The 60,948-nt window shown below is 38.0% G+C and overlaps 2 protein-coding genes across 2 annotated transcripts in view; one reads left to right on the top strand and one right to left on the bottom strand.

The window, feature by feature from the left end:
* Nucleotides 1-977: 977 nt before the first annotated feature.
* SHC3 (SHC adaptor protein 3) lies at nt 978-51,201 on the top strand. The gene is made up of 12 exons (XM_058173446.1): nt 978-1,541; nt 14,166-14,236; nt 19,463-19,526; nt 28,304-28,423; nt 31,507-31,560; nt 32,136-32,187; nt 33,592-33,718; nt 37,041-37,173; nt 41,362-41,458; nt 43,804-43,998; nt 46,201-46,496; nt 50,289-51,201. Exons 1-12 carry the CDS (start codon nt 1,020-1,022, stop codon nt 50,415-50,417), a joined length of 1,860 nt encoding a protein of 619 aa, XP_058029429.1. The 5' UTR covers nt 978-1,019; the 3' UTR covers nt 50,418-51,201.
* Nucleotides 51,202-59,696: 8,495 nt separating this feature from the next.
* S1PR3 (sphingosine-1-phosphate receptor 3) overlaps nt 59,697-60,948 on the bottom strand; it is a 16,427-nt gene continuing 15,175 nt past the window's right edge. Inside the window, exon 2 of the mRNA XM_058172754.1 lies at nt 59,697-60,948. This exon is cut by the window's right edge and continues 2,159 nt beyond it. The gene's annotated coding sequence lies outside the window, so the exon portion shown is untranslated.

Below are 60,948 nucleotides of genomic sequence, written 5' to 3'. Positions count from 1 at the left end.
TTGCATGATTGCAATAAATATATCACACATGTTTTAAAGGTTGGTGTGTTGCTTATCTCTTCATATTAAGAATTTTATACACCTTTTATTATTATTGATGAAAAATCAAAATGCTTATTAATGGATTTATTTTCAGTTTGGAAGGGAGGCAATACTATTTTGTCTTAAATATTTTTCAGTTGTCCTTAGTTGTTCTGAAATATTAGATTAAAGAAAATATGCATGTGTGTGTGTTTATACAAATTACTTTTCATATTGTACAGCACAACATTTAATATAAAACTGCTGGCATTAAAAATTCCAGAATCAGAACACAGTGGTTTTGAAAGAAAGACTGCACTTTGGTGATTATGGTGACAAGCATATAGCTATTTTAATTGATAATGAGCTTTTCTGGAAGACAGAGAAAGAGAGAGATTCTGTACTGTATAGAATTTGTAGCATTGCTTTCTGCTTTGGATAGTTCCACACTGGGGCATATTTTATAAAGTCATTGGAATAGGCTAGTACTTTACATAGGGGAAAAAAGTTAATGCAATTGCTTTGAGCCATTGCAGACATTGACCAGGAAGGAAGGAAGGAAGGAAGGAAGGAAGGAAGGAAGGAAAAATATGTGTTTCAAATAGGGAAAGGAAATGTGAGAATTGATTGGAGGTAGTGTGCTGTAAGTGGGTGGATTTTTTTCCCCATACAGGAAGTGCTTTGCAGCATTTACTGAGCCTTTTGTTGAAAAGGGTCCTTCTCATTTGTGTGAGTCATGCTTTTGCTGTGAGAGACTTGGCAGCTCTGAGCTGGACTGGGATCTTTCTGTTGCACAGAAAATTACCGCTTTGCCTAGCCTTACCATGGAACCTTAAGCAAAATTCCTTTCACTTTTTTCTTTAAAAAAAAAACCCCGCACAAGCTCCTCCCCATGGCCACATTTTCACTGACCATCTTTGATACTCTGAATCATCTGCTATGTTAGTAGAGGAGTTTCCTGTTTGCCGGAACGTACACAAGATTCCAGATAGAAGGGCATGCTTCAGCGTTCCAAGTATAACCGCTTCAGGAATGATTCGGTGACATCAGTGGATGATACTATCCATAACTGGTCCATCAACAGCAAGTTCTCCTCAACAGATACCATTTCAGCGTCTTCACCATATCTGGCCCCACCTGAGAATCTTCAGAAGGAGCATGGTGGACACACCACCCTTTCCACTCTTGTGCCTAAAGCGTCCCACTTAAAACTCTCCTCCACAGGCAGCCTTTGGGGCATCAAGAACCTCTCCTCTGCAGTGAAAGAGCTGGCTGTCTCCAAGTTGCAGGGTAGCTCAGCAGCAGAGACTTTGGACAACACATGTAGCCTTGCTACTGCCACCCTGTCTTCTCAGCAGGACAAGAACAAGATGAATACCGGAAAAAAAACATGGTCAGAGGAAATGTACCTGGGAGGTGAGGACTGGAATCAGCGTGGCAGCACTGCCAACAAAGTACCCCAAGGATGGCTGCATTCAAATGAGAAGATCCTAGGACCTGGAGTGATGTACATTGTGAAGGTTGGTCTTCTTTCTTTCTACGCTCTTCTTTTCTTTGTATCTGTTTAATAAATGGGGGTGGGGGGAGAAACTAGACACCAATCAAATAGGTTGGAGGGTTTTTAATACTAGGATTTCATTTCTGAAATGTGTAGTCTGATGAAGACTGTTAAGTGCAAAAGACTTTATTGTGAAAAACCGATGTTAATTTGCTTTCATTAAGTGAGCATTCAAGCTGACTCCTTGGCAGTTTAAATGATTTAAAGCAGTGGGAAAGAGCACTTCCAAAATTAAAGGGAATATATATCCAGCTCTTCAGAGCCCTGCATGTATTTGTATATATTCATTAGTATTATCTCTAGAGAATCTGTAATAGGTGAGATAAGAGTAATATCTTTCCGTATGATAATTCTGAGTTCAAACATCAAATATCTCAAATGGAATGTGTGTGTGTGTGTGTGTACAAATACACACACAACTCTTTCATTTGCATGTCATGGCTAAAAGAGCAACAGCTTGTAGAATCTGTCTCATGTGCAAACAGAAATACCCTTTCTTGAAGTGGTGCATTCAAAATGCAGTCTCGTTTTACATAACAGTCTTTTAACAGGACTTTTTTTCTGTCTCTGTTCCTGATAGTTGAGGAGTAGAACAAAAAATCCTTGTGCATTTCTAGGTCAGTTTTTCGATTCCATGTAGTTATGGTCTCATCCGACCAGGTGAAGTCTAAGACTTAAAGACAAAATTGATGATTTATTTCGTGACTGTATGCCGATAGTTATTTGGTTCTAAAATGGCACTGTTGAGATTTATTGTAACAGAGCAGATTTTCATAAAAAATAATTTGAAGTTTCATAAGATTAAGCAGAAGCATTGTATTTATATTTTATTTTTTGAAAATAGTAATGATTATTTAAAGGGGGAAATTATGATGTACTGTATAGTACAACAGAGTGCAGACCTTTATTTTTTTCATTGCTCAAGATTCCACACTGACTGTACTTTTATTTCAGTTATCTTCTTAATTATCTGTTTGCTTTTACAAAAATAGGAAAAATGTTAGTGTTTGTAATTTGTAATTGTAATTATAGCTAGATTACTTAAGACCCATAATTAATGAACAAATTGATCATGGCACGTAGAGTAAAATATGTTTCTCATTGTTATCTTTCAGAATATAGTACTCATTACTGAATAATGAAGGAAATATATAATACAGTGTCAGATTTTAGAATAGCTATTCTGTATCATTTGCTTACTTATATTTTGATAAAGAAGCATCAGTTGCAAATTTCAACTGACTTTAAAAACTTGACGGATGAGGCACTATTGTTGGTGGATTAAATAATATGCTTGATAGAAATATTTTTATTTTAATTATTTATTATTGAAAGCTTCTCTTAAGCATGCTGACTTTTGGTGGATAGGTAAATAGAAAACAAAGTGTATTCATGATCTCAGTTTATAATTCTATTTCGGCAAAAAGATTATCACTCTATTGGACATTGTTTTTCGCTACCTGCTTATGAATTGACTTGGAATAGAATGGAAGATAGACCAGTATTATTCTGTGTGCTCAAAGTTTAATGTTGTATTTAAAAATGAACTGATATTTCTATTTTACTGAGTTTAGTTTGCCTCATATTTTTTCTTTTTTAGATGCCTTTTTTTCCTCGTTTCCTCTTTCTAATTATTAAAGCTTTTATTTTTTTAAAAAGGTTATTGATATTGAGAATAATGAATTGTAATTCCATATATTTTAGATAGCTGGTTGCGTAGTGATTTTTTCACTTATTACCAGACTTCATTGATAATTGTTTCAATAATATTTTATTGTTTGGAATTTTTAATGTTTCTGTTGGTCCCCCTGGTATATGTAAGACAATACATGAATACACAGAATTAAAAAATAATATAACAAAGATACTAGTTTCCCCCCAAAAAGAAAGTGAGGGAGAAACAACTAGAAATTTATCTTATGTGTGAAAAATTTCACCAGCAGCTCAAAAATCCTCTTTCTTGTCTCCTTGTTGTTGTTGATGATGGTAAACACATTTCAACAGTCTTATGCTGTAATTCAGGAATAGATTTGTCCTTCTGATAATAACAACATAATATCTAACAATAATATTATGCACAAAATTTTTTGTTCCTTTTTTAATATCAACATCTTTTTCTAAAGATGATTAACTGGCACATTTGGTGGAATTGTCCAATGATCATATTTTTTAATATTCCTTGAGGGAGAAATTTGATCAAGTTATGTTAGTACAGGAAGAATGGCTGTAGTTCATAAATGGAAGGAAATGAGTATTCCAAATTTAGACTTTTAGTACACCAAACTATTATAAACAGTCATAATGGAGAAACTCCAGGATACAATACATTAAATCCAGAACATTCAGAACCCATTAGGAGACATTTATCTTCAGCAATATTGAAGATATAATGAGACAAACATGAATGATAATTTTGAAAAAAAAAAAGATTTAATGAGAAAGTCATGAATCAGTAATACATTCAGCAAAGATATAGGCATATATAAGGCATGTAATACCTTAGTTAATTATCTAACATTTTGAGTATTTTTATTCTAACCTGCTAATTATTAGTGAAGTAGTTTAAAATTTGCATTATCTATAATATTATACACAATAAATAAATGCAACTCATTATTTAGCATTTTGATATCTTAGAAGTTCAATATTTTAGTATCCTTCATTTTAATAACTCACATTATTAATTATCTAACAACTCATTTAACTTTTAACTACTTTAGATTTTGTCTAGTATTTTAGACAAAATATAAGTATGAAATTTGCTTTCATACCCTATATTCTATTTTAGTCTGATCTGCCTTAATTTAAAGGATCTAATTAGAAATTTCCTGTTGCAATTTTCTTTCTCTATATATCTTGTATAAAACTAGGTTTATATTATATACATGAAGTCAAGTAGAACTAATATATATAATTTTAGAAGTCAGTGATTATTTTTGGTCATATTAGCAATCCTGTGAATTTCAGCCAAAATGTGGCAATAGGGCAAGTTCAGACTGTGAGAATTTAAATAACATTCAAATATTCCAAAATTGGAAAATTAATTCTCACATTGATGGCATAATTTCAGTCAAGGAGGTGACACACCATTGACAATAATACAAGATGAGAAGTTCAATAAAACATTAATCTAAAATGTAAAATTTGGGGGAAATTCAATGTGAGTTAACATCTGTGTCAGAAACTTTGAGAAAATTACATCAAAAACTTTCTTTGCATCTAAAGAAATAGGTGCAGGATTCGCATTAATTAACTATTTAACATTATCATACCCTTTATAATCAACAGAAATTCAATCTAAGGGGTTGTGCAATATTAGGAAGAAGAACAGGCAGCAATCTGTGAGCCAAGAAAGGTAGATGATAAAAGCTTACTATCTATATTTAAAGAAACAGCTGCTTAACAGGAACTTTAAGAGTTGGGAATGTGTGTGTGTGTGTGTGTGTGTGTGTGTGTGCATATACATAGTTGAAACCGAGAAATAGGAGGAGGTTTGCAAAACCTTTGATTTATATCGCCAATTAAATGGGGGGGGGATCATCAATTTAGCTGGGAAATCACCAAGATCAGCAGATTTCCACAAAACAATAAATTTTAGTTATATTCACTATTTTTTGAAGACAGGGTTAGAAAAATAGTCCTGCAATAATCTTGCTATCTATTGATGAAAAATTGGAACTGTTCAGTTTGAAGTAAAAATTTAAAAATTATTGAATAATTGGTTTAGACTCTATATACATTTCCCAAGTATACAATGGTACAGATGCAGTTACTGCATTTGTTTACATCTAAGGCCAGCAGCTTCCTAGATTTTTCTTTCCTTCCCCATCATCTATGCCTGATGCAATGTAATAAAATTTGGCAATGTACCACTTGTTAAATTCATATTTAATAGAAGCCAGAGGTTTATATAAATTCTAATAAATGTTTTTGTTGCATCCCACAATAAAGCAATTAAATTAAAAGGGAAAATGTGTAGCCATCTTTTTTTTCCATCTGGTTAATACTTCTTTATTATTCAACAAATACACATACAAAGACTAGTTCAAAAAGGTATATAATTTATTGCCAGATGTGTCTTTGAATTCCACAGGAAAATTTAGCCTCTATATGAGTTGCCAACTTAAGATAACCAGAAATTAGCTAAAGAAAAACATTTTCTTTGTGCAGAAGAAAAGTACATTCATGTTGGTATGGATTATCACCTGTCAGATATGCACCCGGTTAATTTGTATGTATTATAAATCCTGAAATATAATTTGTATTATAGCAGTTGCTGTGATCTAATTAGGGTTCTAGAATATGTTAGGCTCCTTTCTACTAAATGCTACTAAAACAAGGTGAGTATAATGAATAAATTTAATAAATACATAAACATTGCTTTGAAATATATAGTATAATAACTCCCAGGATGTATTGACTCAAAACGCTAGAATTTCTTTTATCAGACATCCAGAATTCTTAGTGCAATGCAGAACATCAGTTCATATGACGGATGGAAAAAATGCCTTCAAAGCAATCCCTTTTCAATTCTGTAATACCTAACCGTTTGCAACCATGCAACTTTCTAACCTCAAGGATCAGTGTCTGAAGACAGCTAAGATCTCTATTGTTGTTTAAACTGTGAGTTTGCATTGATTTATTGGTTTAAATTAAAAAATAAAATAAAATAAAAATGCAGGTGGTGCATCTTCTACCCAGTGTCCACAAGCCATGTCTGTTGTAAAGCAATAGATTGGCATGGGAAGCAGCTTCGAACAGCCTAATGTTCATTAGTTAACCATATTTCTCTTAGGTCAAGCTGAAGTGAAGTGAAATATCTCTCAATAATTTTCTCTGATAAAGAAAAATATATTTTGAAAGCTGACATTCAGTAGATTTATAGTCAGTATATATATGCATGTGTGTGTGTCTATTTAACTATATTCGTTTCTATTGCTAGAAATATTTCCATGAATATCTTCATATAGTTTAGGAAATATGCCCTTAGCATATTTATCGGAAAGGATGACTATCCCTCTCTAATTAACATATCTTCATAAAGGGACAGTGAAAATACATTTACTGAAAATAAAATGAAGCCAACTTTTTTGTCAGCCTAATTTGCCATCTTAATTCAGAATCTTTTTAAAATAACTATGGAAAGATGCAATTTTGCTGCTTATAATTGGCAATGCAATACACATATATGGGGATACATCTAACGTGCATTAGTTCTGTACAATGGGATTTCTTGTTTTGTTTTTTTCATTTTTGCACCAGAAAAATATATTCTACTTATGGAAAGTTCTAACTTCTATTAGCGGCTGTTGGGGTCCATATTATATTATTCAGAAGTACCATTAAATTATGCTGGCCAAGATATTTTGTTATCTGAAATAGAAAAGGAAATGAAAAATTCCAAATTTCTTACACTAACACCAACAAATCAAGGTGAGTAATAACTAAGGTTATACAGTTTGTCTGCAATTCCAATCAGCACATCTTCCTATTCATAAAAATATAACTAGATTACACTAAAAACAATTAACCATGCTTTCAAAGCCAACCATCTGATTCTTTCCGCACTTTTTGGGGGGATATTGGTGACTATGGAGAGAGGAAACTTTCTTTCTGTTAGCTTCCTTATTACTAAATTAAACAAGACAAATCACCCTTTGGTTAATGTGTGTGTGTATACACACACACACACACACACACACACACACACATATCTAACATACTTGTGCGATATCTCAGTGCTTATGCATTTAGATTCTATTGTTCAAGTTGACTCATAAATTTAAAAAAGCAAGCATTAGTCTTTGTTCAAAAGTGCTTTTTCTTTTGATTTATTTGCTGTGAAATTGCAAGAACTTTGTAAAGTGCAAGGCTCTGTTTTACAGCCACAGCCACCGATCAGGAAATTAGCCACAAACAATTTAAAACAATTTAAAAATGACCATAAAATAAAATGTTCTGATTCAGTCATGCAGTGGAATTCTAAAAAGCATCATGGCCTCTATGCACAGCATATGAAGCAAACGCGTTTCTCAGTGTTTTGGCATGGAAAGTTGATGTTTATCTTTGAGACAAGTGAAAAAAAGATTTCTTTTAAGAAATATCCTTCATTGATGAAATGTATACTGGATTAATCATTTTATCCCTGGTAATCTAATACAAAGCTTCAAATGTTTTCCCTTTTCTAGAAGGGCTTCGAGGCATAGGCACCAGGTCTTAAACATTGTTTTACTAACATGGTGAAACATTGTGACATTGCAGTAAAAATTCCACCTGTTCCTACTTTTGTTGTGATGTCACATGCAAGTAATAAGGTCTGGAGTTCATGTCACAACCTTATAAAAGCTTTTTAATGGTTCTTTTTTGCTCAGACCTTCTTAGTTATTTTGTGCAAAGCTATCTAGTGACTCTGTAACTCCGTGGAAATTTGAAGTGTTATCTTCTGGACCTTAAATTAGAGTTACAATCAGCAGTGATCTGAAAGTGATCCAATTAGCTAAAAGCAATGTTTGAAAGGAATAAAATTCTGACGCAGTCTGGCTTTCTTTCTTAGTTTAAAATGGCTTCCTATTCAGCAAAGGAGTAGCATTCTTTCAGTAAAGGACTAGCACTCAATATTTCAGGTTAACTCCAGGAGAAACTGAATCCCGTCCTAGAAATAGCAATGGAAGACAGTGGCCTGTTTTAATGATGAGAGGAAAAGGATTTACATCCATAATATAAATTGTCTAATAATAATAGGGCAAACCCAAGTTCTCAACTTCACCAACAATAACAGAAGGCATGCCAGTGATCAAAAATGTGCTAAATGCAAAAGGGAAATGCGACTTGAAAACTTGGAAAAGCTGAAGATGATTTTAACATACATCAGCTTTGGGCTGAGGTGAGGTAAAGTCAGCTTCACAAAGACAGTTACTGGAATATGTTTATGCTGCAGATAAAGGAATGTGAATATGGCCCCAGGTTCATATCACTTTCTGATACGTGGCTGGTTTTGAGTGGCATTTGATTCTGTGGATACAAAACAACTAGGGCTTGCCAATAACTTGCCTCTTCCCTACCATGGTGGAGTTTGCCTGATGTTGGTTTATCTTAGAATGCCAAGAAGTACATCAAGAACATACATCAAGAACAGGGATAAATAATCCAGCTGCCGCAGAAACATTTGGGAGTTTTGATATTGCATCACCACTGAAACTACTGTGACTGATCTCTGTATTCATTAGTGACAGAACCATGATCTGACAATCTGATATAATAAAAAGGGCTATAGGAAATTATTAAAAATATTATGATAAGAATTACTTTAATTTATTCAATAATTATTTTAATTATGGCCAAAAACATAAATAACAACATGCAATATAATTAGAAAAAATTGGCATAGGGCAAAGTACTTTAATTTGAAAGCTGCTCTAAAATTAGATTTCAACCAACTTCATAAATAAAGCATAGTATGACTCTTTCTTGGTCTATGAGGAATTTCTGAGCCATAAAACACAATTTTGATTAGTTCAAGGAGGATTTATGGAAACATCTTCTTCCTGGACTGTAATCTGGGTATTTACATCTCTTATCAAAGTATATTTGCTTTCCATAGTTTTCATTTGGAAATAAAAGCATAGTCACAAGATACATTAATGAGAAGGATATATTAGAAATGTTAATATGTGCACATTTAGTAAAATTCTGTATCTATGTAAATGGTATTAAGGGTAAGAAATCCTAGCTGCTTTTTTCTTTATTTTCGGAATACACTGGCTAGCAGATAGGAACATTTCCTCTTCTATTTCATCAGATTTTGTCCAGAATGAACCAGAATGACACAAAAAGTTGATCAGGGCAGTATTTTTATTGCTACTTGGCTATTTACAAAAATCTTGCCAGACTAGCTGTACTCACTAGAGAACAACTAATAAACATTCCAAGGTCTGGAGAGAGCATCTACTTTCTGTTGTTTCCTCCCCTTCCGTGATTCCAGACTACCCAGCCTCTTAACTCTTCCCTCCAACTTCAACTGCAGATTCTGTGACAGATTCGCAGCAATAGCGAAGACAACTGAAGATAGTGATAGTGTCAAATAACTGTTATTTTCTAATAAGGAAAATAACCCCCAATTCCGGTAACACTGTACAACATATCAGTAGTCGTCCACTTATGACTATTCATTTTATGACTGCTTGAAGTTATGACGGTGTTGAAAAAGGTGATTTGTAAGTGGTCCTTGCACTTATGAGCACCAAAGTCCTTGCAGTCACATGATTGTGATTCATGCATTTGGCAACCAGCATGTATTTATAATGGTTGCAATGTCCCGGGCTCACATGATTGCCATTCACCTCTTTCCCTGAGGGTTTCTGACAAACAAAGTTAATGTAGGAATGCCAGATTAATGAGCACAGCAAAAAAAAAAAAAAAGTCACGAAACTGATTTGATGATGAAGAGGCTTAGTGGAAGTTCCAGTCATAATTGTGGCCACAATTCAAGGACCACCTGTAATATGACATTAATAATGATAAAAACATGCTTATTGGAATAGGATCTAAGATCAAGAAAATAAAGATTTAGGAGGAAAAGTGATCAAATGTAATAGGTCTTGTGTTGCTACTCATCAAAATATTAACATGAATAGTTGTTATATTTTGTTCTACTCTTCCCACAAGGATCTCAGGTCAGTATAGATAATTATTAGTTTTTATAATAACTCTGTAAAAGCTTAGGTGCACATTTTTAGTAAATGAGGGTTTTTGTTTTTTTTAATAGTCTGGTTGACCAAAGGCCAAAGCATTTGGGTGGGGTAGGGGTTTAAAAAAGTCAAAATGACAATTGTGCCTGCATAGGCAAAGTCTTTTTGGAGATGGTGAGACTTTTTTTTGCTTCTTCTGGTGGATACACCTGCAAAGGTAAAGGAGGTATATCATAATATCACATCAGAGTGAATAGGCTTCTCCCCCACTTTGTCATTTTTAGTTTAATTTTATTTCTGGGTTTTAGAAAATCCAACTGTGAACCTGATTTGCATAACTGTGAACCTGATTTGCATAACATAATCTGCTCAGTTCTCTATTATTACAGTACTTTCCCAGATGGGTGAGAACAATTGTATATTTTCAATAATGTAATTAATTCTTTCTGTTTATTTTATCTATTTTTAATATATTAAAACTTAACATTTCTATTTAATTCCTCTGTTTAAATAATTTAATTTTGAGGGTGAAGGTTTGTTCTCCGAGCTTGCAGGTTGGTTTTCAAAAGTTTCATTCCAGACTAGCAGAGGTGGGTTTCAGCAGGTTCTGAACAGTTCTGGAGAACCTGTAGCAGAAATTTTGAGTAGTTCAGAGAACCAATAGTAAAAATTCTGACTGGCCTCGCCCCCATCTAGTCTCTGCCTCCCGGGTCCCAGCTGATCGGGAGGAAATGGGGATTTTGCAGTAACCTTCCCCTGCCATGGCCACCAAGCCACGCCCACCAAGCCATGCCACATCCACCAAGCCACGGCCATAGAACCGGTAGTAAAAAAAATTGAAACCCACCACTGCAGACTAGGTAACATCTTCAGTGGAGTTTAGGGGATGTCAGTGTTCTGTTTATGAGGGCTTTTTGTGAACAGTAGGTCTTGTGATGGGTCAGGTGTAGGTGTGTCAAGTGAGGGCCTTGTAATGGGTCTTGTGATGGGCCAAGTAGGAATGGGAATTTTATCTATTTATATTGTAATTTTGAATTGAAAATCTAAGAAGAGTAAAATACAATCATGCAGAGTTCTGCTATCTTAAAAATAAATTTCAATCAAATATAACAGACTATTTATAGAGCCTGTGCATTGATGCTTCACACATAAAAATACCTGAAACAAAACGTATCCTTAACCCTTATTCATATGCAATTAATAGCCTGGATTTTTTTTTATGAAGCCAATTCTGTTTTATGACATTACTATACACATAATCAGTTCAACATGAATAACTGTTGGCAAATTTTCAAAGATAGGGTTATTTTTCCCAGCTAAAAGTATTATGCGGCAGTAGTGAGACAGATTGCATTCCGACAGGCATGAATTCAAATGTGCCTATATAAGAAATGTCTAATTTTGCAAGCTTATTTTTAGACTATTGGCTGACTGGCAAACTACCAAACTTAGGGGTGGGGTTCAGTGCTAGCATTAGAAGCAGCTATAAAAATGCTATTTTCATGATTAAAAAATGCAATAATAGTGCCTATATATATAGTATTTTGTTCAGGCTCTATCTCATATTTGGGGAAATGGCAAATTTCTTATAGAACTTAGTATATGCTCTTTGTAGTTTTTTCTGCATCCAAGTCATCAATTTTTTCAGAATTCTGCATAATCATTTTCATTTCTTCAGCAAACCAATTTGATTTATTTTATACATGCACACTTTCTTATGGCGTTTATTGATAGCCAAATTCATAAGTATCAATACTTATTCTAGTTTGCTTCCTTAAAATTTCAAGATTCCACTTGAATTCCAATCCAAAATTTCAGATTATTTGTGAATGTTATTCAGGAATGTCTATATTTCTAATTGATTTACATAACATGCTGAACAGCTCAGGTAAATTTATTTACCACCTATGCAAGTTGAAATCATAAATGCCATAAAGTGTTTTTGCATACATGTGTGACTCTATACACCTTGTATCAGTTTAAAGCCTCAGTCAAATCTAAAGTAAATGAGAAGGGCTGGGTTTTGGAATAGTCATTTTTTTTTTTCAGTCCTCAAAAGGAAACAATGGCAAACCTAAGCTACTCAGGTCTGTCTTCAGATAAAGGCCTGGATTGTATAGATTGCATTGTATGCATTGCAACCAATTAAATATGAGCCAACAGTGTACGATGGCAGCCAAAAAAGCCAATGCAATCCTAAATTACATTAACAGAGGGATACAATCAAGATCAAGGGAGGTACTAATACCATTCTATAAAGCCTTAGTAAGACCACACCTAGAGTTTGGTCACCACACCACACTGTCAAAAAGATGCTGAAACTCTAGAAACAGTGCAGAGAAGAGCAACCAAGATGTTTAGGGGACTGGAGGCTAAAACATACGATGAACAGTTGCAGGAACTGGGCATGGCTAGTCTAGTGAAGAGAAGGACCAGGGGAGACATGATAGCAGTGTTCTAATATTTGAGGGGCTACCACACAGAGGACTGTGGTATTTTCCAAAGCACCTGAAGGCCAGACAAGGAATAATGGATGGAAACTGAACAAGGAATGATTCAACCTGGAAATAAGGAGAAATTTTCTGACAGTGAGAACAATCAACCAATGGAACAGTTTGCCTCCAGAACTTGTGGAAGTTTCATCACTGGAAGCTTTCAAGAAAAGACTGGACTTCCATCTGTCAAAAATGGTTTAGGGTCTGCTTGGACAGGGGAGGTGACTAGATGACCTACAAGGTGCCTTCCAACTCTGTTAGTCTGTATCTGTATGTTCACCTCTAGTATGGTGAAAGAGTGGTCAGGTTAGCCATTAAATTGCATAGATTCAAGACAGAAAGGAAAGAAGTCTGAACCGAGAGAAGAAGGAAGAGATGACAGCCCCCAAAATTTCAGCATAATCCAGAGAAGGTCCATTAGAAAAAAAAACATACAAAGCAAGCCTTTTTGAAAAAGAAAGAAAACAAAAGTCCTGAGTCCCTCTGCCAATTATGTCTGCATCTATTGCCTCCAATAGTCAATAGATTTATTGGTGCAGAAAACTGGTGCCTGCAAAGTTGAATTCCAACCATTATCCTTCTACATTCAGCATCCCAGCAACTGGCCCAAACTTGTTTACTGACTGAAATATCTGGACCGGGCAAAAGATGTTTGTGGCCAGGAAATTTACAGCTGCCTTCTATTTCTTTTCCAGCAGAGACAGGAAAGATTGGCCAGACCTTATTATAATCAAGTTAGTCTAATTTAAATATATCTACACAGCTGCAGAATTGTCAATAGACAGCCCTTTTTTTTTTTTTTACTGTAAAACCTAAATTCTCGTGCAGATGTGTTGGTGTGCAAACACTTATGAAAAGAACCTGAAACAAGTCTGCATGGCCTCTGATGCCTTTCACAATTTGAGGGTCATGCATGTGGCACAGGATGTGTTTTCCCACAGTAGACACAAATGATAACGTGTATGCAAATTTTCTAACGCATTCTATTTTTGCACAGTTCTTATGGGTTGCCTCAAATTAAATTATAAGCATAAGGGGCTTTCTGCAGCATTAACTAATTACGCAACCTAGACTAATAATAGTATGCTTAAAAATGTGCACGCATGCTAGTGAAAGGGCCTTCTGTGGGGTTTCTAACCTAATAGGAGAAAACAAAGGGAGGGCTCCAATTTTTAAAAAAACGATTATTGCTGCTGTATATATAAGTGTAAAAAAAATAAGACTAAGAAAGGTGCTGTTGGGATTTATTTTACTATACATGCTTAGCAAGTCATTTTTATGGACTATTTGTTGGAGAAGATATATAAATAAAATCACAAACTCCGTCTATCAAAGTATGAGTATGGATTATGCTATACAAAGTTTACTTCAGTTATATTTATATGCACACTTTTTTCTCTGCAGTATTTGGGATGTATAGAGGTCTTGCGGTCCATGAAATCTCTGGATTTTAATACCAGAACACAGATAACAAGGTAAGATGATATATTCTACGTACATTCCCATCACTGTATTTTGAATTAGGTAAAATTAATTTACTTGAAGGAGACAAATACGAGCAATAGTGCAGAGTGCATGTTGCTGATGATGATATTTATATGTAAGTTTGTACACATAACAAATGTTTTTAGAGTTCTGCTCTTAAAATAGTGAAAATATAAAATGATTTATGGACGGACAATATAGCATATAAATGATCAACATAGTCTTGGACAGTGTCTTTAGGGACCATTCTACTTTGGCTAGTAGGAAGTCCAGTTCTTAAAGTTGCTAAGGTTGGAGACACCTGCTCTATACTCTATACTCACCAGCTCTACGAGCTGATCTCCATTTCAGAGACTTAGCAGCGGAGCAGCAGTAGTGGTGGGGTTTGTGGAAAGAAGTTGAAGAATGAAGCAAGCCAGTTCACAGCACAGCTCCATGCCCATTATATCTATTTCTTGTTTGGGATTCTTTTGAACATGGCTTTTGTACCAAGTATACTAAACTCATATTTAAAAGTTGCACAATAAAGCAACAGAGAAGACAGAAAGGGAGAGGGAGGGAGGGAGTTGGCTTGTGCGATCCCTTTATTGGCCCATCCACTGTCGCTCTTGACAGATGACTAAACCTGCAGATGTAACAACAGGTAGTTCTTGACTTGCAACTGTTCGTTTAGTGATTGTTCAAAGATACAACAGCACTGAAAAAAGTGACATGACCGTTTTTCACAGTTACAACCTTTGCAGCATCCCCATCCATAGCATCTGGTTCAGTGTCCTAGTGTCATGTGTCATGTGATCCCTTTTGCGACCTTCTGACAAGCCAAGTCAATGGGGAAGTTAGATTTCATTTAGCAACCGGGTTACTAACTTATCAACTGCAGAGATTCATTTTAACAACTGTGGCAAGAAAGGTCGTATAATGGGGCAAAATTAACTTAACAAATTTTCACAGCAGAAATTTTGGGCTCAATTGTGGTCATAAGTCAAGGACTACCTGTATCTGAAATGCAGTGATTCGTAGGTGATTTTCCAGCCACTTGGAAATATTGAGAGGAGTGCAGACAGCACAACCTTTTCTGAGTGGAAAATTAGGATATCAACCCTATGAGTTAGCAAACTGAGATTACCCTGTACACCTTTACTTTTCTGCTTTCTCAGAGAGAAAATGTAATAGGAGAGCTGTTTTATGTGACAAAAAACCAGCAGCCTGATGACACCCTTTTCTGACTATCAAATTTATTAACAGCAATAAGCTTTTGTGAAATGCAGCTCGGTGTTTTATTTGAGCTATGGGGAAATGCCCTAAATTGGAAAAGGGTGCTTTATGTATGAAATTTCAAATAAATAACACAGTATGTCAAGTTAAGATTTCTAAGCTTGTTTTATTTGTGTCTGTTTTGTCATGTCAAATGTTTCTTAAGGCAGGAAATATTGTAACTACTATATTGCTTGAGTCTAATCTTTAATGCTTGTTGCTGTAAATTTTGGATCAATGTTTTCAGTGTAAAATGCATTCACACCGTTTCTCAGAACACTCTTTCAATACAGCTTCTGTATAGTTTCAAAGCTGTGATTGATTCTATAAATCCACAAGAGTATGTATATATATATATATATATATATATATATATATATATATATATATATATATATATATATATATAGGATTTATAGAATCAATCACAACTCTCTGAAAACTATATATAGTCTTTAGTTGTTCAGGTTTTCTCCGTGTAAAATTGGAAGTGTCTTGGCGGCGTTTTGAAGTCTCATTCGTCATCTTCAGGCTTCAGCGTGCTTCTGGGAGCAGTGTCTGCTCACTGCTCACTGCTCACTGCTCCCAGAAGCACAGGCTGAAGCCTGAAGATGACGAATGAGACTTCGGCAAGACACTTCCAATTTTACACGGGAGAAAACCCGAACAACCAAAGACCTATATACAAACACCCGTGAAAACCTCAGAAAACTATATATATATTTGAAAGTGAGGATATGCTGTTATATATATATATTCAAATATATATATATTTGAAAGTGAGGATATGAAATCTGGAGGATATAATCATTTCTGTGGCAAAGCTTGTTTTTGTCACGTGGGAAAACAATAGGTTTCCTAAATAGTAAAATGAAACTATGGTAATATTGAATCCAATGGACTGGATCCATTGTGAATATATCCTTTGAAAAGTACATAATGCTACCCAAGTAAATCAGTTTTAAGAATTATTAATTACGGTAGCTTATTAGTAAAGTCTGATTTAATATTTTGAGCCCACTTTTTGAGGGCAGTAAGTTAGGTTTGAACAGCAGTGGGTTTCACATTACGTTACTCCTGGTTCGCCCCGTGCATGCACCACACTTAGTGTGCGTGCATGCTGGCTTTGTGCGCACATGTGCCCGGTTCGCATGCACGCCTGCCTTCCACACATTTGCTTTCCTCGTGCACGCGCCTTCCGCACATGCACCAGGCCTCAAAAATGTGCCTAAATAGGCTGGCATCGAGCCGGGGTGGGCCGGGGTGGCCAATTTCCACTACTGGTTCAGCCAAACTGGTCTGAACCGGCTGAATCCCACCTCTGGGTTTGAGCCTATATTAAAAATCATCATTATATGTGTATAAATAGCTAGACATATGCCATAATATATAAGGGATGGATAAAGAAGAAGGAGAAAAAAGGAGGAGTGTTTTTACTTATGCATTGTTCTACCTTCTTTGCCCCAATAGCCCTATTATTAATTGGTTGGAAATCCTTTTCTGGCCCAATAGTCAGTTATGATCAGGAAAGTAAGATATATCATAAACACTCCTCCATGAAGGAATTGGAGACTTCTTTTTGCCAACAGATGCTTTTCAGGGAATGCTTGTCAGCTGTGGAAATCAGAAAACAGAGGCCCAATGCCTCTGGTCTTCCAATGAAGACAGCACCAAGTTGGAGAAGACTTGTCCATTGCTTCCAAAGGGCTAACAAGTGGAAGCCAGCATTTAACCCTATTTTTGCCATACTTTTTTTTAAGCACTTGATAATTTTGGTGTTTCCAGATAAGGGTTTTAACGGGCAGTCATCCTGCTGCATTCAGGGAATAGAATAGAATTCTTTATATGTGAATAAGATGTCATTTTCTTCTATTTATAAACCCACTCAGTTTTCCCCACTTTTTCTTTTGCTATTTTTTAAACAATAATTTACTTCTGCTAGACTAATCTGGATTTTTAAACATATGATTTGTTGCCATAGGCAGAAAGTATAAGAGATGCCAATCGTTCCTCCTGATTATCTGCTATTTTTCTATACTTGGTATAAAGAAGTCAATCTGTTTCTGCTTTGGCCGGCAAACAAACAAATAAACAAACTTCCCAGCATCCATCTTTCTTTCTTTCTTTCTTTCTTTCTTTCTTTCTTTCTTTCTTTCTTTCTTTCTTTCTTTCTTTCTTTCTTTCTTTCTTTCTTTCTTTCTTCTTGCAGTTCCAATCTCAGCATAGGAAACATCTAGCAGAGGGAAGAATGCTAGCAACTATTATGTCATGTCCTATGAAACAATAATTTTGCAGCTGCTGAAACAGAATCCAATTTAGGGAATCTGCCTCATATATCATCTTCACAGTCATCTAGTCTGTTCTCAAGCCTTCTTCCAAGCACTAATAATTTTGAAAGTCCTAAGTATCTTAGGGTCAAGTTTCCAGAAACACCATCTCTTCTGTATCATGTGATATTGCCTTTCAACAATCATACAATCTCCCTGAGAGCTCCCGATAATAATAAAAAAATACAGTCTTGGCAATACTGTGGATAAAAAGTGAAAAAAGCAACTGTATTTCTGAAGAGTTCGGATACATGTAACATAATGAAATCTTCTCTAAAACATGCTAAGCAAAATGGTTTGTGGGGAAGATAGGGGTAAGTTCTTGATTCTTGTATGTGGTAATTCTGCACCATGGATCATTCTGCATCAGTCCTCGTTTTCCTATACAGGAAATCCTTAACTTACAACAGTTCATTTAGTGACCGTTCAAAGTTACAATGGCACTGAAAAAGTGACTTATGACCATTTTTCAGACTTGTGACCGTTGCAACATCCGCATGGTCATATGATTTACATTTGGATGCTTGATAACTGGTTCATATTTATGATGGTGCAGTGTCCTGGGCCCATGTGACCATCTTTTCTGACCCTCTGACCCAATGGGGAAGCCAGATTCACTTAACGACCATGTTACTAATTTAGCAACTGCAGTGGTTCGCTTAACAAACAGGTCAAGAAAAGTCATAGAATGGGACAAAAGTCACTGAACAAATGTCTCACTTGGCAACATAAATCCTGGACTCAATTGTGGCCGTAAATCGAGGACTACCTGTATTTATAGAACATTACCACCAATCCTTTTGGGCTATGGAACTATGAAGGTTCCATAGATAAATAAATAAATAAATACATTTTTATTTTACATTATATTTCATTTTATTTCAGTCATAGATCAGCATACAACTAATAATATTAACAGTCACTCTATAATAGAAATAAATATTAAGAATGAGGAGTCTTTTTCTATAACAAAGCACTTAGATAATTCTGACATCATATTCAATCAGAGTTTATTTGACGTGATTTGACTGTGACGGATTGTGCTCTGTGTTGCTGTATGTTTATGTACTTGTGTGCATTTAAACCAAAAAACTGCAAGAAAATGAAAACTAAGACAAGAGCTTGCCATGTATTTATTTATATTTGCATTGATTCATAATAAATGTTCCTATATTCTTTCTGGTATGGAAGTGCCTGTTGCATCTAATCTAAAACCAATCTTACTGATTCCAGAAATCCCAAAATATCTTTCAGGTAGAAGGAAAATCCATGCAATAAAAATGTATTATGCTATTAACTCTCATTTCTCTAGGAAAATTTGATGTTTGAGTCATCCTGTTGTTCCTATTAGCACAATTAATGCAAGTTATGAATTTGTCAAAATATACAATATTTTAACTGCCTAATATAATACAATGCTAATTTTAACTTCAGATTTTTCTGCAGATTTATATATATATATATATATATATATATATATATATATATATATATATATATATATATATATATATATATATATATATATATATATGTCATAAGGGACCAATTTAGATTTTCAAGCCCTGTTTGTAAAAATAAATGAAGAAAAATAGCATAAGCATTTGCTTTTGACATCCTATTCCATCTTTTTAGAGAAGCAATTGGCCTTGTTTGTGAAGCTGTGCCAGGAACCAAAGGAGCTTTTAAAAGAAGAAAGGTAGTAATCTTAATTACTTATTTATTGATTTACCATTATATTGTTGCCCAACTATCATTTCCTTCTCCAAACTCCAATGTCCCAAAGTTAACCAGTCAGCTTCTGTGCATCCAGGCAGACATGAGCTTGAGTCTTTTTAGTTCCAGAGCATCTTCACCATTCTAATGAAACTGCTGTCTTGTTTCTTTATTAATTTATATTGCTTCTACCCAAGATAATGTGATTCGAATAATTGATAAGCACTAAGTACATTTATGTTTAGTGTTTTTGTACAAACATATATAAGAACTTGAGCAGAAGAGGGAAGAAGAATTATCATTTTATTCACATTTATATTTTGATTTCTGGTGACTACATGGATTAATTCATTCAGTTTTCTCAACAACATTTTTGGAAGTGGCTTGCTACTGCCTTCTTCCTAAGGTTGAAAGAGAGTAACCAGCCCAAAGTATGCATTTGGCTTCTACGCCTAAGTCAGGACTGGAACTCGGGTCTTCTTGTTCCTGGCTTGGTGTATTCACCAGAGTTAACCAGGGTTAAGGATTAATCATCAGACCAAACTGGTTTTCAATCCAGATAACTACTGGATGACTCTGAAGAGACACAGACAATTTTAAGTCTTAGTGCCATTTAACAACCTAACAGTTGCCATGGGGTATTCCAAATTTGGAGAGTACGCTCTAAGGAGAGTATTATTTTAATAGATCGGAGCACACACTTCTTTTTATTTATCAAATGCTCTACTGCAGATGGAACCACATTAAGAAAAAGACTAAGTAGAATATATTTCCATGTAATTTTTAGTTGTTTGAAGGCATGATGTTTTTGTATCAAGAAGTATTGTGTTAGGGTACTTTCAATGCGTGTTATTGTATCTATCTTAGCATTGCAACATGATAGAGCCCCCTGCAGTTTTCTTTACATGGATAAATTAACTCATGGGTATTTCAGTTCAAGCCGCTAATTTACATGTGCCTATCATGTAATTATTTACAATTATTTATCTGCTGTTCTTGTTCATACTGCATTAAGTACAATGGGTTTGAGGCAGTGTTAGGAACATTAAACATATATGATACTTATGTTTTTATGTAATGATTCAATAACATTTGAAAATTGGTTGGAAAATCATGACAGTACAGAGGCATAATGTTAAAGTGAGAGCTGTATTAAAGCCCTATGTAGAAATAGAAAATTGTCACAGCATGTGTAATGTATCTTTAAAAGTTTTGGCGGGAAAATAGCACGTTGCTGATTGGTTGAAGCCTCCGGCTAAACTGTATATAAAGAGAGGTTTTTCCCAGCACTGGCTGCTGGGTTCACCATATAGTAAAGAGCTGTTGTCACTATCCTGGTCTCCTGCCTCGTTATTGCCCGAATCTAACACTGGCGACGAAGGTGGGATCTCGAGGCTAAGAGCGCCAGGAAAAGAGCTGAACTCACCAGGAAGACGCGAACCCAGCAAACAAGGGGCGGAAAGCAGCGATGTCTGGCTACACACCGCCAGCGCCATTCGACCCAGCCAAGGAAAAATGGGGGTCATACATGGCTCGTTTCGAGTGTTTCCTCGAGGCGAACGAACTTCAAGGAGTTTCAGACAACAGGAAACGAGCGTATTTCCTGAGCCACTGCGGTCCAGAAGTTTTCGACACCGCAGAATCCCTGGCGGAGCCAACGCCGGTACAGTCGGTACCGTGGCAAACTCTGCAGACTTTATTGAAAGCCCATTATGCACCAACGCCGTCCAAGTATGTGCAACGGTTCGAATTCGGGGAGCGCAGACAGCAAGAGGGCGAGTCCAACAGCGCATACATGGCCGCCCTGAGGAAAGCCTCAAAACATTGCGAGTACCGAGACTTGGATGAGGCATTGCTGGAGCAACTCATCCGTGGGGTCAGGGACATCCGTTTGCGGAGGCGGCTGCTGTCTAAAAACAACCTAACGCTGGCAAACGCCTTGGACGAAGCCAGGGCTCACGAGATGTCTACCCAAGCGGCGGAAACCCTACAAAAGCAAGTCACACCAACGGCTGGTGCGAAATCAACCCCGGTCCACAATGAAGAGATCCAGGCCGAATCGGACGGTGAGGAAGAGGAAGGAGTCTTCCACACCGGGAGGCTGGAGAATGAAGACCGGGGCGACTGCGCGAGTTGTGGGGGGCGACACCAGCGACAACAATGCAAATATAAGGAAGCGACTTGTCGGCGGTGCGAAAGAAAGGGGCACCTAGCACAGGTCTGTCGAGCACCCCAACCTTCCCGCCAAAAATTCAAACTGGCCAATCAGAGCGCGGGAACGGCGAAGCGGCCCGCGAGTGGTCAGTTTAAAAAAGGCGCGAAGTTGAATCAGACTGTCGTGAGAGTGGGTCACGCATCAACACGCCTAGAGAAAAAAATCTTTACAAAGGCAAAGATTGAGGGGGTGCCGTGCCGATTGGAGGTGGACACCGGCTCATCGATCACGATCATGTCCTGGGACACTCTCGTGAGAGCCTTACCCGCCATTGCAAAGCGCAAGCTGCAACCACAGAAATTAAAGGTACAAGACTACCAAGGGAATCGCATCCCTGTTCGAGGGGTAACGTCCGTCCACGTCGGTATGGACAATACAAGAAAACTCTGCCCATCACCATAGTCGATGGGACCCTGCCAAGCTTGTTGGGACTGGACTGGTTCCGAGCATTGGGCATGGGAGTGACTGGAATCTTCAGAAGCGAAGTCGACCTCAAAGACGCACTCGTGAAAGAATTTGGGGCGTTTTCAGAGACTGCCTGGGCAAGTACAGGGACCCCTATCTCTTTAACTTAGACCCCAAGTTGCCCTATCCGTCTAAAGGCTAGGAGGGTCCCGTTAGCCCTAAAGCCCAGGATTGACCGGGAACTGGACAAGCTAGTAAACCAGGAATTCTAGTGCCAGTTGACCATGCTAAGTGGGAGACCCTATAGTCACCCCAGTCAAACCGGACGGGTCGGTCCGGATTTGCGCTGACTACAAGGCAACGCTTAACAAAGCGTTGCAAAGAGTGCTTACCCGTCCGGTGGTACAGCACTTACTGCACTCAATGGGGCAAGGGCAAGTTTTGCCAAGCTAGACTTGGCCCAAGCCTATCAACAGCTGCCCGTAGATAGCAGCACAGCCGAAGCGCAGACAATTGTGACTCACAGAGGGGCTTTTAAGTGTACCCGGTTACAGTTTGGGGTTAGTGTGGCTCCAGGGTTATTTCAGAACCTAATGGAGCGGCTATTGCAGGGCCTACCAGGGGTGGTACCATACTTTGACGATGTACTGGTATCCGCTGAGAATCTAGAGGAATTAGGGGTAAGGCTGCGAAAAGTTTTGGGCATTTTCCGGTCTGCGGTCTCACAGTTAAACTGAACAAATGCCAGATCGGGGTTGAGTCTGTGGAATTCCTGGGCTACGGATAGACAGGAAGGATTCACCCACTGAGAGCAAGGTACGGGCCATCAGGAAGGCCCCGGTTCCAAAGAACAAAACGGAGTTACAGGCATTCTTAGGTCTGGTCAACTTCTCGCGGTATTCTTAAGAATAAGGCAACAGTAGCCGAGCCGCTGCATAAATTACTAGCAAAGACAGCTGCATGGTCTTGGGGAAAGGCGGAAGCTAGGGCATTGAAGGGTAAAGAATCTCCTATCGAGTGATAGCCTCCTTATCCAATACAATGGCACGCTGCCATTAGTGTTAAGCTGCGATGCATCTCCCTATGGGGTGGGGCTGTGCTCAGCCACAGGTTACCAAATGGCACAGAAGCCCCTATTGCATACTACTCCCGAACCATGTCATCAACTGAAAGGAATTATAGCCAGCTTGATAAGGAAGCCTTGGCTATAGTCTCAGGAGTAAAGAAATTCCATGAGTATGTATTTGGTCGTGATTTCGAAATCATCACGGACCATAGACCTTTGCTAGGTCTGCTGGCAGGCGACCGCCCAACGCCCGTGGCACTTTCGCCAAGACTGACCCGATGGACTATCTTCCTGGCAGCGTATTCTTACAAATTACTACACCGGCCAGGAAAGGAATTAGGGCATGCAGACGCCCTGAGCAGATGCCCGTTACCAGAGACTATCGAAGACCCCACTCCAGTGATACCAGTTCTGCTAATTGACTCTTTGGACTCTGGCCCAGTCACATCCAAAGAGGTGGCTCGGGCTTCGTATAAGGACATTACAATAAGAACTGTAATTGGTTGGGTACAAAGAGGTTGGCCCGCTGTGCCGGGCGAGCATTTTAAAGAGTTTGTAAAAAGCGTGGGAACTCTCGGCTCAAGGGGTGCCTGCTATGGGGGATCAGTGGTGATCCCGGAGAAATTGAGGAAAAGGTATTGGATCTCCTTCACGAAGGTCACCCAGGGATCGTGAGAATGAAGGGTCTAGCGAGAAGCTATGTGTGGTGGCCCTTAATGGACTCGGAAATTGCTGAAAGGGTAGGAAATGCCAGGCCTGCCAGGAGTCAGACCGCTACCCCAACGGCCCCGATTCGGGAATGGGAGAGACCCCAGGGCCCTGGTCTAGGATCCATATCGATTTTGCGGCCCTTCCACGGCCAAACCTTTCTGGTAGTAGTCGATGCCTACTCCAAATGGCTGGAAATCATTCTCATGAGATCCATGACAGCCGAGGCCGTGATTTCAGTCCTCGGCACCTATTTGTAACCCATGGGTTGCCCGACACTTTAGTCTCCGATAACGGCCCGCAATTCACGGCAACCCAGTTTGAGGGTACTTGGCAGAGGAGGGCATCCGGCATGTCCTCTCGGCGCCTTTCCACCCTGCGACGACGGCCTTGCAGAACGTTTCCGTTCGGGCGCAAAGGAAGCATTGTCCAGAATCAGGCCAGGCGATTGGCAAACAAAAATTGATACATATCTAGCAGTCCAACACAGAACCCCCTGTGTAACAACTGGCCGCAGCCCGGCCGAGCTATTAATGGGTCGGAAGCTTAGGTGCCCACTAGACCGTTTAAACCCAAACTACACACCAGACGGTTACAAAGGGGCACACGGTAAAACAAGAGAGATGGCAGTAGGCGACCTAGTGTGGGCACACAACTACAGCGAGGGCCCGACCTGGTTAGCAGGAAAAATCCTAGAAATAACAGGACCAAAATCATATCTAGTAGAGATAGAGGATGGCCGGGTATGGAAACGCCACATAGACCAAATAAGGAAACGCATAACCGGTAAATCAGAATCAGACGAAACAGGCCCTGACTATCCAATGTTTGAATCCACAGCTGACTCAAACCCGGGGCAAACGCAGGACTTATCTGAGCTCCAGGAGGTCCAGCGACGCCAACCAGTTCCTCCTGAAAACAGCAGGGATGACTCTGCAAATAATCCAGGGCCGGATGGCCTAGAGGAGGAGCTGAGAGAAACAAACAGTCCCTCAGGTCAGCTCGACTCACTCCCAGAAAATGCATTGCGCAGGTCCGAAAGAGTCAGGAGACGCCCAGTCTACTTGCGTGATTACGTTGACAAATAAGATGTTAATTTCATGTAAATATTGGTAAAGTGTTTTCTGGGAGGGAAGGAGTGTAATGTATCTTTAAAAGTTTTGGCGGGAAAATAGCACGTTGCTGATTGGTTGAAGCCTCCGGCTAAACTGTATATAAAGAGAGGTTTTTCCCAGCACTGGCTGCTGGGTTCACCATATAGTAAAGAGCTGTTGTCACTATCCTGGTCTCCTGCCTCGTTATTGCCCGAATCTAACAGCATGTATGAACTTTCCCCTTTATAAAATGTTCTTCCATTGATCTACAGGTCTGTTGGTATTAAAGTTTCATCTCTAGCGTTTCAGATTTCTCCTGGTTTATTATCTTAACAAAGGTGGTTTATTCTATTTGTTAACATTCTTATCACTATTGTTGACTGAAGACAAATAGATTTCTGAATAGGCACTGCATTTTTATGATCCTAATTGCTATAGGGGGGGGCAATGCTCATATAAATATATACGCACACAATACACATTAAATGCATATAAATATAAATAAATATAAACATGGCCTAGTTATTTCAGGGACCATCACTCTCCTGAAGTTTGTGCCCATCCTTCTTCTGAAGTTTGTGGTCAACTACAGTAAATACTTTGCCCAATCCTAAAATTCACTTCTTTAACTCACCTTCTAACCAAACCTAACTCATTTCATTTCATTGTTCTTTCATTCATATTGAGGTGTGTGTGAGTTTCTGAGCTAGACTCAAAGCAATGAACAGAAGTATAGAACAGAACATTATTCCAGTTTAGTGATAAGTAGATATGGGTTACAAACGACTACCGTAGTTCCTACAGTTTCGATCATGTGATAGCTGCTATATTGTCCTTAACTAAAAAAAGACATTTCTGTAACTTCAACCACCCAAACTATTGACTGTAGTAGTGAGCTCAAGAGAATTCTCAACCTTACACTTAATTCTTCAATAGGAAAGCAATCCCACTAAGTAGTTAGGTCTACCATTCCAAACAGTTGATTTCCCAATCCACAAAATATCTGTATTATTGTATTTTTTGGAGTATAAGATGCTCCAGAGTATAAAACGTTTTTGGGAAGGAAAGCAAAAAAAAATAAAAAATTTCTACCTCTGCTTACCAGCATCCATCGGTATTCATCTGGCTAGCGCCCTTGCAACAAATAGCAAACAGCCTGGACAGCTTCAGCGCGTTATCGCAGCCTGATTCAGCATGAGAAGCCAAAAATGGCTGGCGGGTGTAGGTCAGTTGCTGGGCGGGGCTTTGGCAACATTCGCTGTATAAGATGCACAGACATTTTCACCCACTTTTAGGGGGTGGGGGAAAGTGTGTCTTATACTCCAAAAAATATGGTAAATCCATGCCTGTTTTCCCTCAAACATTATCCAGTGACTATTGTGGGATTAATTTGTAGATAAAAGATAGGTAAGATAAGATATTTTATATATTTGTAACAATGTAAACAAAACCTCCAGATGATTGGGTTCACACGGATAACACAAAGTATGCAAGATAAATTTGATTTGTACGTCATCTCTCAGCTCAAATGACATGGAATGAAACAACCGAAACTACCGGTAGCCATTCAGCTGGGCTTTAGGGCACTGTAATTCTATATGCCTTGCTTCTAATTATAGTGTATTATTGATGTCAAACTTCAGTGGTACACAGTAGGCTTGAAAGGGTCACACTTCTACTATCCAACCACAGACAATATACTACTACTATTTTGTCTCAAAATCTAGCAAGAATCTCAGCAATTGTTAATAGAATTATGTGGAGCTGAATAGTCACTGCTCTCAAACTTTATTTTTAAAAAATGAGATTGGAGACAGATAAGGTTTTTATTGATTGGTTGGTTGGTTGGTTGGTTGATTGATTGATTATACAAACTGCCCAACTCCATTGCATCTCTAGTATACAATATTAAACAATTTGAGACAATATAATACACAAACAAATAAAACCAAATATTGGGAGGAAAATAGTTCAGTCTCTAGCAATCCAATCATCGTACATGGGGTCTGCTGCTTTAAGTCTTAATCAGTGATGGGTTTCAATTTTTTTTACTACTGGTTCTGTGGGTGTGGCTTGGTGGGCATGGCATGGCTTGCGGGGCGTGGCTTTGTGAGCGTGGCAGGGGAAGGATACTGTAAAATTTCCATTCCCACCCCACTACAGGGGAAAGGTAGTGCAAAATCCGCATTTCCTCCTGATCAGCTGAGACGCGGGAGGCAGAGAATAGATGGGGGCAGAGCCAGTCAGAGGTGGTATTAATTGGTTCTCTGAACTGCTCAAAATTTCTGCTACCGGTTCTCCAGAACTGGTCAGAACCTGCTGAAACCCACCTCTGGTCCTAATCCTTGGAGAAGAATCAGATTTAAAGGGCTAGATTAAGTAAAGCCAGGGTACCGGCCATATGAATCTGAGGGAATGTTCTTACAAAAGGGCAGTCCCAGAAACAAAGAAGGCCCATTTCATGGACTCCATCAGTAGACAGCATTTATTTATTTTTATTTATTTATTTTATTTATTTGATTTTTATACCGCCCTTCTCCCGAAGGACTCAGGGCGGTGTACAGGCAAAATAAAAACAGTTCCATTAATTAATGGAACCAAGAGCATGCCAACTCTTCCCAGTTTTTCAGGATGGGCACAAACTTCAGGAGATAAATGGTTCCTGAAAAAAACTAGGCCATATTTATATTTATGACAGTTGCAGTGTCCCAGGGTCATATGCTCCCCTTTTGTGACTTATCAAGTAGTCAATGGGGAAGCCAGATTCATTTAACAACCAATTTAAAACTGCGGTGATTCATTTAACAATTGTGGCAAGAAAGGTCATTAAATGGGATAAAATTCATTTAACAACTGTCTTGCTTAGTAACAGAAATTTTGGGCTCAATTGTAGTCGTAAATCGAGGACTACCTGTAAATGCTTTTTGAAAACAAATAATTAAAAAATGTTAAGCAGGAGTTAAGATTCGCAAGCCTGTAAGTTCTCACCAGTAATCGGAGTTACTGATTCCAGTTTCCAGAAAAGGTTGATGATTCCAGGTTTAAAACTGTTTCTTCCATCTCTCAGTTATACAAAATGAGATCCATTTTTCTTCTCTGTAGTATTTTATCTTTCTTTTAAATCTTTTAAAGTATTTAAAGCATCAGTACACTGTTGATTAAATTGTCATGTTCTTGACTATTAAATTTTAGAGGTGTCAGTTTATTCAGTGGGATTCAGATGTTATAAAATGTGGATAGAGTACTGAAAGACGTGCATTTTACTTTTGCAGCCACCAAATAAAGCTCTCTCTAATATTCTGGGGAAGAGCAATCTTCAGTTTGCAGGAATGAACATCAGTCTGAATATATCTACTACCAGCTTAAACCTGATGACTCCCGACTGCAAGCAGGTTGGTATTTTTGTCATTCCCATTTTCTCTTTTTAAAGTCTTATGGTTAGTGTGAGCAAGCAATTTCCATTCTTAATTCTCATAATTTAAAGAAAAACATTTGAATATCCAATTTATTTCAGTAAAAATATAGGTACACGTGTATAACTCAAGAGGTCATTTCTTCCATTTGAACTCACCAATAATTGAGATCATTTCCCCATCCTTTGAAGTACTTCCTGCAGATTTAAAGTGGGTATTGATCAGGGATACTTCTTTGCACAGTTATTGTTATGCTATTTTCAAGCTGTGAATTTGCTTTGTATGTTGCAGAGGTGGGTTTCAGCAGGTTCTGACCAGTTCTAGAGAACCGGTAGCAGAAATTTTGAGAAGTTCGGAGAACCGGTAGTAAAAATTCTGACTGGCCCAGCCTCCATCTATTCTTTGCAGTATCCTTCCCCTGGAATGGGGTGGGAATGGAGATTTTATAGTATCCTTCCCCTGCCATGCCCACCAAGCCACACCCACCAAGCCATGCCATGCCCACCAAGCCACGCCCACAGAACCAGTAGTAAAAATTTTGAAACCCACCATTGGTATATTGTTGGATTAATTGTTTTAGATATTTATGGGTTGTTGATTTTTTTAGTTAGAAAAAAATAAATGTAAATGTTTTAAAGAAATGAATATGTACACCTTTTCTGGATCTTGATTTTAAAGCCATAAAGACAAAGGTACTCAAATTGGAATGAAATAAGAGAATAATTTAGCTTTTTAGTAGTACTTTAACCAGAAACCAGTGTTACCAATTTTACACTGTCTATCTAGCTGTAATTTAGCTTTTTAGTAGTACTTCAACCAGAAACCAGTGTTACCAATTTTACACTGTCTATCTAGCTGTCTATCTAGACCCGTTCCAGTCCGGCTTCCGACCCGGTTACAGCACGGAGACGGCTTTGGTCGCGTTGGTGGATGACCTCTGGAGGGCCAGGGACAGGGGTTGTTCCTCTGCCTTGGTCCTATTAGATCTCTCAGCGGCTTTTGATACCATCGACCATGGTATCCTGCTGCGCTGGTTGGGGGGATTGGGAGTGGGAGGCACCGTTTACCGGTGGTTCTCCTCCTATCTCTCTGACCGGTCGCAGACGGTGTTGACAGGGGGGCAGAGGTCGTCCTCGAGGGGCCTCACTTGTGGGGTACCTCAGGGGTCGATTCTCTCGCCTACCCTGTTCAACATCTATATGAAGCCGTTGGGTGAGGTTATCAGTGGTTTCAGGGTGAGTTATCATCTGTACGCTGATGATACTCAGCTGTACTTTTCCACCCCGGACCACCCCAACAAAGCGGTCGAAGTGCTGTCCCGGTGCCTGGAAGCCGTACGAGTCTGGATGGGGAGAAACAGACTCAAGCTCAATCCCTCCAAGACGGAGTGGCTGTGGATGCCGGCACCCCGGTACAGTCAGCTGCGCCCGCAGCTGACTGTTGGGGACGAGTTAGTGGCCCCAAAGGAGGTGGTTCGCAACTTGGGCATCCTCCTGGATGGTCGGCTGTCCTTTGATGAACATCTGGTGGCCGTCACCAGGAGGGCCTTTTACCAAGTTCGCTTGGTTCGCCAGTTCCCTTCCTTGACCGGGAGGCCTTATGCACAGTCACTCATGCTCTGGTTACGTCTCGGCTGGATTATTGCAATGCTCTCTACATGGGGCTGCCCTTGAGGTGCACCCGGAGGCTGCAGTTAGTCCAGAATGCAGCTGCGCGAGTGGTAATGGGAGCCGTTCGTGGCTCCCATGTAACACCACTGCTCCGTAGTCTGCACTGGCTTCCTGTAGTCTTTCGGGTGCGCTTCAAGATCCTGGTTACCATCTTTAAATCGCTCCATGGCTTAGGACCCGGGTACTTACGAGACCGCCTGCTGTTACCTTATGCCTCCCATCGACCCGTACGCTCCCACAGAGAGGGTCTTCTCAGGGTGCCGTCCGCCAAACAATGTCGGCTGGCGGCCCCCAGGAGTAGGGCCTTCTCTGTGGGAGCACCGACGCTCTGGAACGAACTCCCCCCTGGCTTACGTCAAGTGCCTGATCTTCGGACCTTTCGTCGTGAGCTAAAAACATACTTATTCATTCAAGCAGGACTGGCATAAATAGTTGATTTTAAATTGGGGTTTTAGTAATATTTTAAATTTTTAAATTTTTTAAATTACCGGCCGTTTAGTAATAGTTTATTTTAATTTCTTTTAATATATACAAAATACAATATATTTTGTATTTTATTTCGGCTGTACACCGCCCTGAGTCCTTCGGGAGAAGGGCGGTATAAAAATTTAATAAAATAAATAAATAAATAAATAAATACACAGCATTGTGATGTGACTTTGGTGGTTTAAAAAGAAAGGACTGGGTGTTTGTCAGTATAGAAAACAGTAGGATAGGGCTATGTAAACCATGGCCAGCGGATGAGACAAGGACAATGTCATGGGGACAAGCATTAAACTGGGGTTGTTAGCTCTTTGCATTGATTCTCGAAGCATCTAATAATGAAAGGCTGTCTGCATATTAAGAGCCATACTGTAATTTTAAAAATTAAAATTAAAAAAGGGGGCAGGGAGGCAAAGGGAGAGATTCAGGGAATGCTACTGGTTCAAATCAGTTTGGCCGAATTGGTAGCGTCGTCAGGTGGTTCAGAGAACCGGTAGTGGCGGCACTGCAAGGCTCTGCCCACCTACCCAGATGTCATTACTTCCTGATTTTAACCAGGAAGTAACCTGGTTTTTACCCTCTGTGCATGCGCAGAGGGTCCATAATCGCACGTGACACACACACAAAGAGCGCGGACTTCCGAACCAGTAGGGAAGGTAAGTAGATTTCACCCCTGGAGACCTTGGCTTTCATTGCCAAATTCCAGGTTCACATCTGAATGCTTCTTGAAGATCTTACAGATAGTTGTCATTTGAATGTACTCTAAATGGAGGCGTAGAGATACATGACATTTGTCACCCTTGTATTTCTAATTTGGGCTTCTGATTTTACATACTTAAGAATACAGCTGGGGGGAAAAGGAAAACTAGCATTCTGTGTATCTCACACATTGTTTTCTTAACTCTACAGATTATAGCAAACCATCATATGCAATCTATTTCTTTTGCATCTGGAGTAGATGTGGTAAGTATTTTCCTTTCTACATTTGCTATTGATGCAAGAGGTTATTGTGCCAAATTTATTACTTATCTTCCTTGGGAAAAAATTGCTCATTGTTACATCCTTGTGGCTTAGTGGTAAGGGAGAAAGACAAAGAAATTCTCTGTTTATTTGAACATGCTAGTGATACATGAACATATTTTCAGCAGGGTTTACAATATGGATGAAGTTTAGTCAAGAGTTCTCAATAGTAATTCCATAATTTGTCAGAGCTTCATTTAATGGACTTTGAAAACTATAGCCCATTTTTTGAAAATAGCATCTTAAGCTTTCCGTTGATTCTCTAACTTAAAGATTTGCTCAGTTGCTTTACAAAGTTACCTATGCAAGACTTTGAGAATGCTTGCTTGATCAATGTATCTGTTCTAAATTGTAATGTGACTGATGTTTCTAATGTTTTTATCACTGTGGGATCCAGGCATAAGTACCAGGTTGCAAAGATTCAGATAAACATTGAACTGAGCTCTGAATCAGCACAAAAGGAAACTTTCATATTCATGATAGATGCTTAATTTTTATTCTCTATCCTCTTCCAACAGGATACAACAGACTATGTTGCATATGTAGCTAAGGATCCTGTTAATCACAGAGGTAAAGAATGTCTTATCTTTAGTCTCATCTTCCTTTTGAAAACATATATTGTTCATAGAACAATAGATATGAGCATATCTCTTCAATTAGAGAAGATTCTCTTCGATTATTCTATTTCTAATGGCTTCCTACAGGTAATTGGCTAGCAGTGTGCTTGTATTAATTTGTTCAGATATTCGTTTCCTTTAAAGCAAATCATCTTCTTTTAACGACCCCATAATCCCTTGCAGGGTGGAGTCTGGGCAACTGAATGGAGCTAGCAGAGTGTTTTAATGGCCGGATGCCTTTCCTGTCACCAACATGGAATTTTGCTTGCCTTCAAAATTATGAGGGCCAAATTAATAAAATAAACAAAGATCTGAGACTGACTCTCCCATTCTTTCATATATTAGAAATAAGAGTTTATATACCGTTTCATCATGCTTTACAGCTCTCTTTAAACAGTTTACAGAGTCAGCATATTCCCCCCCCAACAGCCCAAGTCCTCATTTTATCAACCTCAGAAAGATGGAAGACTGAGTCAACCTTGAGCCAGTGAGAATCAAATTGCTGGTAGTCGGCAGAATTACCCTGCAATACTGTGTTCTAACCGCTATGGCACCATAGCTCTTTGCAATGGAATAAGAATGATTGAATGAGTCCAGCAGAGTGCATTGCATCTGCATGCGAGATTAATTTACATTTATAATGTTTCTCCCTCAAGACCTTTTCGTAAAATCTTTGTTGAGGATAGTTAGATATGTAGCATTTGCTATGCTCCTGGATTGGCTCCCTGTCCCTTTAAACCTATGCTCTCCAACAGGAAACGCAGTATTCTCAATATTTTGCAAATGAAGTGGCAGATTTCAAAAGATGAGGTGGGCTAGCTTTCTTCTGTGAGTGAAATTTTAATCACCAGATTTTGCAAGGAAGCTGAAGAAACAAAAGACCACCCGGTTAACTGCTGCAAGAGAATTTTTGATGATGTTTAAGTCACTTTGTGGACTCTTTTGGCTAAGAAGTGGCTAGTAATTCATTATAATATGGTCTTGAGATACCTTGAAGACTTATCGATGTATCAGACTTCATCAAAGAAATGAAACATGTTAACCACTTATACCAGGAGTAGACAACCTATAGTTCCAGTCAGCTCTTCAATTTGTTGCTTTTCTTTCCAGGGATGGCCTAGTAGTCAGATAAAATTTTATTTATTTATTTAAAACATTTATCTAGCCATTCATTTTATATCAAACTCTGGACCAATCCTAATCAAGAATTAAAACAATGCCAGTATGATGTCATTATCATTTCTTAGATGATTTTTTTTCATATTTATAAAAGTCAGCAAATAAAACTGGAAACTGAAATACAGATTTCTCCTGGGTATATATTTGAATAATGGTCTTGTTTTCTCATCACTTCCAGCATGTCATATTCTTGAATGTTGTGATGGCCTTGCCCAGGATATAATCAGTACCATAGGGCAAGCATTTGAACTTCGTTTTAAGCAATATTTGCAGTGCCCCTCTAAGATTCCAGCACTTCAAGACAGGTGGGTAGTATCACTGAGATTTTTATATGCATAGGTTTCTTCATTTAGTGGAGTAACAAAGAATTATTTTACTCAAGAATTTTAATACTAGATCTAGCTGCAAATGTGATAACTGCAAGCCAGAAGAACGTCTCTTTTGATACTTTATATTATATATTTTGCTATAGCACATAGACTTATATACTGCTTCATAGTGCTTTATAGCCCTCTCTAAGTGGTTTACAGAGTCAGCATATTGCTCCCCAACAATCTGGTTCATCATTCTACCAAGAAGGATGGAAGGCTGAGTCAACCTCGAGCTGGTCAGAATCGAACTGCTGGCAGTTGGCAGAGTTAGCCTGCAATGCTGCATTCTAACCACTGTGCTATCACAACTCTCTATTTTATATATATGATATACAGGTAGTCCTCAACTTAGAACAGTTCATTTAGTGATGGTTACAATGGCACTGAAAAAGTGACTTATGACGGTTTTTCACAGTTATGATCTTTGCAGCATTGCCATGATCATGTGATCAAAATTTAGATGCTTGGCAACAGGTTCATATTTATGACTGTTACTGTGTCCCAAGGTCATGAAATCACCTTTGCCACCTTCTGACAACCAAAGGCAATGGGGAAGCCAGATTCATTTAACAACCGGGTTACTAACTAATCAACTATAGTGATTCATTTAACAACTGTGACAAGAAAGGTCGTAAAATAGGACAAAACTCATTTAACAAATGTCTCATTTAATAACAGAAATTTTGAGCTCAATTGTGGCTGTAAGTCAAGGACTACCTGTACATAATATAATATGATATTATTTTGATTATTTTTCTGCAACTAAGAGAGTGAAGGGGCAATAAAGTTTATTAGGATGCCTTTTAATGGGACAAATAAGTTCATAAGATAGGAAACAGGGCAAATGTTTTTATGCTGAAGATCTTAGACAGCTGAATTGTCATGCTTGGTTTATTGAGAATCAGACAGGGCAAAGTAGTACTTGAGGTGGTTTTCATAAATTGAATAAATTATATTGTTATAATTGTTACCTTTGAATAACTGTTATAAAACAGACTTCAAAGTAGATCTAGAAGTTGGCCTAAAACCTTTGTGACAGGAGCAATTTTCAATAATCTTCTTAATTTATTGTATTCTGTTTAAAGGAATGAGGACTCAAAATGTACCATAGTAGAACTTTCAGTCCTAATGCATAAAACCCTGATTCCAATAAAGACTATCCCATCTGTAACACACTATTGAAGATAGAAAGTGGCATCCTTCTCACACTTCATATTTGCGCTTTGGAGGACGACATGAACTCAGAAAAAAAATAGGATCCAATCTGGGTCAGTCACTGGGACCAGAGGTTTTGTCTTCTGAGCTTTGGGACTTGTGCTGGAGCCCATCTTTAGGGAGAAGATGGGCTCCATCTTCAGGGCTTCTGCTAGAAAGAAATTCCCTGAAGATGGGCTCCAGCACAAATCTGAAAGCTCGAAAGACAAAACCTCTGGTCCCGGTGACCGACCCAGATTGGATCCTGCAACACCATTCTGGGACACATATGCATTCGCCTTCATTCGTCAGAGAGAAATAGTACCCAAATAAAATAGTCCTAATTGCTTAATGACTAAAAGAATGACTTCTACAGTAAACATGTGCCCATATAGAATAGAATAGAATAGAATAGAATAGAATAGAATAGAATAGAATAGAATAGAATAGAATAGAATAGAATTTTATTGGCCAAGTGTGATTGGACACACAAGGAATTTGTCTTGGTGCATATGCTCTCAGTGTACATAAAAGAAAAGATACGTTCATCAAGGTACAACATTTACAACACAATTGATGATCAATATATCAATATAAATCATAAGGATTGCCAGCAACAAGTTATAGTCATACAGTCATAAGTGGAAAGAGATTGGTGATGGGAACTATGAAACGATTAATAGTAGTGCAGATTCAGTAAATAGTCTGACAGTGTTGAGGGAATTATTTGTTTAGCAGAGTGATGGCCTTGGGAAAAACTGTTCTTGTGTCTAGTTGTTCTGGTGTGCAGTGCTCTATAGCGTCGTTTTGAGGTAGGAGTTGAAACAGTTTATGTCCAGGATGCGAGGATCTGCAAATATTTTCACGGCCCTCTTCTTGATTCGTGCAGTATACAGGTCCTCAATGGAAGGCAGGTTGGTAGCAATTATTTTTCTGCAGTTCTAATTATCCTCTGAAGTCTGTGTTTTCTTGTTGGGTTGCAGAACCGAACCAGACAGTTATAGAGGTGCAAATGACAGACTCAATAATTCCTCTGTAGAATTGGATCAGCAGCTCCTTGGGCAGTTTGAGCTTACTGAGTTGGCAGAAAGAACATTCTTTGTTGTCCTTTTTAATGATGTTTTGATGTTAGCTGTCCATTTGAGATCTTGCGATATGATAGAACCCAGAAATTTGAAGGTTTCTACTGTTGATACTGTGTTGTCAAGTATTGTGAGAGGTGGAAGTATGGAAGGGTTTCTCCTAAAGTCTACCACCATTTCTACGGTTTTGAGTGTGTTCAGTTCCAGATTGTTTTGGTTGGACCACAAGGCTAGTCGTTCGACCTCTCGTCTATATCGGATTCGTCATTGTCTCGAATGAGACCAATCACTGTTGTGTCATCTGCGAACTTCAGTAGCTTAACAGATGGATCATTGGAGATGCAGTCATTGGTATACAGAGAGAAGAGAAGTGGGGAGAGCACACAGCCTTGGGGGGCCCCTGTGCTAATTGTACAGGTATTTGATGTGATCTTGCTTAGCTTCACCTGCTGCTTCCTGTTTGTTAGGAAGCTTGTGATCCACTTACAAGTCTGTTCCGGTACCTGTAGCTGGTTTAGCTTAGTTAGAAGAATGTCTGGAATGATGGTATTGAATGCTGAACTAAAGTCTACAAAAAGGACCCTTGCATAGGTCTTTGGAGACTCAAGATGTTGTAGGATGTAGTGCAGAGCCATATTAACAGCATCATCTGTTGATCTATTTGCTCGGTATGCAAATTGCAAGGGGTCTAAGAGCGGATTCGTGATGGTTTTCAGGTAGGAAAGCACTAGCCTTTCAAAGGTTTTCATGACTACAGATGTTAGAGCAACTGGTCTGTAGTCATTCAGTTCCTTGATGGTGGGCTTCTTCGGCACTGGGATGATGGTAGAGCGTTTGAAGCAAGAAGGAACATAACATAACATATTATTTCAAACTTTAGGATCCCCTTGTTTACAAGTCATTCCCATATTAAAATATTGTTTCATTGTGATAACAAATGAAGACAAATCAAAAGCAATTAACTGAGCATCTCTCTGCAGGATGCAAAGTCTGGATGAACTGTGGATGGAAGAAGACAGCGAAGTGGCAGAACATCCCTACTACAATAGTTTTCCAAACAAAGTGGATGAAAGAGTCAAGATCAAAATCCCCCCTATTTCAGATCCTGCTCAGGTAAGCAAAGCAATCCCTATGAAAGTCACTCAGAGGATTAAAGTTGAAGGTGGATTGAAAATAGCTGCCTGAAAGATACAGAGAAATAAAGGGTAGGGAGGTACTTCGCTAATGTTTCTCCAGCCAATCCATGTAGCTGCATGACTCAAAAATTTGATATCATAACAGAGGATGAAATACTTGTCCCTCTTCATACCAAGTATGATATATATGTATTCGCCTTCATTCGTCAGAGAGAAATAGTACCCAAATAAAATAGTCCTAATTGCTTAATGACTAAAAGAATGACTTCTACAGTAAACATGTGCCCATATAGAATAGAATAGAATAGAATAGAATAGAATAGAATAGAATAGAATAGAATAGAATAGAATAGAATAGAATTTTATTGGCCAAGTGTGATTGGACACACAAGGAATTTGTCTTGGTGCATATGCTCTCAGTGTACATAAAAGAAAAGATACGTTCATCAAGGTACAACATTTACAACACAATTGATGATCAATATATCAATATAAATCATAAGGATTGCCAGCAACAAGTTATAGTCATACAGTCATAAGTGGAAAGAGATTGGTGATGGGAACTATGAAACGATTAATAGTAGTGCAGATTCAGTAAATAGTCTGACAGTGTTGAGGGAATTATTTGTTTAGCAGAGTGATGGCCTTGGGAAAAACTGTTCTTGTGTCTAGTTGTTCTGGTGTGCAGTACTCTATAGCGTCGTTTTGAGGTAGGAGTTGAAACAGTTTATGTCCAGGATGCGAGGATCTGCAAATATTTTCACGGCCCCCTTCTTGATTCGTGCAGTATACAGGTCCTCAATGGAAGGCAGGTTGGTAGCAATTATTTTTCTGCAGTTCTAATTATCCTCTGAAGTCTGTGTTTTCTTGTTGGGTTGCAGAACCAACCAGACAGTTATAGAGGTGCAAATGACAGACTCAATAATTCCTCTGTAGAATTGGATCAGCAGCTCCTTGGGCAGTTTGAGCTTACTGAGTTGGCGCAGAAAGAACATTCTTTGTTGTCCTTTTTAATGATGTTTTGATGTTAGCTGTCCATTTGAGATCTTGCGATATGATAGAACCCAGAAATTTGAAGGTTTCTACTGTTGATACTGTGTTGTCAAGTATTGTGAGAGGTGGAAGTATGGAAGGGTTTCTCCTAAAGTCTACCACCATTTCTACGGTTTTGAGTGTGTTCAGTTCCAGATTGTTTTGGTTACACCACAAGGCTAGTCGTTCGACCTCTTGTCTATATGCGGATTCGTCATTGTCTCGAATGAGACCAATCACTGTTGTGTCATCTGCGAACTTCAGTAGCTTAACAGATGGATCATTGGAGATGCAGTCATTGGTATACGGAGAGAAGAGAAGTGGGGAGAGCACACAGCCTTGGGGGGCCCCTGTGCTAATTGTACAGGTATTTGATGTGATCTTGCTTAGCTTCACCTGCTGCTTCCTGTTTGTTAGGAAGCTTGTGATCCACTTACAAGTCTGTTCCGGTACCTGTAGCTGGTTTAGCTTAGTTAGAAGAATGTCTGGAATGATGGTATTGAATGCTGAACTAAAGTCTACAAAAAGGACCCTTGCATAGGTCTTTGGAGACTCAAGATGTTGTAGGATGTAGTGCAGAGCCATATTAACAGCATCATCTGTTGATCTATTTGCTCGGTATGCAAATTGCAAGGGGTCTAAGAGCGGATTCGTGATGGTTTTCAGGTAGGAAAGCACTAGCCTTTCAAAGGTTTTCATGACTACAGATGTTAGAGCAACTGGTCTGTAGTCATTCAGTTCCTTGATGGTGGGCTTCTTCGGCACTGGGATGATGGTAGGCGTTTGAAGCAAGAAGGAACATAACATAACATATTATTTCAAACTTTAGGATCCCCTTGTTTACAAGTCATTCCCATATTAAAATATTGTTTCATTGTGAGAACAAATGAAGACAAATCAAAAGCAATTAACTGAGCATCTCTCTGCAGGATGCAAAGTCTGGATGAACTGTGGATGGAAGAAGACAGTGAAGTGGCAGAACATCCCTACTACAATAGTTTTCCAAACAAAGTGGATGAAAGAGTCAAGATCAAAATCCCCCCTATTTCAGATCCTGCTCAGGTAAGCAAAGCAATCCCTATGAAAGTCACTCAGAGGATTAAAGTTGAAGGTGGATTGAAAATAGCTGCCTGAAAGATACAGAGAAATAAAGGGTAGGGAGGTACTTCGCTAATGTTTCTCCAGCCAATCCATGTAGCTGCATGACTCAAAAATTTGATATCATAACAGAGGATGAAATACTTGTCCCTCTTCATACCAAGTATGATATATATGATATCTATCTGTACCAAGTATATGCAGTAGTGGCCAAAATTGTGGAAACCTTTTGGGAAAAGTATATTTTTGAGGCTAATAACACAACTTCTTTTTGGAGTTTCAAGATAATCATATTCCACTGCTGAAAAGGCCTGGGAATACCCCAGATCTTAACCCAATTGAAAACCCAGCAATAAAATCCAGTTAATAGAAGCAATAGAATTCAATCTTGGTTTATTTATTTATTATTTATTTATTTATAAATAAATAAATAAATAAAGTTTCACGTTATAACAGCTGCAGAACTAAAAGACTTGGTTTACTCCATGGGAAGACGTTGTAAGGCCATAATTCATGCTAAAGGTTACCCAACTGACATGGTGATAACTTTTGTATATCTCGTTTTTCACTTTTCTTCTTTATACTATAACTGCTATTCTAATAGCAAATCTTTCATAAAAGTTATTGCATTACATTCTTGATTAAATTATCTTTTCATTGATACATAATTTTATGGTACTACTCCAAAAAAAAAAAGTGGTGTTATTAGCTAGTTTTAGAAAATACACTTTTCCCAAAAGGTTTCCACAATTTTGCCCACTACTGTAATTGTATAAGTCCTTCCTTGCCATATTTTTATTTGACCCATGAAAGCTGCCCATTGTCCTCGTTTCTGGAAACTTTTTTTTAAGACCCTTCCCAGGTCTGCAATATCTTTTCAAAATGGCAGTATAATTGTACGCAGAAGAACGGCCCTATCATAAATCTCTATTTCTGTATTGCCACTGCTTTTGCTCACGGGAACAAGATCTTCACTAGAGTTTCAGTTTACATCTAAGGCATCTATGAGCTTTACTCCCTCTAAAAGCCATTACTATTTGGGCAGATACTAATGTATGAAGCATCTTCATTTAAAATGCAATACATAGCATAAGGACAATGTTACATTATATTGTTTCCATAAGTGACCCATAGGCCAAAAAGAGATGTTGGTGTAGTTGCTTCAGGAATAATAACATGACCTGATGATCTCCTTCATGCTTGGTAATTTCTGAAACTAACTTTAGTTTGTTTTTTCTCCAGTGTGCATTAACTGAGTTTCTAAATGTTCTGGTATCTTGCATCTAATAATAAAATGAAGAAATATTTAATATTTATTTCATATGTATTTGATATTTAATAACTGTTTACAAGATTGTGAAGGAAAGCACTGCTCTGGTAACTTTTGTTCTTTACACTCTCCTAATTTAACTAAAATAGTCGTCTCCCTGTTCCTCCCTTCCTCCTTCCTTCCTTCCTTCCTTCCTTCCTTTCTTTCTGCCTTCCTTTCTTCCTTTCTCTCTCTCTTTCTCTTTTTCTCTCTCTCTCTCTCTCTCTCTCTCTCTCTTTCTTTCTTTCTCTTTCTTTCTGCCTTCCTTCCTTCCTTTCTTTCTTCCTGCCTTTCTTTCTTTCTTCCTTCCTTCCTTCCTTTTTCTCTTCCTTCCTTCCTTCCTTCCTTCCTTCCTTCCTTCCTTCCTTTCTTTCTTTCTTTCTTTCTTTCTTTCTTTCTTTCTTTCTTTCTTTCTTTCTTTGATTAGGAGAGAGTGATTCAACTGGAGGAGTTCCTTTTATAGATGTAATATACCAACTTTGTCATTTAGAATTACAGGGGTTAATAAAACAGGAATGAATGCAGTTTTCCAGAAGGTCATCATTACTCTCATCCTCCTATGCAAACTCATTCATGCTCAGGCATACTGTCATACATGATGAATGAACGAAGACTGGGTTTGGGTAGAATTGCATCTGGACCAATCATAAAAAAAGACCTACTGAAAATGCATAACAGTTTTTAAAGGTAACGTTTGCATGAAGAATATTTTTACTACCGCCTTAGTCTGCATCAGCATTGGAAAAAGAGCAAACATACTACCAGAGCCAGCACATTAGAGATCTGTGTGGTGAAGACCGGCAAAAGGCACCCAGCAGGCAAGGTAAGCTATATGCTTGTATTTTATATGTATAGTCAAGGTGCAGAACTGCATGCTTCCAATTACTTCTGCCCATCCAATAAGATGGGATGGGCAGGGGTCATGTTCTACAATAGGTTCTCACTCAGTTATCTAGTAGGGCCCAAGAAACATGCCTTCTCCATCACTGGACCTGCCCCATGGAATAGCATTCCCCTGCCTCCACATAATTCAGATGATACTGTCCCTACTTATCTTTTTGAAAGTATGCAAGATAATCTAGATCTGGCTTTTCCTGAGTTTGGCTTTTGTGTCCATCTTTCATTGTTTTTGATTGGATAGAGTTTGAATTATATATAGAAAGGATGGGGTAAAAGAATAATTCCAAAAAGTCTGGTGCACCGCTTAAACTTAAGCAGGCTCAAGGTTGACTCAGCCTTCCATCCTTCCAAGGTCAATAAAGTGAGAACCCAGGTTGTTGGGGACGATATGCTGACTCTGTAAACCGCTTAGAGGGAGCTGTAAAGCACTGGGAAGCAGTATATAAGTGTCAGTGTTAAACACCATTGGCATTGGCATTGGTGTTACTGAACAAGATCTGCATTTTTTTATCTACCTATTGAGACCTTCCCAAGATCCTAGGATAGGCAGATGTTGCTGTTTGCTGTTAAAGGTATCGTTGTAGGATATTTATTTATTTTATTTATTTATTTATTTGATTTTTATACCGCCCTTCTCCCGAAGGACTCAGGGCGGTGTACAGGCAAAATAAAACAAGCAATACAAAATACAATTAAAATGCAATTTAAAAAACTTATTAAATTAGCCTGAGGATTTAAAAAATTACCTTACTCTAAAAACCCCATTTAAAATTAATAAAAATTTACCATTTAAAATTCAATTCAAGCCAGCCCCGCGCGAATAAAAAGGTGTGTCTTCAGTTCGCGGCGGAAAGTCCGAAGGTCAGGTATTTGGCGTAAGCCTGGGGGAAGCTCGTTCAAAGTAAAGGTGCTTTGACTAATTGATTAATCAAGATTTTGTCATTGGTGATGGTGTTCAAATGGTGCGCCAGATGTTTTGGGATTGTAACGAAGGTGCCTCTTAATATTGGTATTATCTTTGCTGTCTTTTGCCACAGTTGTTCTTCTATTTGCAAGTCTTATATTTTGTGATTATTATCTTTTATTCATTAAACATGAAACTCAGTCAACTGAACATTTAAAAATGTATCGCAAATATCATTGACTGGCACTGATGGTTGATACCGGTTGCTGCCAGCATCCTAGGTATCAACCAAGTATCTTCTTAAAATATATGATGCTCCGAGTAGAGCAGTTTTTTGCAGTTCCGCTGGTGTTAAAGCAGGAACCTGCAATTTCTTGATGTATTTTGTAAAATTTTTGGACATGGTACCAAGTGCCCCAATGACAATGGGTATCACTGTTACATGTTTCATCCATAATCGTGTAGTTTTGATGGTCAGGTTGTGATATTTCATGATTTTTTCCAGTTCTTTTTCTTCAACTCTGGCATCTCCTGTTACAGCGATATCAATAAATTGTATGCTTCGGTTTTCGACAACTGATATCTAAAAAACTGAACATTGTTATTATTATTATTAATAATAATCACAATGTGAAATCACAGATGCCAGTTCTTTAGCTGGTATTGGCCACTTTGAGTTCCTTCCAGCACCTCGGAGATGGCAATGTATTAGTATAGTATATGTGTGAGAATCGAAGCAAAATGGGCTTTTATAATTGACAGATTACAGGATATTGTGTTAGAAGAGTTTCTATTTTTATCCTGATTAAGTTTTGTTTAGCTCTTTAGCTATCAAACATATCTAGCAGAATTCTCTGTTGTAAAAATCCCCTGTAAATTTACTTGAAGTCTTTTTATTTAGCAAAGAAACTTTCCAAAATTAATTAAAAACTTCCTGCTATCTGATTCTGTCACTTTTATTGTATTCTTCTAAAAGTAGCAGAATTGCTATTAACTGACTTTAAGTGATTTATAATAATTACATGTAGCTGTACTTGTAGAGGACAAGAATTATTAACATTTCCCCCCATTTTTTATCTTATCTGTATGGCTTTTGTGTTCAGATAATGTTATTTTACTATATGAAAATGATAAAAACAAAGTTATGATTAATATTGAAACAAATAAACATTTTAAAAACTGCATAAGTCTGATTGTTCACAGGATAGAAAAAAATAATATTGGAATAATGCTGTGGTCAACAGTGATGCAGAATGCATTCCACACAATGGACAAAGGGTGAAAACCGAGTTTCTAGAATTGAAGCAAAGTGACCTGCTGAATTCAGGATATATTGGTTTTCATTGGATGTATTGGTTTCACAGGATCTTTGGACATCTACAGTATGCCAGAAGGAAAATCCAATGTTGAGCTATCAAAAGAGATGCCTATGTATGTGAATACACGGCATATAAATATGGAAACTCTACATGCTCTTCAGACAGAGGCTGAAAATTTGTTTACTGAAAAAATAGAAAGCACCAAAGACAGCAGGCCAGGAAAAGATCTTTTTGACATGAGTAAGTTCATCTTACCATCTTTTAAAAATCTAATTTGAAGTAGATGATCTTTTTTTTTTTTTTTTGGTGCTTTTAAGAATTTATTAAGTGGTCAACAATTTTATAACCACCATTATATTGGTTGAAAAGTGCAATCCTGGAAAGAGATTCAAAATGGACACTTATTGGCTAAAAGGATTACGACATGATACAACTTCCCCAACAATTGCTAAAAAAATATATCTAATTTTGAAGCAAATTTTCAAATTCCTCCTTTTTTTGAGGGGGGGGGATAGTCAACTATTATTGACCATCTGTTCTTTTGGAACAGCAAATGAGAGCTGAGCAGGAAGGCTGCCATTTCTTCTGCAGGGAGGAAATGATGGATTAATTGAACTTCCAATCATTTGCTACTTTAAACCTGCTGTGAGCAGTGATAATCTTCACTTTAGGACTCACAGAAATAAACAGTGAGCAATTTCCATTGATGTTCTAATTTAATTTAATATTCCAATTTTAATTGAACTTGGTCACACAGAAAGCAGGAGAACTACTGTGAACAATCATGTGAGGTAATAATACCGCTCTATAATGCCTTAAGAAGACCACACCTAGAATACTGCATCCAGTTTTGGTCACCACACTATAAAAAAGATGCAGAGATTCTAGAAAGAGTGCAGAGAAGAGAAACAGAGATGATTTAGGGGGATGAAGGCTAAAATATATAATGGACGGTTGCAGGAACTGGGCATGACTAGTCTAGTGAAGAGAAGGAACAAGGGTGACATGATAGCAGTGTCCCCATATTTGAGGGGCTGTCATAGAGAGGAAGGGGTCAACCTATTTTCTAAATCACCTGAAGGCCAGACAAGGAACAATGGATGGAAACTGATCAAGGAGAGATTCAACCTAGAAATAAGGAGAAATTTTCTGACAATGAGAACAATCAACCAATGAAAAAGCTTGTTCCATTGTGGGTGCTTTATCACTAAGGCTTTCAAGAAGAGACTTGACAGCCATTTGTCAGAAATTATATAGATTGTCCTGCTTGAGCAAAGGGTTGGACTAAATGACCTACAAGGTTCCTTCCAATTCTGTTATTTTGTATATTCTGTACAATGCTGCCACTCCCAAGCCTGAAGCCAATCCAAAAGAATTCCATGTTTAGTATTGCTGAGAGATCAAGGAGCATGTTCCTCCATCCTGACTCTGTCACAAGTCATCAGTAAGCATGAACCACGCTATCTGCATGCTGAACCCCAGCCTGAAGCATGACTCTAACAACCTAGATAAACCCTTTCATTGAGAGTCTTCTGGAGTTAACCTTCCACTCTAAAAAAGAAAGGTTGCAGTCTGGACAGAAATTGTCCAGAATGGTTGGGTCCAGCAAGCCCTTTTTACCTTCCTTCCTTCCTTCCTTCCTTCCTTCCTTCCTTCCTTCCTTCCTTCCTTCCTTCCTTCCTTCCTTCCTTCCTTCCTTCCTTGGAATAGAGTATGTGAAGAGTTGGGCTATCATTTGCTTGTCTACTTGGTACCTCTTCTGGATGATTAAATTGCCTTAGGGAGTGACTTGTGTTGGAAAATGGATAGAAATATATGTGACTAGTTCTCTTGAACATCTTCAAGACTTTGATTATCAAAAATCATGAGATCTTCCTGGACTGTAGGTTGAGATTGGACCTTAGTTCTTATCCCTCCTGTTAGGCAGTGTCCAGAAAGCGATGCTTGAAAACATCTAGGAATTTCTTGCTTTTTAAAATTTATTTCCTCTGCTAAGGTGTTATTCTTTTAACAGCAATAACCTGCAGTTATTCTTTTATTACATATCACTCCATCACCCTGCAGCTTCTCTTTGACCGAACTTTTAATCTGAAGAGAGTTTTGATCACCTTGTAACGAAAGCACAGAAACATGCTAACGTTATTCATAAAAATTATATTGAAATGTATTTAGTTTTGGAAAAAAGTTAAATATAATTTCTTTTCTACCCAATTGAATTAACTATAAAAGTTCAGAGATTTCTGACATGCGGTAGAACAACCAGTTCAACTTAAGCTGGTTTAAGACCTTTTGGTGTCAGTGGAAGGGAACAATAGTTGCAATTTATCCAGATCGCTTTCCTGAGCACAGTATACAGGAAAATTAAGGAATCTGGATGGCATAAAATGATTGCTGGGCTGCTTGTGTTGCTAATTTCTCTCTGTTATTTCCTCTGTTTATCAGGCCCTTTTGAAGATGCGCTCAAGAATCAAATGCCTGGGCCTGTTTTGAATAAAGCTACCTCATTTGAATGTACCAGTCCTCTCCTTTCCAGAGCAAGTGGGGCAGCTGTAGCTGAAGAACTGAGCACTGAGCCCTGGTATCAAGGAGAAATGACCAGGAAAGAAGCAGAACAGCTTTTAAAGAAAACTGGAGACTTTCTGGTTAGGAAAAGTACCTCCAATCCAGGATCCTATGTACTCACTGGATTACAGAATGGACAAGCCAAACATCTTCTGTTGGTGGATCCTGAAGGAGTTGTAAGTATTTGATCCTAAGGAGAGAGAAGACCAGTTTTATTTTAGGTTGTAGAGACCCAAGCCTTCTGTGCTATCAGGTTTCATCATTAAAGCAGACTGAATCACACTTAACTTGTGGTGGCGCAATACGATATTCAGAACAATAGAGAATTTCATCTTAGGGACCAGGGCAATTTTGAAGAGATGCTTCAGCTTAACGAGACCCACTGCAGAGAAGTCCTGCTTCCTGAGGGATATCATCTCAGAAGCCTTGTAAGGGTTCGGTGTATGCAAATCAGCCCCGATCAAAGCCTTGTAAGGGTTCGGTGTATGCAAATCAGCCCCGATTTTTGGATCAAAAACCCGAGATTCAATAATTGCATGATTTTATTCATTTTGAAATTCAGTACGATCCAGTTCAGCTGGATATGAGCTAATGAAAGTTTCAGCCATAAGCATCATAATATCTGCAACTGCTTCATGAGGGGGGATGAATGGGATTAAAATGAAATGGGAGACAGATCTTTAAGGGAGTGTGACACTGCAGAGGTTCAGCTTAATAACCTGAAGGATTTCACCTCGATAATGTTTTGAGACATTACCTCTGCAACAACAGTAGCACTTAGACTTATATACTGCTTCACAGTGCTTCACAGCCCGGTTTACAGAGTCAGCATATTGCCCCCAACAGTCTGGGTCCTCATTTTACCCTCCTCTGAAGGATGGAAGGCTGAGTCAACCTTGAGCCTGGTGAGATTCAATCTGCCAAACTGCTGGCAGCTGGTGATCAGCAGAAATAGCCTACAGTACTGCACTCTAACCACTGCACCACTGCAGCTCTTGTTAACCCCAAATTGCCTATCCAAAAGCCAACACAGTTGTGTGGAACCAAAGAATATTATAAAACCTTTAAAAAACCAGTTCTTTACTTGGCTGGCAGGGCTAATTGGTATGGTTTATTGGCAAGAGAAGTCTCTTCTGGGAAGGCTATGAAATAATCAAGATGTTAAAAATTGCAAGAGTCTATTCTTCGTCTGATTATCTCTTTTCTCTTTGTATCATTTCCAAATCATTAAAAAAAAAATCATTCTATCATAATATGCTTAGGTGAGATGCAGCTTGAAATACTTTGCCCAGTTCTGAACTACATGCTTTAAGATGGATTGAGGCTTGGAGAAGGGAACAATCGGGGTACTAAAAATTAGTAAATGAGTATGGCTATTTAGTAGTAAATAGCCATGCTTAGCTTTGAGAACAGCCAAGGAAGGATATGTTGACCCTCTTCAAATACTTGAGAAATTGTTGCAAAGAATAAGGTCATTCTCTCTTGCTCCAGGTTTTGGATGTACAGTTTGGACTTCTGCCCTGAGTTTAGGCTTGAACCTGATGACCCAGATGCCATTTTCTGGCTGCTAAAAGTATTCCTGGGCAAAGCAACCTACCGTATTTTTCCGAGTATAAGGCGCACCTTAGTTTTTGGGGAGAAAAATAAGAAAAAAGCTGATTGGCAGGTGGATTGGCCTCCCGAATCAGCTGTTCCCAGAGGTGAATTTTAGCAACAGGTTCCTTGGTTGTGAGCTCTGTGCCTTGCTTTTTTTTCTGCCTCTGAAACTTCTGAAGCTTTCAGAGGCAGAAAAAAAAGTTTTTTTCTGAAACTAAGTTTTCAGAAAAAAACTTCTTTTTCTGCCTCTGAAAGCCTCTGAAACAGCTTCAAAAAAAAAAAAAAGCCTCTGAAGCTCTGTTTGGGGGCTTCTTTTATGAAGCTCTGTTTCTGAAGCTTTTCTCAGCCTCTGAAATCTCTGTTTGAGAAGCTGGGCCAGGCTGTATTCAGAGTATAAGATGCACCCAGATTTTCACCCTCTTTTTTTGGGGAAAAAGGTACATCTTATACCCTGAAAAATATGGTACATGGTTCTTGGTTGAAGGTTTGCCTTCTTCTCATCCTTATCTCCACTGCAAGGCTCAGGCTTAGCTGAAGACACTGTTCATTGTCTGAAGAGGAGCGCTTGGATGATGGAATTTTCTATTCCAGTAATATCTTTCTTCTTATAGACAAAACCATGAACTCTCTCTCCACCTCAATCAACAACAGTAGCAGAACAACAGGAGAATGGTTTCTCTTTGTCTGTTGATTCTCATTCTAAGAGAACTTTCTAGAAGAAGAGTGGCAGGAATGGCAAACCATAGACACTAAGAATAGATTGCATTGTTTTTTCATGAAAACATGCCTCTCTGAAGGCAAAGTTTGTGAAGAGATTCCCCAGTCAGTATCAGAGAACTCAGCATAAAGTCTAGCCACCTGCTTCACTAACTCCTTCATATATATGGAAGAAGAATTGGAGCCCAGTTTATGGCCTTGTTAAGGTCAGAAAGGTGGTTGAACCTCTTCAAAGCAATCTAAGGGCAAATAAACTGATGTTATTTTTTGGATCAGTTTGGCAATTCATGTGTCAGAAGACATGGTTTTGACGCATGTATCAGATTCATTTCAAGTGATCAGCTTAACTAGCTAGATTGTATATGGAATCATTTTCTTCTGAAAGGGGAAAAAAAACCTGCTGGTTCTTCCTGTGGAATCAGTTTTATTTACAAATAAGTCTCTATTCCAAGAATGCACCAGCAGATCTACTTCTGGCTCCCAGCCAATTTCTTTCAAAACTGAGTAACCTATTGAACCACATTCCCTGGAAGCCATCTCTGATATAGCCTGGATCCACTTTAATTTAGGAGGGAATTGCTTTCCCTGCAGGAAAGATAAGGGAAAAAGGGGGTGGGTTTTTTTATATATCATTTGAAGTAGAAAGGATGATTCCCTAATGCTGATAGAATGTCAGTAGGATGCATCATTCTTTTCATGGGCCCTAAATCTCTCTACTAATTTATAGGCTGGTCTCTGGTTCTTGATGAAGAACCAAGAAATAATAGGTGTAACTTTCATGTTTGAACAGCAGAGGACAGTCAAAGATTATTCTCACCACATCAATGAGGCTATATTAGGCTGAGGTTACAAAACAGGGAGATGCTTCATAAAGAGAGGAAATATGCCACATTTGAGAAGTACAGATTCTAGTTTTTCTGCTCAAAAAACTTGCCACTCTGTTAAAGACTCCAGTTCCTAAGCTTGGATCTGAGCTCTTAAAGAATATCCCAGTGCTTCAATTTAATTTTAGTCTCCCTATTCACAATGTGAACTGTATATTTGCTATTTACATCAGTGAATTGGTCTAGTTGGACATTAAACATCTGCAAAGGAATATACCGTACAAATGATGAAAAGTAGTCTTTTTCACAACTGTAGTATAATATTTTTATATTGGGCTTTAGATTACCAGAATCAAGCATGGTAGTTAAAGAAATAGGCATAGACCAGGGGTGAAATCCAGCAGGTTCTGACCGGTTCTGGAGAACCGGTAGCAGAAATTTTGAGTAGTTTGGAGAATCGGTAGCAGAAATTTTAAGTAGTTCAGAGAACCGGCAAATACCACCTCTGGCTGGTCCCAGAGTGGGGCGGGAATGGGGATTTTGCAGTATCCTTCCCCTGCCATGCCTACCAAGCCATGCCCACAGAACCGGTAGTAAAAAAAAATTGAATTTCACCACTGGCATAGACAAAGAAAATAGTTTCGTTTTGAAGTTGATCCCTTACTAATTTCATTGGTCTTCTCCCAGCCTGACTTTCCAAACCTTATAATTTTCCAGACTCCCATACCTATCAAATTCATATGAATGTATTGTTACGCTTGGCTTGGGCCGTAAGTTAAGCATCATCAAATCTGGCAAATGATATGATCCCATGTCCTTTCTTATTTTCAGATTCGTACAAAGGATCGTACCTTTGATAGCATTAGCCACCTGATCAAGCATCATCTTGAGTACAATTTACCCATCGTCTCCTCTGGAACTGAACTCTGCCTCCAACAGCCTGCTGAAAAAAACCAGTGACTGGCCCTGTGGCTGGTGAGATGTGCAACAAGCCACAATCAGAAATAAAGTGTAGCTGTAGATCCATAGAAAAAGGACATCATCCGTTGAGGTTTCTGTAGGCTGAAGAAATACCAGTTCTTCAGGGTACTAGAATAATATGTTTTTAGGACTTCGGAATAGGGAAGCATTTAAAAAACAACAACACTACTTAGGAGGATTTTCAGAAAAGTGTCTTTAACAGGAACACGGCTTGTATACATACACACACGTCCCATTCTATATAGACATGGTAGATAGTTATATTTTTGAAGTCAATCTGCTGAAGACAACAACCATTTTTCTACTCTTCAGTGCAGTTTTAACAGAAGAAAAGATCCGAGTTGTGTATGATTGTGAAGTTAGAATATAAGTGTCACAAGTCTTGTTTCCTTTAGAAATTAAAGTTATAAAAAGGGTAAGAGTAGAAATGTAATATAATAAGCACAATAGAAGACAGCAAACAAGGGGAAAAATGCAACGAGCAAGCATCAGACAAAGGAAAATGACTCCTATTCCAACAAGAAATGTTATCCTGAATCAACTTTTTAGCACATTCTTGTTTCTCAAGTAAATGATCATTTCCCCACACTTCAGATGTCTCATTTCGGTTCGTATATAACACTACTCCAGATTGTTTGCGATTTGTTTTGACTTTGACTTGATGTGATCTGTGTATGAAGTACATGGCATTGAATTTTCTATTAATATGCTGTATGAAATTACTTTGATTTAATAAAAGAGTGTTCAATATCAAGGTTTTATTAGACGTGTAATTCTTCTTTTGCAGTCAAGTCTAAAATTATGTGCCCATCTTTTCTACAAGAATATTTAGGGGTGGGGGATGGGGAGAATATATAGTAGGGGGAAGGAGACACTGTAGTAGAGGCAAGTAGTGTAGTGGTAATGTTATAACATTATAAAGTAGAATAGGGTTTCCTGTTTTTTCACCTGTTACTGATTTAGGGGTGGGGATGGGGCTATCTATTAAATAGCTGTATGAAGCCTGCTGGAAATATAATAGAGTTTTTAAGATTAAAATTAATAAAGGAAATAATAAAGAACATTATTATCCTATCATAAGAATTTGGATTACTCAAATGCACATTTACTTCATAATTACCTTTATTCAGATATTATAAATGTAATAGAAATCCCCAAAAAATCCTACCACACCCCAGATTATGAAATTAATTGCTCTGAGGCTTTAAACAAAAATGTCGGATTGGTTCAATTGATGAAGGATAAGCCTATTGACAGCTACAAAAATAGAAAGTCACTCTTGAGCCAATATTGTATATTGGCTCAATTAGATCGTGGTTTTGGCAACAAAACATAAATTATTTGCCACTATCATCTTCTGAATTTCATTTGAAACTTCCCAACCTAGTCTAACAGCTTAGTCTGTAGATTTCTGCCTAGAGGCTAGAGCAGCGTTTCTTCAACCTTGACAACTTGAATAATAATAATAACAACAATAATATAAATAATAATAATAATAACAACAATAGCCAAAAATAACCTCAGCTACAACATACTTAGAGCTAGACCAGACATATCATTCCTACAACGTATTAGATCCCGTGAACTTCGTTCAGAACTCAAATGACGACTAGAAGAAGGAGAAACCAACCTATATATTGACTACCGTGCAGACTGCATAAAAAGAAAATCCTTCAATCAAAACCCCATCACCAAACCCATCACCCAACCCATAACCCAATCTCACTCCAATCAAAACATTCAATCCTCCACCAAACAAGACAACCATCCATCTACAAATCAAAACACACATTCACCCGTTGATCAACCTGCAAATCCTCAATCAACTACCAATCAAAACTAGGTATGCATGCCCCTTACCTCTCCTACACTTAATTCTGCAGGTCTCAAATGTAAATTATTAAATGCAAGAAGCATTGTAAACAAATTACCTGAATTTATCCTCTTATTAAACAATGGTACATTTGACATCATATTTGTGAAACATGGCTAAACTCATCCTTCACTAACTCCATTATTTCAAACAAAGAATACCAAGTCCTTCGATCAGATCGTGATCACTGCAGAGGTGGTGGAGTAGCTATTTTTTACAAAAAATCACTGAACTTAAAAAATATTCAAGTTGCACATAAACTCTTTCTACCTGAAACTATTGTATGTGACCTGTCCACCAATACCACACTAAGATTCATACTATGCTACAGAGCTCCTGACTACGACATCGCTCATGCAAATATGTTAACCTCACTATTAACATGGGCTACCTCTTGCCCACATCCTCTCATCTTTCTGGGAGACCTAAATCTACCTTCTATAAACTGGATAACAAATGAATGTACAACTGAACCAATCCATACTACTCTATACAATGCAGTTACAAACCTAGGCCTTCAACGATTAGTAACTAACAATACTAGACTCAAGAACTGCCTCGACCTCATCTTTTGTAATAACGCAAACTCTATTTATGGACTACAAGTAAAAGAACCCTTTTCCAACAGCGACCACTGCATGATAGACTTTTATTTAAACATATGTCCTCGCACAAATCGTCTCAACAATAGTACTCCAAACTACAATTTTAAAAAAGCCAACTATGACCTTATAAACAATGATCTCTCATTTCTTGACTGGCATAATCTATTCTCAACCTGTATCACTACAGAAGACCACTATAAAGTATTTCTACTTGAAATTAATAAAATCATCAAACTATATGTACCACAAATCATCACCAAAATCAATAGGAAAAGCAAATTTCCCATATCAATAAAAAAGCTGCAATCCCAAAAAAAATCCCTCTGGAAAAAAAACAAAAAAGGTTATGTAACAAACTTCAAAAACCGCTACAAAAATATTTGCAACCAAATAAAAACAGAATGTAACACTTACCACACTAAACAAGAAGAAAACCTTCTACGCACCAATTCCAGTCGTGTTTTTATAATTTTGTAAACAATAAACTAAAAGAAACAAGAACCATTCCACCACTAAAAGAATCTAACGGTAAAGAATGTACTGACGAAACAATTAAAGCAAACCTCTTTAACACATTCTTCGGCTCAGTCTTTGTAAACAGTGATGGCTCATATCCAAATTTCCTCAATCGTATCAAAAATGTTAACAACAACTCAACACATATAGACTCCACAGAAGAAAGCAATGACCTAACACACGTGGACTTTACAGAAGATAATGTTGAAAAAGCCCTTCGCAACCTGAAACCATCATTATCTATTGGACCAGATGTACATACTTTTTAAAAAAACTTTCAATTAATATAGCTGAACCCCTAAGCATTATCTTTAATAAAGCCTTCAAAACTAGTTCCCTTCCAAAACTCTGGTCTCTAGCCACAGTCATCCCTATCTTCAAAAAAGGAGATCCATGCCTTGTTGAAAATTACAGACCTATCTCTCTATGTTGTGTCTCATGCAAAGTAATGGAATCCATCATAAACCAATCCATTACACTCCATCTCGAAACAAACAACCTTCTCTCTAATAAACAATTTGGTTTCAGAAAAAAAATGTCTTGTAATCTACAACTTCTCCACTGCAAAAACATATGGACTACCAACCTTGATCAAGGAAAAGCAATAGATGCAATCTACATAGACTTCTGCAAAGCTTTTGATTCAGTAGTACATGATAAACTACTCCTCAAACTAAAATCCTACGGCATTTCGGGACCTCTTCACAATTGGATAAATGCCTTCCTGTCAAACAGACAACAAGTGGTCAAAATTGGCAACGCTATATCGAATCCTGTTCCTGTCAAAAGTGGCGTTCCCCAAGGTAGTGTTCTTGGACCAACACTCTTCATACTATACATAAATGATCTCTGTGACCTCATCTCAAGTTATTGTGTTCTCTTTGCTGACGATGTCAAACTATTTAATACCACTAATAATACTTCTACCCTTCAAGAAGACCTCGACTTAATTTCCGATTGGTCTAAAACTTGGCAACTCCAAATCTCAACCAGCAAATGCTCAGTCTTACATATTGGAAAAAAGAACGCTAATATCAAGTACAAACTTGATGGACATTACCTAACTGATGACCCCCACCCTGTCAAAGATCTTGAAGTTCTCATATCAAATGACCTTAGTGCCAAAGCTCACTGCAACTACATAGCGAAAAAAGCCCTAAGAGTTGTAAACCTAATTTTATGCAGCTTCTTTTCTTAAAACTCTACACTACTAACTAGAGCATACAAAACATTTGCCAGACCTATTTTTGAATACAGCTCATCCGTCTGGAACCCATACCACATCTCTGACATAAATACAATAGAAAGAGTCCAGAAATATTTTACTAGAAGAGTTCTTCACTCCTCCGAAAACAACAAAATACCTTATACCAACAGACTTGAAATCCTGGGATTAGAAAACTTACAACTCCGTTGACTTCGACATGACCTGTATTTAACACACAAAATCATCTATTGCAATATCCTTCCTATAAAAGACTACTTCAGCTTCAATCGCAATATTACAAGAGCAAAAAATAGATTCAAGCTAAATGTCAACCGCTTCAAACTTGATTGCAGAAAATATGACTTCTGTAACAGAATTGTTAATGCTTGGAACTCATTACTTGACTCCATAGTCTCTACTCAAAATCCCAAAATCTTCAACCAAAAACTGTCTACTATTGACCTCACCCCATTTCTAAGAGGGCTATAAGGGGCGTGCATAAGAGCACAAAAGTGCCTACCGTTCCTGTCCTATTGTTCCCTTCATCATATCAAATTTATATAGTTGATGCATATTTTTATACATATAAGTATATTTTCTTCAAAATACGTTGTTTTATCTATGACAATTGTTTGTGTATACTGTTGCAACAAAAAGAAATAATAATAAAAAAAAAGATGTGTAGATGTCAACTCTCAGAATTCCATGGCCAGCCATGCTGGTTGGATAATTCTGGTAGTTAAATGCCAGACATCTTCAACCTGCCAAGTTTGAGAAACACTGATCTAGAGAGTTTTTGGTGGTCTCTCATCCAAGGAGCAACCTGTTTTTCCAATGTCTGCAGCCACCTGCTCTGACATTTAGATCTATAAATTACATTAATTGACAACACTTCCTTTAACAGAAGCAATATTAAATCTCTAAGGAGTGGGAGAACCTGGGGGCAGAATTAAAAGAGGTATCAGCCTAGAATCGCTATGTAGGCACAAGTGAACTAAGTCCAATCTCCCTTGAATTCTAATGACCCTTATCTAACTCCAAACAGATGCTAACCATTAATTGAGAAGATACCTGTGCATAGGCATGATTAGCAATAAATAAATTTAACTGGACCTTCATGTGTGGATTTGATCTTTCACACCTGACCTGTGGGTCTTCTAGAGTTACTGGAAATGAGTTCTGACTTAAATGGACTCAAGCAGTTTGCAATTCGTCTTCACAAAGCTAAGACTAGCACTTCTTTCAGGTATACACAAGAATTTTCTGGAACCTTAAAAGCGTGCAGGTCAAGGATTCTTTTTGGATCAGCTGCATAAAATAATAACCTAAGAAGAAATATATTAATTTAATTTAGGTGGATTAATCAGATTCCTGATGCAGAAATATCTATATCATATCAATAACTGATTTATGAATGGTTGCCATTAAGAAGATAATTATAGGTGTCTGCTGTATGTTGGAATTTGAATTCTCAAAAGTTTTGTACATTTAAAACAAATGCAATTCTCTCTATATCTATAGCGACTTCGCACTGTCTGTATCGATCACATCATTCCAGGAATCATGGAATTAAAAAAAATGGTTTTACTTTCTATAATGTCAATATTTACCTCTTAACGCTATGTATTTGTAGCAAGGTCACATTAAACAAATCTTACAAAAAGCCATTTCTAATTTGGAAAACTAACATCTGGAGAAGATAACTGAAGCTAGCAGTTCAGCTGGCAAAAAGTGGTCTCTTCATGAGCTATATTACCATTTGAACAATGGTATTTTGTCTCCAACTTATTCCAGGAAAAAAAACATAATTTCTTACAGAGACTTTTAAATTGGAGACTGATGAAACATTGCTTATGATTCAAATCACTTCACAAAGAACAGCTGCTAACCATCCTAGGCAGTTTCTAAAAAGAAAGAAAAACATAAAACAAGACTCTTGGCTGCTTTTGAACAGGAGGGAGTTAAATATAGAAAACATGGTTTTCCTGCCCACAATTTCAGCAAACTGCAAATCTGAAAGATTCAATTTTTCATTAAAAGTAAAAATCATATCTGTTTTTATCTATACATTTTTCTTGATAATGACTTTGTCCTGATGACATATCAAATAGGTACTTAAAATTGTGTGCAAATGCAATATTACAGCTTTCTCTGAATTTATACTTTCCAGATGTGTAATATTACAGCTCTGTCATCTAAGATTACAAATCATTTGGCTGAACAGGAGGGGAAGGTAAGAACTCACAAATTGAACTCATTAATAAAAATTCTGGAGCTCTTCTTCAAAATAGAAGACGAAGAATACCGAATCTTTCAAGTAAGTGTACTTCTAAAAAATGTAATGGAGCTGTTCTAATTATCTGATTTAATATTATTTTATTGAAATATTGCTTCGAATGCAAGATCATTGTCAACTAGCAACTCTTCTCCCCCATTTCTCAAAATATGTATTTTCCTGTTCAAAATAAATTGTTCCAAACCTTTGAATTACTACACACATTAAAAAGTATCACATCCAATTCTCAAACCAAACTTGGACTACTGATTTATAATTATTACTCTCAGAAATTCAGCATTGCCAATCAAATAATTATCTCAAATTAGACAGTTCTGCAGTTTGCCAGTTGACTATGCAATGCATAAGTTTATGAAATGAAAAGTACGGTTTTTAATATTCTGAAGTTTTAACTTAGCCTAGAACATACTGTAATTATAGAACAAGATAGGCAACATGGTTTCCTCCGTATATTTTCATCCCAGTATCCTTGACCATTGGCTGTGTTTGTTGAGAATGATGAAATTAATTCCAAACACCTGGAGGATATCAGATTGTTTATGCCAGCTCTACAACTGGGAGAAAACCAATGGTCTACTCTAAACCCTTTTTTAGTCAGTAAGGTGTAGTAATTAAGGTGTTGCACTAGGACCAGGAAGATCCAGGTTCAAGTCTATCCTCAACCATGGAAGTTTATTTAGTAATTTGGTAGCAGTTATCATATCTCAGACGACCTGAAGAAATTGTGGGGAAACAAAACAGGAAAAAGGGGGCCCTATGTATAATGCCTTGGATTTGCAGAGGAAAGCTGTGATGTAAGTCTAATGAATAAAATGGTAAATAAATAAAGCAAGAGCTTCTTGTAAAAAGCAGGGGTGGGCTTCAAAAATTTTAGCAAGGGGTTCTCTGCCCGATTGCTGGGTGGGCGTGGCCATGGTGGGCATGGTCTAGTCGGCTTTCTGCACCACGGTGTGTGTGGGGGGGGTTGTTTTTGCCTTTCCCGGGCTCCGGAGGCTTTCCTCAAGCCTCCAAGAGAGCGAAAATGGCCTCCCCAGGCTCTATAGACACTCTGGAAGCCTTCTGAACTTCCGGTAGGCCCGTTTTTCATCTTTCCTGAGCCTCCACATGCACCCTGCACTTACCTGCATCCAAAATGGTCTGTATGGGGATTCATGGGAGGGGCGGGACGGAATGGGCTGGGCCAGCCAGGAGTAGGATTTGGGGGTTCTTTGAACTGCACAGAATCTTAACTAGAGGCTCTCCCAAACCCCTGCAAACCCCCAACAGCCCACCCCTTGGGCTGTGACCCTTGTAAAAGGTCACAGTTTGCTTGGATGCTTTACTACAGCAGAGACATTCAGGAAGGCTTCATGAAATGATAAAAATTATCCAATTTGTTGCTCAGGAGCAGGAACCATAAACATATCCTGACATCCAATCAGTGCAGGGTTTTGATACCTTGGTATTTGTTAGATTACTATATGTGAAGTTGGAAATCTAAAGGATTTCTCCCTCCTCGTTAGAAAAATCAGCTATGAGTTTTGTTTTGCATCTCATCTATCACTGCAGCCTTGGCTTGACTGCAGAAAGCCAGAACCATTTTCCCGCCACCCGTTTCCTGCAGGATAGCTGTTGCTCATGACATTTTGTGGGCTGTGCAGATTGATGGGTGGACACACTTGGCTTTAGGAAAAGGACTGACTCAGACTGTCTCCTGTTCCTTGCCAGCATTTCAAGATGTATTTGACAGTCTTATCTGCTCTTGCCCTTCCTGTCTCATTTTTCTGTCATCATTTAAAAAGAGAAGGGCTTGTTTCTGGCTCTTCCATTTTGATTCATATGTATAACTGTTAATTTTCTTCCCAAAAGAACCCATCTAAAGAAGAGAGATGTTTGGAAGGAATAGCACTCAGATCTCCCTCTTGGCAAGCAAGGAATATGAAATGCTTGCATGGTGGAAGCAATTTCTATGATTTCTGTGACGTGGTAGTAGTCACCAGGCACGGCCAGGACTTGGCTCATTGTTGACTGTATGACCTGATAGGCTTTGCTGTGGTTCAGATCCCAGGCTGGGTTGGATCTAGTCCTATGGAACAATTCAGACATCACACTTTCTTTCCCCTGACAAATTCTTTGAGACAGGCTCTGTGAAATTGGCCAATTCTATAAATTCATGGCATTTCTCTGAGAAATATTATATTTGGCAGATGGATTTTGGAACAGCAATTCATTATGGCATATATTTAAGGAAATGTCTATGCCTCATGGAGAGCTGTTACCAGTGTAGAGAATAAAGAAGTTTGACAAAAATAGGACGGATCTATTAACAAAGCAATGAGGAGAAAAACAAGGCTTAAGTCCAAAATAAGCGGAGTGTATATACAGGGAATCCTTGACTTACAACTACAATAAGGGACCAGAATTTCTGTTGCTAAAAAGCCAGGTTGTTCAGTGAGTTACATCTGATTTTACAACCTTTTTTTTTTTTTCCTGTGGTTGTTAAGTGATCACTGTTATAACAGTATGGTACGCTGGTTCAACAGCTGCGGACAAGACGGCACTACAGAGAGTGATTAATTCGGCACAAGAAACCATTGGCTGCCCCCTAACACCAATCAATGACATCACCAGGTCTTGTTTCAGCAGAGTAAGGAAGATACTTAGGGATACTTCACATCCTAGTCAGTGTCTTTTCTCACTTTTAGCATTGGGCAGAAGACATAGAAGTATAGCCAGCCAGACAAACAGGTTTAAAAACAGCTTTTATCCATGGGCTGTCAGACACCTAAATACAACTACAATCATTCCATGCATACATGGAAATATATGACTGGTTTCTCCCTAATTACTGTATAAGGACCATTTTCTATATTATTCATGTTGTCTTGTATTTTTGTAATGGATTGCACCAGTAGAGGCTAAATCAATTTTGTTGTATATACGTACAATGACAATAAAGGTTATTATTCTTATTATTATTGTTAAGTGAATCATGCAGTCATTAAGGAAATTCGCCTTCCCCCACTGACTTTGTTGTCAGAAATGGGCTGGAAAAATTGTGAATATTTAAACCTCAGAATGCTACAACCATCATAAATACATTGTGGCTGCCAAATGCCCAAATTACATTACGTAGAGATGCTGTGATGGTCATAAATGCAAGGATCAGTCGTAAGTCACTTTCTTCAATGCTGCTGTAACTTTAAACAGTCATTAAATGAAAGGTTGTAAGCTGATTACTTGTATAAAGGGCTTAGGCAGATAAGCCCAAGAATAGATTAACGTATAGGAAGACCCCAACAAAGAGGATTTCAATGTAATGAAGAGATTTCAATTTGGGCCTCGATATAACTGCCAATGAATGTCAACAGTCAAATATGATTTGTGATTTGTATATCTTTGTCTAAGTAGTCACAATTTTCTTGTGCTGTGTCTTTTCATGATTTGGGGGAAGATCACATCATTTCCAATAGACCATTTATCTGGTTCTGTTTTAAACAATAATGCGGCCTGATTTCTCAATCTGTAACATTCTTCTCAAATAGTAAAAAACCAAAAACCTACATTAAAAAAAATATATAGGTGAAATATACATGAAATTCCAAGTCACATGTTTTAATTTTACCATCAAACTACATTAAATAATAATAAAATATTTTTTAGTGAAAAACAATGGTTATGATTTTTTTTTTACAGAATAATGCAGAAATGGCTTCTGCTGCATTTGCTTTGGAAGTTTGCACTGGTAAATGCAAGACTTATTACTGGATTAATCGAGCATCTATTTTCTGTCACACAAAACTTACATAAAGGTGTTTTCTTCATTTACTTAAAAAATATTTGAAGATTACATGTTCACAGTACTTGTTACATTAAAGAGTTTATATTATACAGACTAGCATATTATAATGCCATACAATGTAAACCTATGCCACACAGCAGGCATAATAAAAGGAAAACAAATACAAAGAAAAACAAAGGTTGGTGCCCCAACTTAAAACATCTCTTTTTTTTCCCCTAGAACACCTTGATCG

This window comes from Ahaetulla prasina, chromosome 2 (assembly GCF_028640845.1).
Source record: "Ahaetulla prasina isolate Xishuangbanna chromosome 2, ASM2864084v1, whole genome shotgun sequence".
In the NCBI taxonomy this organism is placed as follows: domain Eukaryota; kingdom Metazoa; phylum Chordata; class Lepidosauria; order Squamata; family Colubridae; genus Ahaetulla; species Ahaetulla prasina.
The sequence above is the reverse complement of the archived record's forward strand: the minus strand, read 5'-3'. Positions and strand labels throughout refer to the sequence as shown.

What these genes read in the sequence shown, in the direction of transcription:
- SHC3 (XM_058173446.1), top strand. Translation starts at nt 1,020, where the DNA reads ATGCTTCAGCGTTCCAAGTATAACCGCTTCAGGAATGATTCGGTGACA. An exon ending in GAGCTTTTAAAAGAAGAAAG is followed by an intron (nt 19,527 to 28,303) that starts GTAGTAATCTTA and finishes TTACTTTTGCAG; the next exon opens with CCACCAAATAAAGCTCTCTC. An exon ending in AAAAGATCTTTTTGACATGA is followed by an intron (nt 43,999 to 46,200) that starts GTAAGTTCATCT and finishes TCTGTTTATCAG; the next exon opens with GCCCTTTTGAAGATGCGCTC.